Source organism: Oratosquilla oratoria, chromosome 7 (genome assembly GCF_046742065.1).
Source record: "Oratosquilla oratoria isolate Oo_2021 chromosome 7, ASM4674206v1, whole genome shotgun sequence".
In the NCBI taxonomy this organism is placed as follows: domain Eukaryota; kingdom Metazoa; phylum Arthropoda; class Malacostraca; order Stomatopoda; family Squillidae; genus Oratosquilla; species Oratosquilla oratoria.
This window is the reverse complement of record NC_134783.1, coordinates 42,624,494-42,696,582: the sequence shown is the minus strand read 5'-3', so window position 1 is coordinate 42,696,582 and position 72,089 is coordinate 42,624,494. Positions and strand designations below refer to the sequence as shown.

At 37.0% G+C, this 72,089-nt stretch overlaps 1 protein-coding gene and 1 long non-coding RNA gene across 2 annotated transcripts; one reads left to right on the top strand and one right to left on the bottom strand.

Moving 5' to 3' along the window:
- Positions 1-33,669: 33,669 nt before the first annotated feature.
- LOC143027113 (uncharacterized) lies at positions 33,670-55,678 on the bottom strand. Its single transcript, XM_076188123.1, has 4 exons — positions 55,307-55,678; positions 40,399-40,498; positions 38,989-39,147; positions 33,670-35,357 (listed from the first exon to the last, which is right to left on the bottom strand). Exons 1-4 carry the CDS (start codon positions 55,325-55,327, stop codon positions 35,125-35,127), a joined length of 513 nt encoding a protein of 170 aa, XP_076044238.1. The 5' UTR covers positions 55,328-55,678; the 3' UTR covers positions 33,670-35,124.
- A 4,472-nt stretch (positions 55,679-60,150) lies between these two features.
- On the top strand, positions 60,151-68,658 carry LOC143027112 (uncharacterized). The gene is made up of 3 exons (XR_012966569.1): positions 60,151-60,481; positions 64,430-64,542; positions 66,766-68,658. It is a non-coding gene; the product is annotated as an uncharacterized LOC143027112 (long non-coding RNA).
- The last annotated feature ends 3,431 nt before the right edge of the window (positions 68,659-72,089 follow it).

The following is a 72,089-nucleotide window of genomic DNA, read 5'->3' as shown; positions in this document are numbered from 1 at the left end:
GTGTGTGTGTGTGTGTGTGTGTGAGTATGTGTATGTATATGCTTATGCTTATCACCAGGCAGTTTTATTCAGCCAATGAAATCCTCCGACACTTAAAGAATAAGATACCGAGATGTAGAAGGAGGACAAGTTTATACACCGTGTAACACATTTCTGTTCTAAATATAAATTTTTGGTTTATTATATCCCATTATTATATATAATAAAATATAATCTAATCAGAAGTTTGGGTCTGTGATCAGGACTTTGATATTTCAAAATTTTCGTACTTTTCAAGATTTTTTTTTTATTAATTTATACTGTATAATTAAATCAACAGAGTATATATTTACCTTATGACAAAAGCTTTTCAAAAACAAACAAAAACAAATGGCAGTTATAAAGCAACTGGTTGTATTACAGGGGGACTTTCACACTGTAATAGTCTTCATTCAGGCAGACTCTATGGGCTAGGAGCAGCATCGGGAACTTGTTTCCATTGTGGAGGAGGACATCCTTCTAACTTGTGGTAGAGCTGTTTATGAAGAGCTGCCACTCCTTGGGCACAAACGGCACCCCAATAACGTCAAGCATTCTAGGTACATTATGACAGAAGCAGACGCCATCCCTAAGGCTACGGACGCACGAGAGGCTGTTTAGCCGCTCAACCGCTGCGGCTGTTTAGCCGTTTTTATAGAACACAGTACTTATAATGGAATTGCGTGCATTAGTTACTTAACCGCTAATGTGCGCAATTCCATTAAAAGTAGTGTGTTCTATAAAAACGGCTAAACAGCCGCAGCGGTTGAGCGGCTAAACAGCCTCTCGTGCGTTTCATCCTTTAGAGTGCAAAAGCCTGAGAAAGGTTCGTGCCGACTTCTCTGTCTTGTCAAACTTCACCTCCTCTTTAAATATTAAGTTCCACTGTTTCATCCTGGAGATGAATAACTGCGTTGGACTTGGTCAGACTCATATCCCTGACCAAATCATTTACTTCTTTTTGATTTGGTAATTATGGAACTTTCTCTTGTACCTCAGGCAGGTAAGCCAAGTCTTCAGCATCCATCTCCTCCTCTTCATCAAAATATCTGTCTTGGGCTTCACCTGGAGTAAGTGGCACTGGCACGGGATATTTGTAGCAGTGAGGAATTGGAGCAATTGATGATGGGAGATCTGGGTAATGCACACCAGCAGCATTCTTTCCTTCCCATCGCTTCCTAACATCCACCATGCAAAAAGCAGTTTATGGAGTGGTCTATTGGCTCTAGCCAGACCCGTGGCTTGGAGAATTTCAGGGACCTTTTCTCACCTCGTAGCCATCCTTCCAACGTCTTATTACTGTGCTCACAGCAGTAGTAAGAGGCCCAGGGCTTGTCTTGGCCCCCAACTGGCATCCCGAAGCACTTCTGGTAGGTTTTACAAACCTTCACCGACGTTTCCAAGGAGAATGTTTGCCTCTCTTCTTTTATATACTCACCGCATATATAACAGAAAGACTCAGGGGGGGTAGGGATGCCGGCAGCCCCTTGAAGCCATCTGAAAACATAGAAATATATGCGATCAGGAAATATGGATCTTATAGATCTGAAAGTATGAATTATAAACATGTTAAATGAACATACATGTATAAAATAATTAGGGTAATTCAGGCTATACTCATCAAATTCTTATCTTTTATAGGCCCAGATAGCACTGATTACACTCGAAAATATGAGAAATTATTTTTACTGCAATTCTAAAATTTTGTTATGTTGAATGCTAGTGGCTAGCCTAGAGTTTTTACAAACCCAAACTTATAACTGTTCAATAGCGGTTTTTTTTTTTTTTTTGGGGGGGGGGTGTCTCAGTAACATAACAAATTGATTACAAACCGGGAGTGGATTTTCTAGAGAAGCTGACCACGCAGGCTGCAGAGAAAGATAAGTTTTTTTTCAACTGAACTTAAAATAAAATAAGATAAAGGACATGCTAACGCTATTCTCAGACACTTGATAGTATTATAATTAAGTAATTTTTAAGTAAGATTACCGTTATCTTAAGTCATTGTTGCGCAGTTCGAAAAAAAAATTGTTAACGCTTACGACGCAGCGAGAGTAAACAAATATATAAATAAATAATTTGATAGATAAACAATTACATAACTAAATAAATTAATAGATTGATAAATAAATAAATGAATAAATAATTCATGAATAAACAAATAAACGAATAAATAAATAAACAAGTAAATGAATGATAGATAAATAAATGAATGGATGAACTGATGAATTAATAAATAAATGAATGAATAAATAAATAGATAATTTAATAAATACATAAATAAATAAACATATAAACAAAGGATAGCGCTAATGCTAGTATTTTGTTCCTCAACCGTTTTGCCACTACGGTACTTAGGATAATATCCATTCTGTCCGTGGGTCTGTTTAGAAAGCTCAAATTGAGGACATTTTCGTTTTTGCACTTTAACTCGCTATCATGTTCTATCTCCTCATCCCTGACCTTGAATGTGTGCGTGCATGCTATGCGTGCAGGCGTCATTGATTCAAAGTGCGTCTAAAGCATTTGCACGAAATTGTCGTTTCAAACCAAAATATTCCAAATTCCATATTATTATTATTATCTTCATATTTCAAATAATGTTCGTATTAAAAGCATAGAAACGTTCAAACACAGGGGGAATGGTGTCCATAGATTCACTTAGGTAATGTACCCCTTCCGTCATCTTCTCTATCGTTACTCCCAATTCCGAGTGTTATTTTGTATTACAGTGGCTGAGTGATACAGCTACGCATAGACGAGCCTCCTACGATCGTACAGATATGATGATCGTAAATGGTCGACGCAAAAGATCATAGACCTGGGTCATTCTCAATTTCAAAAGACGTATTTGTTTTCTTGGAAGGCGTCCCAACACTTTATCTTGTTGTATTTATTTTCTTCGATTTATTTACTAATTAATTTATTTATTTATGTATTTATTTGTTTACTTATTATATCTACTCATTCATTCATCTATTCACTTATTCATTTATCTATTTATTTATTTATTAATTCGTTTATTTATCTATTTCTTCATGCATCTATTCATTGATTTGTTTATTTGTACATTTATTTATTTTCTTTTTTATTTCCAGAATAATTTGGCAGCATTTGCAGACATATCTATACATAGACCTGTCATTCTCTTGTCAAATCAGCTACGGATACTGGCGTATTTGTGTGTGTGTGTGTGTGTGTGTGTGTGTGTGTGTGTGTGTGTGTGTGTGTGTGTGTGTGTGTGTGTGTGTGTGTGTGTGTGTATGTGTATGTGAGTATATACATGCCTGTGCACGTGTGAGTGCGTACGTGCGTGAGTGTTCGCATGCATTTCTGCACGGTGCTATGGTTACCCACTGTGTACGCTAATCACCTCATCTTCCGTCGTTTCTGCCAACTATATTCTTATTATACTGACCTTCGCTGCCAGACATTGTTATGGCTTAGACTCACCTATAAAAAATATATGCACGGCGCACAGGATGTCTCGTCCTAAGCTTACCTATGGTTAATATCAAATGTTCATCTTCCTCCCTCCTTCCCTCCGTCTTTTCTCCTTTCATCTCCAACACGATTTGGACGTCAGCAAATGCAAGGTAGGAATGAGGAAGGACGGAGAGGGAGGAGGGGTCGACAGGACCTACCTATGAATAACAGAGTGGGCTAAATGGAGACCACGAATAGATTATCCTGTCATAGAAGGTCAGACGGAGACGATAAAAAAAAATGTAAGCATGTAATATATAAACGGTAAATGTAAGAAAGGAAAAATATAGTCTATAAAAGACAAAACTCGTGGTGATGGACGTGTGGATACACAAGGAAAAAATACACCTTAATACGATTAGTCTGAATTCTTCATTTCAGTACCGTGACCTGAATATTTAAACAGTTCAATAAATTGGAAATCTAAGAATTCCGAAATGCCTGATATTTGAAACGAGAGCAGCTTTCGAATGTATACCAAATATTAGACAATTTCTTATATTCTGGAAATATTCTTTCCGAACAACAAATATAACTATATTCAAGAAATTCCCAAATATAAACGTATATATATGTTGATTTTGTTAGGGTGAGCAACATACGGCATCTTGATCAAATTCTTCCAACCGTCTCGATCTTCGTATAATCTTTGTTCATTAACTTCTTCTAGTGTTAAATTCTTCTGTTCTGAGTTCTTCTTTATACCGTCCAGCCATCTCTCTCTAGGTCTTCCTACTGGCCTCGTTCTTCCTGGTTGCTACTCCATCTATTTCCGAGAATATCTATTCCCTTCCATTCTTTTCACGTGCCCATACCATCTCAAGTCATTTCTTTCTATAATTTCTACAACCGGTTATATTTCTAGGTTTTCTCTTATAATCTCGTTTCTGGCCCCAACTTTTCTGGTAATTTATCTAATGATTCTCAATACTTTCATTTATGCAGCTCCGATCTTAGATTCTATTTCCCTCCCCATGTCTCTGAACCGTACATTAGAATTGGTTTTAGTATGGTGATGTATATAGCTATCTTACATTTGATCGGTATATTCTTGTCTTTTAACAGTAGGTACAAGATGTTGACATTCATGTTAACTGTTTTTATTCCTTCTGTAACTTCAGTTTCCTGACTGTTATCCTGCGTAGATAAAACTTCCAAGTCACTGAAATGATTAGCTCACTACAACTGTTGTTCTTTAACATACGAGTATAAGCTGCATTCTTCTTTGTTCCTGTGGATATTCATGATCTCAATTTCCTTTGCTATTTATTGGTAACCCCTTTCCTTCTTGCTATCTATCTATCTATCACACCCTGGAACTCAATTTTGTTATTATAGCCACATCGCCTGCATACACCATTATTATTTCTTTGTCCTTGTTGGTGCAAATCTCTCTCTCATACACCTATCCATACATAAAATAAACAATATTGGTGACAAAACACCTTCTTACTTTGCTCCTGTCTTCACGCCTGTTTTTAATTCTGCTCGTTATTTTGATACAGCATTTTCATTATTCTTATCAATTTTGAAGGTATATTGTAAATGCTGGTCTCCTATCACTATCTTTTTTTTCAAATCTATATATGCAGTGTGTGTGTTCTTATTCCATTCCCATTTTTTAAAATAAATTTTCAAGTGTACACGAAGCCTACAATTCCTCTTTCTGGTCTAAATCCACGCTGACATTTTCCCAATTTATTTCTCCGTAGTACATCCTTATCTATATAAGATATCTATATAAGATATCTACAGGCCTCCTCGTCCCCTGTTCTTGTCACGATCGTTGTATCTTTTGCAAACATGCTATCACAGTTTGTTGTACTTTCTGTTTTGTCCTTTACGTCGACAAGAAACATTACAGTAACTAGTACTGACCCTTGTGGAACTTCGCTAGTCACTGCCCTCCAACTTGACACCTGATCTCCCTTTACCGTCCTCATGCAATACATCACTCATTCACGGCTAACAACCATGTATAAACAAGTGTGTGTGTGTATGTATGTGTGTGTGTGTGTGTGTGTGTGTGTGTGTGTGTGTGTGTGTGTGTGTGTGTGTGTGCTTGCGTATGTGTGTGAGTGTGTGTGTATGTGCGTTAGGGAGTGTACGTGTGTATGAGTGTGTACCTGCGTATGTGTGTACATGTCTTTATATGCGTGTGTGTTATATATATAGAGAGAGAGAGAGAGAGAGAGAGAGAGAGAGAGAGAGAGAGAGAGAGAGAGAGAGAGAGAGAGAGAGAGAGAGAGTCTGCACACACACGCACACACACACACACACACATATATATATATATATATATATATGTGTGTGTGTGTGTGTGTGTGTGTGTGTGTGTGTGTGTGTGTGTGTGTGTGTGTGTGTGTGTGTGTGTGTGTGTGTGTGTACATTAAAAAAATATATATATGTGTGTGTGTGTGTGTGTGTGTGTGTGTGTGTGTGTGTGTGTGTGTGTGTACGCGCGCGCGCGAGTGCAAAGGTCATAATCCCCATGGTAGATGAAGCGTCACACTGCGACCCACAATTTTTGCACACACACACACGCAACTGAGAGGAGGTCGGATTCTACATGACCTGATCGATAGGGTCTTGATCGACTCAGAAGACCACCTTCCCATCTCTCAGCTACGCAGTAAGCTCACTTATCCAATCTTTTGAGAAAAAAAATATCGAAAATCTTTCACCGTGTCACAGATCATCATGTGGTGTTTCTCTTGACTAAAATCATTTGGTGCTAGCCAGAGGAAAATATATAAAGTACCTCATCGTAAAGAGGAGGTTGAGGAGGGTGAGTCGAACTAAATATGATCGGTGGACTAAATAGGAAATGGCCTTGGGCGGCCCACAAAGCACGGTAGTGGCGAATCAGAGTACTCAGGCTGACCAGCCCTTGAATTGGTCTATGAGCAGTTTGTGCTCGAGATGAGGCTAGAAAAGTGAATCTTCTCCTTGTTGTTGTTATTTTTCTTCTTCTTTTATTATTATTTTTCTCTCTCTTCTCCATCCTCATTTTCTTCTTCCTCTTCTTCATCATCTTTGTTTTCTTCTCCCTCTTCCTCTTTGATTTTCCTTCTTTTTATTAATTTTCTTTTTCGTCTTCTTCCTCTCTCTTTTCCTTCTTCGCACATGCTCTCAACGATCAAGGCATTTCCCACATAATCCCTCAAGGCATTTCCCACATAATTCCAAATTTGACGAAGGGATTTTCGGGTAAAGGAAAACTCCGACCCACAATAATTTCCACAAAATGTCGGTTCAAAAATACATTGTAACGACGTCATGAACTTGAAGGCTCAAAAATGTTTTATTAGCGAGCAGGAAATAGATATATAAACTTTAGATAACTGGTTTCACACCTCAAGATAAGAATCAAAGGGCCATTGACCTTTCTGGTAGTCCTAAATTTCCTTCCTATTATTTTCAACACTTGCTCTCAAATTCGAATCCATAATGAAATTATTCACAATGGCGACTTCGTGGTCATGCATCACTTCACCTGGACGTAGTCCGGGGTCGAGGTATTATTTTTTATCGAATATCTTTTTTGCTTTCACAGCAGCATCACGACAGAACAGTTGATTGAACTGACGTGAAACATTTAGGAAAGGTGAGCAATGCTTCACACATCATCCTTTCAAATATTGAGAGCGCAAGGTCACAAAAAAATGTGAAAAAATTAAACTTATTTAAAAATATAATAATTTACTTCAAATCAAAGTAGAAATATATTTCTTGTTTCTCAGTTTTAGTCTGTTTTAAAAGGCCTTGGCTAGAAAACTGTTGCAAATCGAGACATATTCCTCCAATCACTTCAGCTATTTTGTACTTTCCTGGAGAGGGCTGCAGTTGGCAGCCGAAATAAAGTTAGCGTTCTCACACATTTTTCTTTCACTCCGACAGTGGGTTTTCTGTGTAATTTACAAGTGTGCTACATATCCCTCTTGGGCATAGATATATGTTTGCTAGTATCAGCATATAGAAAGTCGCAAACAAGATTTCAATGGATGTAAACATATTCTATCAAAAGTGACCTTCCACGGTCAAACTCAAGATCATCGTCATAAAAACGTCTTCTGTTAATGGAAAAATGATATATACATATATACATATATATATATATATATATATATATATATATATATATGTATATGTGTGTGTGTATAAATATATATAATATATTATGTATATATACATATAATATATATACATACATATATATATATATACATATATATATATATATATATATATATATATATATATACTGGCTTTTATTATTCACAGCTTGCTTGGAAGAAAAATTGAGAAGATTGAATTAGAAAGAGAAAAGTCTGACAATTAATGGCGAATATTTTAATAACTTAAGATTTGCGGATGACATTATTCTTAATTCAGAAAGAACAGAAGACTTGCAAGATATGCTGAGTTATCTGAACAAAGAAAGTCTCAAAGTAGGTCTGAAAATGAATAAGAGTGATACCAAAGTAATGTTCAACATGAAAGCTGAAAGTAAAGAGATTTTAATTGATGGTGAGAATCTTGAAGAGGTTGAAGAGTATAATTGTTTAGGTCAGATGGCGTAAGTAACTTAAGATCAGGATAATGAAATAAAAAGGCTATTTACAACTGGTTAGAAAAGTTTGCTAAGTATAATAAGATCATGAGAGGCTCTTCCTTATGCCTGATACGAAAAGTTTACAATCAATGTATACTAACAGCAATAATCTACGGATGTGAGACTTGGAAACTAGCGAAGGCGATGGAGAGAAAGATAAGCAGTGTACAGAGATGAATCGAGAGATCAATGGTGGTAATAACGCTAAGAGACCGGAAGAAAGCAAGTTGGGTGAGAGAGCAGACTGGAGTGAAATATATTGTGTAGGCGGTAAAAGAAAGGAAATTGAATTGGGCAAGTAAATTGGTGCAAACAACTGATGAGCGATGGAACAAGTGCTACTGAGTGGACGCTGCGAGATGGCAAGCGTGCAAGAGGGAGACCAGACAGGTGGAGAGACTAGATAGAGAAGTTTGCAGGAGTGACGTGGTAGAATTTGGCGCAGTCGTACGAGTCGTAGAAGGCTATGGAAGAGGCCTTTGTTCAGCAGGGGACTCAGGATGGCTAATCAATACATGTATAGTAACAATTATAATAATAATAAATTAATAATGATAATAATAATAATGATAACAATAAACATATAAATTCATAAACAAATGAATTGAAATAACCTCCCACCCACATCCCAGTATCAAATTTTTTATCTTGTTCTTGAACCGAACCTCCATTTTGTTCTCCATCTGCTCAAGAGACAGTTGTGGTCATTCGATCCGTCTGCACAGGAGTAGACAGATACCAATTCGGATTTGTATGTTTTCGGCAGTAACCAGAGCTTCTATCCTTGGGAGAAATATCGCCCTGAAGAGAGCTGTTAAAGAAGAGATTTAAAGAGGGCAGAACTTAAAAGTGATCAGCATTTTTTTTTTCTTGGGGAGAAAGAGAACGAGAGAGAGAGAGGAGGAGAGGGAGAGAGACAGAGCGAGAGAGCGAGAGAGAGAGAGAGAGAGAGAGAGAGAGAGAGAGAGAGAGAGAGGGGGGGGGAGGGAGAGAAATCACTTTCAATAGGTTCAAGAAACTCCGAAATTGGGCCGAGGGTATGCGAGATCCTACGTTCGTCTGTCAAGTCAGCTTGCTTGTCTGGCAGACCACATGTTTCAGGAAGTTACTGGCATATTTTCGATTTTCTCTCTCTCTCTCTCTTTTTCTTTCTTTCTTTCTTTCTGGAGGATTAGACATCTTAGGACATATTGACTGGATTACATCTATCTTGGATTTATCTGTTTATTTATTTATTTTTAGGTCGGCGTTGGTGGAGGTATATGCTCTTATATCTCAAAAAATAAATTCGATTTTTTGTTACATTTACCTACAGACAAGGACTATTGGACACGAAAGAAAAAATTATTAAATGTTTAGGCGGATCCAAATCCAAGTGTAAAAGGAATTTGTTTCACTTTAGCTGACATTGCGAAGTGGTGCAGTTTTGTGTTCTTTTTTTTAACTTCGAAAATATTAATCCAACTTCAAATAAACATTTCTTACGAAAAACTAATACGATCATTTTCTAAGTCTGACATTACCCCCGAAAAAGAGTGTATTTCCTTTAATATTTCTTTTTAATTTTCGGTGGCAACAACGTTCCTAAGTTACACTATGCTCTACCTACCGTCTCCTAGTTCCTTCCTGAAGTTTCTTTGATGACATAAGCCCACACCCTTGCCGGTGGTGATGAATAATCAAAGACAATAACCAGCGCCTCTATCCTTTTTTAGGCCAATATTGCATCGAAGAGGTGCAGTCATAGAGGTGTTAAAGGAGATTAAAGTCTCGTTTACACGAGGCAAGTTGAGAAGTAAGTCGAATGGACAAGTTACTTGAATTGGAAAGGAAAGCGAGCAAGTATATGTTCATACATTCTGACTTGAACTGTGTGAATACGTACTTGCTCGCTTTCCTCTCCAGCTCAAGTAACTTGCATACTTGACTTACCTCTTGACTTGCCCTGTGTAAACGAAACTTTAAGGAGGATAACAGAAGGGAGGGATGGTAGATGTTTAGTTATTATCACTTGATGTGAAAATCTACCTCCATAAACAATACTGCGTGACACTGGTCCGTAGGGGATATCACTGAAGCCTCCCCACTAAAACATCGACCGTATAACCCCTAGGTAAGATACAAGGGGAAAAGCGACGGGAGGGTAGGCCATGACACAGGCCGCTTTAGACGTGGCCTGCTGCCAACGCGCCCGTCGTGCCCGACCTTGCTAGTGTTGGCCACGACTAAGTGCCGACGTCGACGGGGCTTCGAACCCAAAAGACCCGGCGGACGTTGAAGGTCTTATTGTGGAGTCTGTGACCCCGATTCTCTGCTGTGCGGTTTTCACGACGGCGCCCGCGCGGACCTCAGTGCAAGACCTCAAAACAGAGGGAATCATATCAAAACAACAACAATAAACAAATGCGCAATAATAATGATTATGATAACAATAATGATAATAACTACAGTAGTAGTATTAGTAGTAATAATATTATTATCATGATTTATTTTATTATTATTATGATTTTTTCGCATCCGACCTAGATATGGACCAAAAGGTCTCCTGTCAGCATGCTCCGCCTTTGTAATCCTTTGTAATCCTTAATCATAATGAATGATGTCAATAATGATTAAACAATAACAACAATGATAATAATAGTAATAATAATGATAATAACAATAATAATAACAATAATAATAATAATAACAACAATAATAATAATAGTAATAATAATTATGAAAATTATAATATAATAATGATAATGGCAATAACTATGTGCTACAAAGGCATAACACATCAAATTCCTTGACTCGGAAAATCCTCGGTATGGACCCACCGTCCTAGTCATCTCTGAGAGGGGAAATTTGAGACGTGAAACCAAAAACCCGAATCAAATCCATATCAATAAGATTAATGAAACGCCTCAAAAGTACCTCCACAGACCACACTTAAAATAAATAAATAGATAAATAAATAAAAGAATAAAAATCTATTCCACTCGTACACACAAAAACCATTGACCATAGATAATCTCGTAGCTCTTATCCAAGAGGGTAACCGTCAATCACGGGTCCAACCCGTGATCCAAGGCCATGAAAAATCAACCACACACACACACAAACAAAAAAAAACAAAAAAAAAAACATTCCCCATAGATCCGTCCATATATGATCTCGGAGTTCTCATACCAGAGGGTAAAATCATGGGCCCAACCCGTAAATCAATCTCACACACACACACACACACATACGTTCGCACGCACAGGACACGAGACTGTCTACCTGTTGAGCTACCTACATGTCTTCAAAACACTGCGCTGTGTCTCTGTCAGCAAAGACAGGATGTGGAGGGCCACCGACGTACTCCGTCGTCATCAGATGGGTCGCCGAGGAGCGGTCTATATCGACCCAAGGCTGAACCGGTTTTGCCCGGCTCTGACCGGTTTGAGGGGACGGGGAGGTGGAAGAAGAGAAGAGGAGCAGGAGGATGTGGGTGAGTTAGAGGAAAGTATGGCAACTCGTTTCCCCTTTGCTTTTCCTGTCGCGAAGCGCAGTCACGTGGCTTGACGTGACCGTTATTATTCGAATGTTCTTGTCGACAATGGCTTCGCGTTGCGTTACACGTGTCGCAAGTCCCCCGGGACATCTGGCGGCCAGGAGTCATTGCCAACTAGGTGAAGTAACACATATAAGTACTGTACATGTATGGCACACACAGACACACACACACACACACACACACACACACACACACACACACACACACACACACACACACACACACACACACACACACACACACAGGAAAGAACTGGCAGACAAAATACATAGCATAATAAACAGTTCCTTGAAAGAAGGAAAAGTCCCAGAAGATTGGAAAAGAGCAAATATAGTACCTATATATAAAGGGGGAAATAAGGAAGACCCTACCAACTATAGACCAGTCTCTCTAACAAGTACAATAGCAAAAATTTGTGAAAGAATTGTCAAAAGTAGATGGGTAAAATATTTAGAAAAAACAACGTGCTAAATACAAGGCAATTTGGATTCAGACAAGGACGATCATGCGTCACCAATTTGATATGTTTCTATTCAAGGCTAATAGACATAATACAAGAAAGAGATGGATGGGCTGATTGTGCATTTCTGGACTTGAAAAAGGCTTTTGACAAAGTACCACACAAAAAGTTGCTTAAGAAATTAGAAACTGAAGGAGGAATACAGGGCAAACTGCTTAAATGGATGGAAAACTTTTTGCAAGAAAGAAAAATGAGAGTGGTGATAAGAGATAAACACTCAGAATGGGATGAAGTAATAAGCGGTGTCCCACAAGGAACAGTTCTGGCCCCAATAATGTTTGCTATATATATTAATGATATGGATGAAGGAATTAAAAGTTATATGAGCTTCTTTGCAGATGATGCAAAACTGTTGAAAAAAGTGAAAACGGATGAAGATTGTGAGTCACTACAGAATGATCTGAACAAAGTACAGGAATGGAGTAGGAAGTGGGAGATGGAGTTCAACACTAAAAAGTGTAGTATAATGGAATTTGGAAAAAAGCAAAAACAGAATAATAGGATCATATAAATTGGGAGAAGAAGGAATAAAAAAAGTAGAGAATGAGAAGGACCTGGGAGTCATTGTTATGAATAATATGTCACCTGAGAAACATATAAATAAGATTTTTGGAGAAACTTATAATTTGATAAGAACAATCAATGTGGCATTTGCATACCTGGATGAAGAAATGGTGAAGAAAATTCTAACCACTCTGATAAGACCAAAATTGGAATATGCAGCAACAGTATGGTCACCAAGTACAAAAAAATGTATAAAAAAAACTTGAAAGAATACAAAGAGCAATTACAAAATTGGCACCAACACTCTCAAAACTATCATATGAAGAGAGACTAGCAAAACTTGAACTACAGACATTAGAGCAAAGAAGAGAGAGAGGAGATTTGATAGCTATTTACAGAATCATGAAAGGCATAGAAGTTATTGATAGAGAGAATCTGATAAAATGGGATGATGGAAACACAAGAGGACACGGAAGGAAAATCAAGAAGGACAGCTATAGAAGAGATCTGAAAAAGAACAGCTTTCCTCACAGAGTAATAGACAGTTGGAACAAGTTGGATGAAAAAATAGTGTGTGCAAGAACAATACATGAATTTAAAAATAGTTTAGATAAAATGAGATATGGAGACGGGACCCCACGAGCGTAGCTCTCCTTCCCGTGAAATACAACTAGGTAAATACAACTAGGTAAATACACACACACACACACACACACATATATATATATATATATATATATATATATATATATATATATATATATATATGTGTGTGTGTGTGTGTGTGTGTGTGTGTGTGTGTGTGTGTGTGTGTGTGTGTACAAACAACAGATTTGTGAAGACACGTGTGTTGAATTGTATTTAGCTAATTATATTGGCAAGGAGCAACACTCGTGAGGTCTTGTCTCTTACTCTCCAATTATCATATTCAGTTTCAAATTCATGATGGTACTTGGACTATATCTACTTATTGCCCAATGGTGCATGTGCGTGTGTGTGTGTGTGTGTGTGTGTGTGTGTGTGTGTGTGTGTGTGTGTGTGTGTGTGTGTGTGTGTGTGTGTGTGTGTGCGCGCGCGCTCGCGAGCGCCTCTGTGTGTAGGTGCTTGTGTGGTGTGGGGTATCATTATTACTTTGCCTCAGTTTCCGCAAATTTGTACCCCACCACCGCTCCCCATCCTCTCCCTGTCCCGCTCCTCCTTTCTTCTCCAGGAACCGAGACAGAGTAAATATAAGGGATGAAACAAGTTTAGAGTCGGGTCGACATTGCGTCGCTGCACGGCCAGGGCGGGCAATAATTATAGACGGGCACATCAGAGGAGGAGGAGGAGGAGGAGGAGGAGGAGGAGGAGGAGGAGTCAGGCAAATTTTGGAAGCAAGAGCGTGCGGGCAAGCCCGACACAAGTCCTGCTTCTTTAGCAAAATCTATCCTCTCTCCTGCCTGTCATGCCAAAGATGTCACTTTTCACGTACCGGCCCTAAGCTTAGTGTTCTACTGGAGCGATTAATACATACTTACATATACCAAGGGCTCCCCCCCCCACACACACACCTTACAAGGGAGGTTACCAAAGTCAAAAGCATAATCCACCCCCACCCATTTCATCTCCACATACTCCACTACCATTCACCACCCCTCCCTCCCTCTTTTCTTGGCTACTTGATGACGGGCCCTCCCTGCATCTTGTCCACTGCCCTAGGTCAGAACAAATGCAGCCAGACACAGCACATCCACAGCAAGGCCGCTTCATTTAATGGGCGACCCCGTGCCCCTCTCCGTCCCCTCATGCAGAAAAAAGAGAAGACTGAGAGCGATTAATAACAACAAAAAAGGAGGGGATGGGATAACGACTCCTTGATTATTTTTGTTTCCTTCCTAGCCATCCCAAGCCCTTCCTCCTCCTCCTCCTCCTCCTCGCCTCACCTCTTCCTCTGCTTCTCGGCACTGCATGACGCAAGCAGGCACTCATTGCATCACCCAACACTCCGTCACCTCTCTCCCCGCCTACCTAACGCATTGTCTACGTCATTTTCCTCTTTGCCTCCCGTTTGCTAATTCTTTTTCTTTCACAATTTCCTTTACTCTCTCCAATATCTACCTGGTTCTTTCCCCCTCCCAGCGTATTGCATCTCCCCTTCCTCTCTTCTTTCCGTCTCTGACTCATTTTCTCTTTTTTGACCTCCTCGGTCCTTTCTCTTCGCATGTCTGTGGATTCTGCCGCTAATTTTGGCTCCTTTCCCGTTCCACCTGCCTTGTACCGCCCCGTCAGCGCTTCCTAGATTGCACACGCACGCGCACACACACACACACACACACACACACGCGCGCGCGCGCGCGCGAGCGCACGCACGGTTCAATACCGAGTACGTGCCACGCTTAGGGCATGAAAGTTCCATTACAAACTGTTACTGTCCCCATTGAGCCATGGGGTAGGTGTGGGGTGTGTGTAAGGTTACAGTATTACCTACAGATCAGACTATGTGAGTCCTTTGCTTTCATCAGAAGGTAATAACTGTTAGTCACGAGTCCACCACGTGGTTCAAGATAATGATATACACACGCGCGCGCGTACACAACTCGTGGCGCAGATGGCAGAATTTCCGGTTGCCACTACGGAGGTCCGGGATCGAATCCCGCCCAGGGCTGAAATAATTTCAATGCCGCTGCTCTGCGGGTTGTTACTCCAACTCTTGTGGTCGGGGAGTTGGGTGTGTGTGCGTGTAAGGTCACAGCATTACCCGTAGATCGGTCATATACGAGCTCTGAGCTCTCTTCCAGATGGGAAATAACTGTCGATCACGAGTCCAACCCGTGATCCAAAGACCATGGTGAATCACACACATACACACGCAAATACACACACACACACACACACACAACCAAATGAGGTATGCGTGTATTTATAAGATCACAGCATTATCTATAAGTCGAGCTACATATGAGAACGGAGATCTCATACGGAAGGATAATAGCTGTAGATCACGAGGTCAACACGTGATCCAAGATCACACACACACACACACACACACACCATCAAAAATGACTCCCTTATGCTAATGATGATAAAAAGGTAGAAGGACGGTAGTACTTTCCTTGCGCATCAGGATGCGAATTCTTTAAAAAGCCAAATACCAAACTGCCATCTGCGTTCGGTGACCTGACTCTCCCAACCAATCGATGTTGCTGGTCTGCAGACGCATCGCAGAAGCTTGTCCATTTTGGCCTTTTTTTTTTTTTTTTTTTTTTTTTTTTCCCAATTGTCCCAACTCTCTCACTCACCCACTATACCTATGTTGAATATTTCTAATTCGTTCTTCCCTTTTTTTCTTATTAACTCATTTTATATTTCTCTTCCTTTATCCACTTTCTGATTCTGCTCGTAGGCTTTGTACCACTGTCTTTCCCTGCACCTAACCTACCATAACTAACAATATTCCTCCACAGATATTATAGTTCCACAAGTCTCCATTTCATTTGTAGGTGGGGGTTATACGTTGTTTTCCAATCGTCTGAGTGCTTTTCTTTGGATAGTCTGCAATTTCGTTTTTTTTTTTTTCTTTGCAGTTATTCATACCTCCTTTCACATTCTCCAACCGTGTCGTTATACACACACACACACACTCACACACACATACTCACACATACACACACACACACACACACACACACACGACATGATAGTGTTATGGGACTGCGCTCGACCACTAATTCAGCGATTTAAGTTCGAGTCCCCACCAGCATTGCATGTCGGTACTCCAACTCTGGTGGGCAAGGGCTTGTGTGTGTGTGTGTGTGTGTGTGTGTGTGTGTGTGCGCGTGTGTAAGGTCACAGCAATACCCATAGATTGGACTATATATAAGCTCTGAGCTCTCATCCGGGAAAGTAATAGCTGTCGATCACAAATCTAACACCTGATTCCTTTCACAATTGTCACATTTTGTGCTATCATGCTGTTGGATGACACAGGTAAATAATTTAGGGATTTTTCCTTATTTATTCCTTTGTAAATCAGGAATAGATCTTTTCAATCAGCTCCTGAATCATATTCACTTCAGGTGTTCTTCACATTCTTTGAGGATCCATTTTGAGATCCTATCAGGCACCGTGTCAAACTCATGTGCACATGGTCGTGGGTTCGATTCCCGGGACCAGCTGCGGGCTTTGTCGCGTTGGTTCCCGACAGCCTAGGTCAGGCGGGGAGGCGACCCAACATCGGCCTAAGAAAAAAAAAAAGGAAAAAAAGAGCTTTGCTCTACAAGGGGGCTCTCAATTCTCATCTAGTTTCTCTAGTATTTATTAATTTAATCATTTATTTATTTATCAACGTATCTATTTATTTACTTATCAATTACGCATTTACTTACGCTATTCATCCATTCATTTATTCAATTAAGTATCTAATTATTCATTTATTTGTTTATTTTTCATTCTCGTACTTGCATTTCTTATGGCATTCAACATTACTTCTAGGTGTTCCTTCCCATTCTTCAAAGTTGCTCTCTCCTTGGCACATAATACTGTACATACAGACAGGAACCTTGTGATGTCCTCACGGCAACTACAAACCGTTACGTTTGTAATTTTTTGTCAACATTTGCATATTTTACGCAGTTTGTAATAATAGTAATGGTAATAGTAATAATAATAATAATAATAATAATAATAATAATAATAATAATAATAATAATAATAATAATAATAGTAATGATAATAATAATAATAATATAATAATAATAAGTGTAATGGTAATAATAATAATAATAATAATAATAATAATACGCATAATAATAATAATAATAATAATAATAATAATAATAATAATAATAATAATAATAATAATAATAATAATAATAATAATAATAATAACGATAACAATAATAATAACAGGAACAATAACAAGAACGATAATATTATCATTGACAAAACTACTACAACTACTTGTGTTCACACTCTACGTACAGACGCTGTAAGACGCTCTCCGAATCATCGTTACGACCTAAACTTTCACCCAACATACTGTATGACTAGCTGATGTTGGCTTTGTGGTTACCATGAAGACGCGTTTTTTTTTCTTTTTTCGTTATTTCAACTTGAATTTTTATATGCGAGCCTCACGCATTGCTCTGCGCATTTGGGACACCCAAGTAGCCTCTTATATATCACAATAAGTACTGTACCACATTTTTTTTCTAACTTCTTTGTTTTTCTTTCTCCAAATCTAACATCGCTTTCATTCGTCGCCAGAATCAAGTGTGTGTGTGTGTGTGTGTGTGTGTGTGTGTGTGTGTGTGTGTGTGTGTTTACCTAATTGTAGTAAACAGGAAAGGAGCAACGCTCGTTGTGTGTGTGTGTGTGTACACGTGCGCATATGGTCCCCAGCCACTGCGATGCCCTTTCCCCAGTTTTAGCCCCCGGGGTTGCTGACCAGGGGCCCAATTCGCCGCCGCACTTTGGCCGCAAAGTCAAGGAAAACGAGAGCTGCCCCCACCCCCACCTCAACCTCCCGCTCATGCACTCGCACGAACATGTGCAAACCAACATACCATCTGTCGGAGCGTTGGCTTCCCATTTCGCTAAATGGCGTTTCGCCATTTTGCATCTGGTTGGAATTTTGTTGGATCAGAAGTTAAGTTTGGTTACGTAGGTTTACGGAAGTTTGCTTAGATTATATTAGGTCAGGTTAGGCCATGTTAGGTTAGCTAGGTTTGGCTAGGTTTGGTTACATTTGGTTGGATTAGGCTGTTGTTCAGGTTACGTTAGTTGCGCTTAAGTTACTTTAGGTCAGGTTGGGTTATGCCAGGTTACAATGAATTAATTTACGTTTATGTTATGTGTTGTTGGCCGATTTCCTTTGGTCGGTCAGCTCTGCAGTTCAGGAAGACACTGAGTCATTGCCCGTCCTCATTTGCATCTATCCCTCTTCGTTGAGACGAGATGATTCCCAAGCCCTTGTGTTATGGACACAAGACGACCTCTGCACCATCAAGTCTTGGTCTTTGGCACTGGAATTGATGTTCGTGTGTGTATGTGATTCACCACCATGGTCTTGGATCACGTGTTGGACTCGTGATCGACAGCTATTACCCTCCAGGAAAAGAGCTCATAGCTCATATATGACCGATCCACGGGTACTGTTGTGACCTTCCACGCACACACACACACACCCAACTCCCCGCCCACTAGAGTTGGAGTAACGACTCGCAGCGCAGCGATACTGAATTTTTTTCAGCCCCAGGCGGGATTTGAACTCGGACCGCCGTAGCAGCGGCAACGAACGCTACCACTGCCCCGTCAAGTCGTGTGTGTGTTTAGTGATATATAGTAAAGATTATCAAATAGGGGCAAAATAAAATGTCAAGGTCTGAAAAAATATCATATTAAGCACCTCCCTCGCATTTATGGCTTAGTACTATTCCCAGAGCTCCGGTGTGTATAAAATTGGCATTGCAGCCTAGAATATCTGATTCAGCCCGATCGAAGACCATAAAAGAATAATCAGAGACCCCCAACGAGCGTAAATATTTTCCTGCATACTGCAAATAGATTAAAAAAAAACAACGTTTCGTTGTGCTACACATGAAAATATACTGTACTACACAACATCTACAATTGAGCACATACACGACACTAACTGGCTCTCCCGGAGTAGCAAAATTGGCAGACGTCTTTGCGTTGACAATATTATCGAGGCACATCCACCAGGAAACGATGGTGGAAGCTCAATAATGAAAATGGGTTTTAGAAATTGTGCTTGATGGAAGGAATGTCTCCATTAGCACAGAGAACAACCATAAAAAGAAAGAAAAAAGAAATATATAAAAATAGAATTAAATAAAGAAATAAGAAAAATCAGTGCATGATCAGGACTCGTTTTTTGTTTTATTTTTTTCCAGAGGATTTAATTTAGCTAAAGACCTAGTTATGGACCAAAAGGTCTCCTGTCGGCATGCTCCGCTTTTGTAATCCTTTGATCCAAAAATTCAAACCCAATATGACATTCCTGTCGACTTCTTATATAGCTGAATGTACCGTCCACAACCTATATATATATATATATGTATATATATATATATATATATGAACATATATATATATATATATATATATATATATACACACACATATATGTATATGTAGATATATGTGTATATATATATATGTATATATATATATATATATATATATATATATATGAGAGAGAGAAACGAAGATGTGTTGGGAATAGAATTTATTGCCCTAACGTTTCGACCAACTTGGTCTTCTTCAGAGGACATGTTGCATTACAATAGGATCACATATATTTATAAATACCGAGAACCTCCCAAATCTGAAAACTTTGGAATGAAAAATCCTTTCAAATAAAATAAGAACATTAGCAAATAAATCAAGAAACAAATAAACAATTCACCAGAATGTTCTAAAGTGGTATCCAGAGGTTTATAGACTTCTCAACTATTTCTTCCGAATATTGGAGAGTTCCGAATTATAGGGATTCCCAATAGAGAGAACTACCTAAGCCAGTAATGGATATAGGGGTGGAGAGGCGATGTACTGAAGTATGGAGTATTATCTACTCAATATCCAGTTTTACATATGTTCAACCTTTGTACACAGGATTTACTTTTATCCCTACATTTATTTATTTATCTATTTATTTATTATTTGTTATTTAGTTCTATTTAAAATAATTTCCGATAACATATATATATCATACAGTTTTGCCGTGTACCAATCACTCCCTTCAACAGGGGTCGATAATCCCTGACAGGCATTCCAAACACGTCAGCTGATTTTAAAACTCAAAAGTATCGATAAATAAATTTGTCGCTTCAAGTAATCGAAATGAGACAAAAGACAACAGGATAAAAAAGAATGGGTCTTCCTTGTCAATTCCTCATCTGATATCGATTAAAAAATACCGTCCGTTGATTCCTTATCTGATATCAATTAAAAAGAAATACATTCTGTTGATCAAATGTCCGCGTCGACATGGAAAAATAGGTTATATTTTTTTCATAAAAACCTTATATCAACAATAAACCAAGTATTTATAGTTCTTTCTATTGGGAATCATCAGAATTCGGAATTTCTAATATTCGGAACGAAAGATTCCAAGATCTAGAATAGAGGTTCCCAAACTTTTTTTGGCCGCGACCCACATCCAGATCTGGTGACCCAAGAAGCATCAAAAAGCAATTTCGAAAGTCTTCTTTTATTGAAAACACAATGAAATGAAAATACAATTGTACAAATACTTCATTTAATACAAAATACAATGGTACAGTCGTCAATTAGTGGGATCTGTGGAACTGAAGTCCGTCCTGCATAATCTTCTCAAGTTGCGGTTCGACCTTGCTGAGTGTGTGACGAAGATCATGCACTGGTTCAAACTTGTTTCGGGTCTTGGTCTTGATGGCAGTCAGAGCTGAAAATCCTTGCTCACACAGACATGTAGTGGAAAACGGGAGAAGCACTTTCATGCTTCCGCGCCGATATCTAATTGGCTCTCCGGATTGCAATGCACAGCGCACGGATCATGGCACTACTATAGGCCTCATGGTCCTGCACCTAGCGGTGAAATTTGAAACTACAATACATGCGCATTAAATTACGGCGATTACGCGCATATAAAGCGGCCGGCCAGCCATAGTAACGAAGTCCAGCAACCGTCTTATTCACGAATATGATCCGCTTTTTTCACTTGTTTTTATTTAGTTTAGCATAGTTTGATTTTATGCGTAAGTGCAAGGAAGCTTTTGATTGAATTTTTTTTTTCTTCTAATAAGGTCTCGCGACCCATAGTTTGGGAATCGCTGATCTAAAACATTCTGATCACCAGAAGCATTTTCTAATAATCTAATATTTTTTGAGAAATGCGTTCCGTACTGAATATCGGATATTTCAGAATCCTGTTTATTCCCCATAAAGAAAACTACATTATTTGTATCACCAACACTAGTGAGGGAAACATTCACTCAAAGGCGCTGTTTTTGATGCTAGACTCTTGCTTCTTTACTCACTACTGAAACGCTAGACGCGAGCGGGAAAGTTGAACATGTTCACTTTATCGCAGCGTCTGTCTAACGCTGCGAATTCATGGTTTTAGCAGAGGGTTCACATTTAATGGAAATGTGAACCTGTTTCCCCTCTGCTCAAAGATAAGAATGTGCCACTGAAATGTAAGACGATAATGTACACGACCATACTAAGACCAATTTTAGTATATGGTCAGAAACTTGGAGTACGACAAGAAAGATGGAGTCGAAGATTAGAGCTGCAGAAATGAGGGTGTTGATAATAATTATGGGGATCACCAGAAGAGACAGGATTAAAAACGAGAAAATAAGGGAACGCCTAAAAGTTGACCCGATTGCTGGGATCATAGAAAGAAACAACTTGAGATGGTTTGGTCATATGAAGAGAATGGAGGAAAGTAGATATCCAAGGAAGTATTTGGAATGGCAACTTAGAGGAAGGAGGCCGGTTGGAAGACACAGGAAAAGATGGATGGACTGTGTGAAAAAGCATTTGTAGGAAGAAATTTAACGTTGGAAGAAGTAAACGCACAAGAAATTTATCGAGATGAATGGAGGCCGACTACCTGGCGTCTTGTGAGAAAGAGAGCGAATTAAAATGCTTGTTCAAAGCGAATAAAAGCAGCGCCGTGTAAACTACACTTCAGTTTGACAAACAAGAGTATAATGACGTAGTGGATTGCAAGAGATCTGTTGGCCACCATCCAGGCTTGTGACATCAGGAAAAGAAATAGAGAGAAAAAAAAAAAAAGTCTGTTTACGTGCTAAATTTTTGGCGGGGACAGTGGCGGCAAACTCCACACGACCTTAAGAGGCTATCACACTGGGCCTTCACGGACTTCATCGGCGTCGACAGTTGAGAGTTCGTTTGAGTAAAAACGACTTCGGTTACGATATTCAGTTTTTTCAAATCTCTCCAAATATCAATTTATCTTTCCGTCATGCATAGCAAAGCTAAATGATGAACTAAGAGACTAAACACGTATGAATGTTCAACATACTGTTGAAATGCTCTTAAAGAAGTCTAGACTTCTGTAAGCGAACTCATATTCTAGTTTTTTCAAATGGCGGTTGGAGGTAGGATGTGGGAGGAAAATAACCCAATGTTAAGTATGTGACAAAATGGATTTTCATTTTTTGGTCAATAGACATCCCCTATTTTACCACAATTTACTTCTGATGAATGAAATAGTATGCCATAAACTGTAACATAAATCTATCAAACAGAGCACCATGTCGGATGACACGCTATCACGAGTTCAAATTTCTCATTTCTCGCGTACTCGCTGTCACTATATTAAATTAACACCTGCAACTGTTGTATATAATGCTAAAACTCACAACAAATGATTTGGTAAAATGCCTTTTTAACTTTCAAACTGAATTTTCAATTAGCATATAGTTTTCTTATTTTCGTGTTTTATTTTCAACATGTTCTTTGCTTTTACCTGTGACTTACTATTCCATTTTCTAATTGACTTTATTCTACCCCGTCTAGTTTTTCATATGAACATCTTGAACTACCAGTTGGAACCTTTCTTGCAGTCGATTTTATTATCCAATTTATGTTGGCTTTCTCAAATTATTTCATGGTAAAATTCTTTTTTTTTTTTTTTTTTTTTTTTTTCTCCAAGGTCAAGGCATTTTATTTATGTATTTTCCTCTTTTTTTTTTTTTTTTTCTTACCACGGACGGCCTGGAGACGGGGACGTATTGCGATCGTATATGGTCAAAGTCTACGCCTAGGGCCTGATACAAACCGTGAGGCAATAGAGGACCGATGATGGTCAGAGGTATGGCGCTGCCGAGAGGCCTGATGACCCTGGGGGGCGCCACACTCCGTACCATAAGACACGTCCCCCCCGTCTTCAAAGAGGCCCGGGTTCTTACCACGGACGGCCTGGAGACGGGGACGTATTGCGATCGTATATGGTCAAAGTCTACGCCTAGGGCCTGAAACAAACCGTGAGGCAATAGAGGACCGATGATGGTCGGAGGTATGGCGCTGCCGAGAGGCCTGATGACCCTGGGGGGCGCCACACTCCGTACCATAAGACACGTCCCCCTGTCTTCCGAGAGGCCCGGGTTCTTACCACGGACGGCCTGAAGACGGGGACGGATTGCGATCGTATATGGTCAAAGTCTACGCCTAGGGCCTGATACAAACCGTGAGGCAATAGAGGACCGATGATGGTCAGAGGTATGGTGCTGCCGAGAGGCCTGATGACCCTGGGGGGCGCCACACTCCGTACCATAAGACACGTCCCCTGTCCTCCGAGAGGACCCGGGTTGTTTACCAGGGACGGCTCGAAGACGGGGACGGATTGTGCTCGTATAAAATCAAAGTCGAAGAATGAGACAAACCAGCAGCCAAGCGGAAAGCGATAAAACTAACAGACGATTAACCAGCAGGAAACGGGACCGCCTGCTCCCATGTGGGCAGCGAGTTAACCACTCGGTCCCGTTTCCGCGATCTAAGTGACGCGACGTCCGGCTCGAGCTAGCCGGGTAAGAAGGGAGGGGATAGGGAGGGGGAGGTGGGGTCGACAATGCGCATGCCTGCACAGAGCCGGGAATCTTAAATTTCCGATGATTTTGGCGGAAAATTCAAACCACACTCAACCTTCGGGAAATGGCCATATGACCAGGAGTGTGGTATGGGATTATCGCTATAGCTTCGCTGTGCAGGTTTCTTTCAGCCGATAATATCTCTATTGAGGATTAAAATCTTTACCGACTGTTCAAATTAAACGAAATTTTTACCTCAAAGCAGCGCACTACACTTTCCCATATCACTTGCGTGTTGCAAAATTCTCCTTTCCGATATTTTCCTTACAATTCAAAATCTCTAACAAAGGATTACAAAGGATTACAAAGGCGGAGCTCTAACAAAGGATTACAAAGGCGGAGCATGCCGACAGGAGACCTTTTGGTCCATATCTAGGTCGGATGCGAAAAGAATCATAATAATAATGAAATAATAAATAAAAACTATAATAATGTAAATAACAAATAAAAGAAATAAATGCATAGGTATAGTTAAATAATAAACAAACAGGTAAATAGTAAATAATAATAAATTGACATATAACTAATAATAAATTAAAATCAGACAGACACATGATAACAAAACAAAAACAAATAATATAAGATAAATTATAATCATTACAGCATCTTGCTTAGGTGTTTATCTAAATGATTCTTAAAACTTCGAACTGAACTACATTGCACTACCTGTGCAGGAAGTTTATTCCATTCATTAACTACACGGTTGGCAAAGTTGTTTCTACCTACTTCCAAATTGAATCTATTTCCGGACAGTTTGAGACCATTGTTTCTTGTCTGATTCTCATTCAATGTGAAAATTTGGTCACTTTTGATGTTGTCAATTCCCTTTCGAACTTTAAAGACCTGTATCAAGTCACCTCTGAGTCTACACTTTTTTAGGGAAAACAGATTCATATGTTTCAGTCGATTTTCGTATGATTTATTTTTTATATTTGGAATCAGTTTTGTGGCTCGCCGTTGTACTTTTTCCAGTCTGTCAATGTCTTTAATGAGATTCGGTGACCATACGGAAACAGCATATTCCAAATGTGGACGAACTAACGATTTATATAGCTTGTTAATGAGTGATGGACTTTTGAAATCAAAAGATCGCGCAATCAGTCCCAGAATCTTATTTGCTTTCTCAGAGGCTGAAATACACTGCTTGGATGATTTGAGGTCGTTACTGATAATTACGCCGAGATCTTTTTCACTATTCACTTTTGTTAACGAATTTCCAAATAACTTGTAATCGTACTTACTGTTATTTTTACCTATGTGCATTACCTTGCATTTACTTATGTTAAATTTCATTAGCCACTTTTCAGACCATTGCTGTAATTTATCTAAATCTTCTTGAATATCTAATTGGTTTAAGTGATCATTTGCCATTCCGCACAGTTTTGTATCATCAGCAAATTTGGAAACAGTAGATTTTAGTCCATGGTCTATATCATTTATATATACTATGAATAGAAGTGGCCCAAGAACGGAACCCTGAGGAACTCCACTTGTAACATTTTTCCATCTAGAAGTTTTTCCATTTAAAACAACTCTGTTTTCGATCATTCAACCAATTACTAGTCCAACTTAATAGGCTACCACTTATTCCGTGTAAAGCTAATTTAGTAAGTAGTCTTTCGTGTGGGACGGTATCAAAAGCTTTTGCAAAGTCTAGATATATTAAATCTATATTTTCTTTTGTCATAATTCGAGATAACTGTGTTGTAGAATTCGAGTAAGTTAGTCACGCAAGAACGTTTCCGTCTGAAACCATGCTGGCTATCATTTATCAAACGGTTACTTTCTAAATGATGTTCGATAGCATCTCTGATGATAGTTTCCATTATTTTTCCTACGATTGAAGTCAAACTTATAGGCCTATAATTATTTAGCTTCTTTTTGTCACCTTTTTTTTTAATATGGGAGTAACGTTAGCTAGCTTCCATTCTCTTGGGACATCTCCGGATAGTGATGGATTTCTTGAAAATAATTTATAATGGAACAACAATCTCATTTTTCATTTCCTTTAAGATTCTTGGATGCCAACCGTCAGGCCCTGGTGTTTTATTAACTTTGAGTTTATCTATACACCTTTTAATTTTTTTCTTTTGTTATATTTACCGTAGTAAGTTTACCCTAGACTTTTCACAGGTTTCAGTTTGGAGTTCACTTTGAGTTGTTTCGTTCACGAATACCGAGCTAAAATAATTGTTTAAGATATTACACATTCCTTCATTTGAATATTCAAGTTGATCGTCAGCAGATAATAGTGGACCAATGTGATTCCTAACAACCTTTTTATCTCTAATGTAACTATAGATTTCTTAGGGATTCTCTTTGGATTTATCAGCGATGTTCATTTCGAATTGTCGTTTTCTTTTTCTTAGTCTTTTTTAAATCTCTCTGTATTGATACATAATTGTCATAGTCATTAGATGCACCCGAGCATTTATATTTCTTATAAGCCTGTCTCTTTTTAGCAATACTTTTTCAGTTTCTTTGTCGAGCCACTTTGGGCGAGCCTGATTTGGGGGACGTCTGTCCTTAAAAGGAATGTAAGTATGAATCATCTTAGTGAGCGTATTTTGAAATATTTCCCACATTGTCTTTAGTTGTATCATACACCTATCCTACTTCTAATCACTCTCAAATGAAACATTAGAGTTGGTTTTTATGCCACTTCCATTTCCCAGTTTATTAATTCTCCTCTTGAGGGAGGAGGGCCTAGTCACTTCATGACACTCTCCATAATCAACCTTTGCCATTAATGTAAATAGTAGACATAAATACATCTATGATAAATGAGAAGCAATACCAAATATTATCGTCTATCTTCTCACAGCCCATGTGAATTCATTCTTGTCTAAACAAGTTTTGTTGAAATATATAATTCATTTATGTTAATACTTTAATTTCTTCTGCATGCTGCTGCGATGACCAAAACCTACTCTGGTACTGAGAACAAGTAACATAGCCATAAAGAGTGGGGCCTCATATGCAATATAAATTCGAAATCTCATACTCGTGAAAACTTTTCTGGGTAAAATTATAGAAATGCACACCTACGCGATATAACAATAGAAAATCAATTCGTTGCTAGAACTTCGAAATCCCTTTGAAATTGTTCAGTCTGAGAAGTATGGCTACACTGGAATGTCCTCTCATTCGATGGACTTGATGTTCAATGATAGGTAGACTGTTACTCGTAGAAGATTATCATATGCGTAGTTGCTGTATATTTAGAAGTGCCTAGAGTTTTTTGTGTTTTATTCAGATCTGACCCTCGTATTTGGCGGATTTTTTCCCTTACATCATAACCCCTACAACACAAGGGAAGCTATGGGAAAGCGGGATTTTCGGGTGGGGAAGCACATGAAGAAAAACGACAGGAAAACCCATGCTTAGAAAACGCCAGGAAAAACCATGCTTTGTGGAATTTAATCTAACCTAACCAAACCTTCCCTCCTATGGGGTATGCATTCACTAACCTTAGATGTCATCAGGGTCGTCGTCGTCAGTGTGTGTTGACGACAGGTTTTGGCCTCCGATCGGACTATAGGGCGTAAAAGCGTTTCATTGCTTCAAAAGAAGCCTAGTCACACCTGTTTCTGACCACGGGCGACCAGGTGGTCATTGGAAGTCACTGGTAGTCGGTAATAAGATAGATATATCGATAGATAGATATATTACAACACTGAAAAGTCCCCAGTACATAGATTTTCATCTTATCAACCTCATTAACTTTTTTCCATTTCAATTCCTTGCATAGGTTTTGTGTTGCAGACCGATCGCTTGATTTTCGGTCGAAGGTGGTCGGAAACAGGTCGTAAGCTTGGTGTGACTGGGGCTTCAGTACCGTAAAACTGTTTAAAAAAGGTGACATGCGTGCTGGCGGAGATACTGATGGCGTACCCCAGGCCTCAGCACCCACTCCTTGACATCCCGTCAAAGCCGCTTGGAAGTCAGAGTGTGTATTTGTTGATCGTCTGGGTCAAACAAATTGCGGGAATGATTTATGGCGTGGTGTGTACAGCCTTTGTTAGCGAGGGAACCAGGCAGGCCAGCAGACACTGTAAATGATGGAATCTGGCCTGACAAAACGGCGAATGAGGGGCATTAAGGTCTCTGTATCCCTCTTCTCTCCCTCAGGGTTGACCAGTGGAACAAGAAAGTGCTTCTTGTGCTCACTTTAGATGCATATCCACACTCGAGACAAGTTTCTCAACATTGGCGTGCCTGCGCGTAATAATTGACTCGTCGATTTCCACTATAATGTCTGAACCGCAATAGGTCCCTGAAAGTATACCTCGCACACTTCACTACAAAAAAGTGCCATTCTTCACTTGTTGCAGATGAAATTTCCAAATCACGAATGACGTCTTTGTGGCTATTTTTTTTTTTTTTTTTTTTTTTTTACAAAACCCACTTATTATCAAATTACACCAACTGCTAAGGCTGAAAATGACTGTTCTCCAAAAGAGTACCATTGTAGTCGCTAATCCTAAAATTACAGTTTCTTTTTAGTGACGGCGCATCGATTACCACGTACCCAAATATGTTGATCTGTGTGGAACAAGCATGGGTATCTCGGGCACTTCACGGACGACGGCAGAACCCCATGTAGCACCACTAATGAAGTCACTTTGAGTAAAACACCCGGTACACAAAGTTGACATCGTCAAGCTGACATAAAACTGCGTTGACGGGACTGGACAGACGACACGAGGCATGAGGAATATGATTGGCTCTGTTTTAGCATTTATTTTTGTTATTGAATTCCGTCAAGAGAAACAGATATTACGTCGATGTATTTCAATTTACAAAATTTATAATGATCTATTTATATATCGCTTAGTTGTGCACTTCATATATATATATATATATATATATATATATATATATATATATATATATATTTTATATATATATATATATTTTTTTCTTCTTCTTCTTTTTTACAATACTTGCCCAGGTAAGTCTGGAAGCAATGCTTGATTTCATGGGAAGATGATTGTCGTTTTTTTTTCAGCAAGAAGAGAGGTATAATTTATGGAGAAATGCTGTGGAAGGAGTGTAAAAGAGGTTAACGAACCAGTATCCATTGCCTAGGACAAACAATTTCAATATCGCTGCGCTACAGGTTGTTACTCCAACTCTTGTGGGCGGGGAGTTGGGTGTTTGTGTGTGTATAAGGTCACAGCATTACCCATAGATCGGTCATATATGAGCTCTGAGCTCTCTTTCAGGAGAGAACTAGCAGTCATTCACGATTCCAATACATGATCCAAGACCATGATGAAACCTAACCTTTCATACCATAGAAACAACTTCCAAACCAGCTAGCTCTAAGTTGAATTTGCTGGCTAACATAACTGGCCTTTCCTGCCCTACCACAAACTTTTGAGTTATAGTAGTAGGGAGTGAGGTTTTGCCTCCTTCACTTCACTTCCCATCAAATTGGAAACTAGAAATTGTTATTCTATAGAATAACTCCACACATTACACAAAAATAACAAACAGATAACAATATGCAAGAATAATCCCAGGGCTGTAATATCTTGATATATGAAGAAAGACTGAAGAATTTAGAGATGATAACTGTAGCAGAAAGAAGAGAAAGGGGAGCTATGATGTGTCAAGTAGTGATGATAATTGTTGCTTTTAATTTCACCGACATGAAATCCACAGCCCCACAGGCTGATAAGCCCTTGGATCCACCAATAGATCTCTCTGGATTGGATTATTATAGGACTATTTCTATTCTACCAGCTGAGAGTAGTAAGAGGAGAACAGTTACCAGTAATCAGCTCTCCATATGTGAAAAAAAGGAAGAAATAGAGGTAAAGTTGACAGGGAGGGACCTTGGGCCCAGTCAGGAGAATGAGTATTAGACCCACGGAGTTAAAAATAAGATGATGATGTCAGTCATTCAATGAGAAATAAAATAACAAAGTTAAGGAGGAATGGATATCTGAGGGTCTTGGTTATGGATAATTTGTCATCCAGAAAACACATTAATTGAATAATGAGACATATAAGCTGTTGAGGAACATGAGTGGTATTTTATAGATACTTTCGTGGAAAGATCATGTACATATGAAGAGATGACACAGCCCAAAGGGATGTTTTCATCTGCTTCATAAGTTATTTTGAGTGGATGATGAAGGGGCAGTAACTACCAGCTTTGGCCTGATCTCCAATTAGAAAATTCTTATTACATATGTCCTACTAACTCATTTCTGCAAACCTTAATAAATTGTTCCTTTATCACCTCTTCAGTACAATATCATTCCTAAGGATTGAGGTGCTAGTTATTGCAAATGAAATACAAATAAAGCTTTGAATGTAGAGGCAATGTCTTCCATTCACAAGGAATGCTTTGTCAGGGGGACCAACAACTGGTTACTGCAAGTGTGATCCCATGAGAGACATCAAAGCTCTCCCTGCTTCCCTCTTCAAAACTCTTTAACATCCTCCCCTCCTTCAGGAAGTGCATTGGGCTGACAGTCTTCAGACTGAGCCCAAGATTTCCTTCTGTCAACTTCAAATATTTCTTCCATCTGTTTCTATAATTGTTTTGGTTAGCCCTATAGCCATCACCACTGGCCTGTGGATAAAATGGTTGATGCAGATAATGAGACAAGTTGATAATTCTAAATCAGCCATTTTGTCACACAACAACTCCCAAAATTGCTTTTGTGTTATTGTGTCTTCAATTTGTCCCCTTGAGTTAACTTTGTGGAACCAGTGACAGGTACCTGCCTGGGGTGGTCCTGCTAGAATAATAATGTACCACTGTCTCAAGTCACTATATCTTAGTTATTAGCTGCCTCTGCCACACTCCAACTTACCTTACTCCCCAAGTCCTCATCTCAACTTCTTTCAAGAAGATAAGTACAAATCTTCAGGTAAATATTGGAGTCGTTTGTTGGCAAGATTTGGTGGACCAATAGGACTTCTATTAATGTTTTTATCCTAACTGTAATTAGAATTGTATGAGGTACTCTTTAGTTATCAGCAATTTTGTTTTATCACTTCTTTGCCTAATTGTTTTTTAAAAGCTATCTCGGTTATACACATGTAAATACCAATGGTCTTTCTCTTTGTAAGGGTCTAGCCAAGTCAAAACATGTTTTGACTTTATGGGAAAAATTTAAAGAAAGGGACATCCCTTTCATAGCATGCATAGGAATGATGTTCTTATTCTCCTACCACAGGAATACAAGAAAAGAAGAGGTATTTACTTAGTTGTAATATGCGGGAGGGGAGCTATGCTCGTGGTGACCCGTCTTTGTATCTCTCCGCATCAAGTTTTATCTTAAAATCGTGTATAGTGTTTGCACACACTGTTTTGTTGTCTAATTTGTTCCATGTATTAATCGCTCTGTGTGGAAAACTGTTCCTTTTCAAGTTTTTTCTATTACTATCTTTTTTCAGTTTTTTCCCATGTCCTCTCGTTTTACCGTTGTCCCACACTAACAGGTCCTTCCTGTCTGAAACTTCCATTCCTTTCATTATTCTGTAGTCAGCAAATCTCCTCTTTCTCTTCTTTGTTCCAGAGTTGGTAGGTTCAGTTTGGATAGTCTTTGCTCATATGTTAGTTCGGCGAGAGTCGGTGCTAGTTTGGTTGTCGCTCTTTGTAATCTTTCTAGTTTCTTAATATTCTTTTTGGTACTGGGTGTCCAAAGTGATGCTGCATACTCAAGTTTTGGTCTTATTAGTGTAGTTAGTATTTTCTTTATCATTTCTTCATCCATATAAGTAAATGCCACTTTGATTGACCTCAATAAATTGTAGGTTTCTCCGAATATTTTATTTATATGCTTATCAGGTTTCATGTCCTTTCCAATCATCACTCCAAGATCTTTTTCAGAGTTTGCTTTTTTTATTTTTTCTTCTCCAATTCTGTAATCTTTTGGTGGTGTCTTAGGAGTGGTACAGGAGACATTTAAGAAGAATGACAAAAACGAGGAATGACAAAAATGAAAAAAAATGGCTCAGGATTCCTGTTTGAGAGGAGAATTGTCTGTAAACATTGAATACTGCATGACTCCAGTCTGGGTGTCACTAATGTCCCTAAACTACCAACTGCATATAACTATACAGCCAATACCCTGGTATGGGAGTTATTAATAGACTAGTAATCACATAGTACCTCAGAACATTTTGTTTTCTTTTGACCCTATCGGTAGGCCATTCAGTGCCTTCTTCCATTGGACAAAAGCCCTAAAATCCAAGGCTTCACTTTTGATACCTGTACGTCCTTTAGCCCACACATTAAGAACCTACCAATGAAAAATACAAGAAACTAAACATACCAAGATAATTTACAAGCACAGCTTTTAACAGAAAGAACTACTAATCACATACAGAACTAAAAACCTCACTCAACTATGTCCCCACAGCATGGTTCCCAACAAACAAGAAACCACAGCCTAGAAACAACACAGAGCAAAGTACAGACACTCCTCTACTTACGTTCATTCGTTTTACGTTTTTTCGATTTTACGTTTGAACCGACTGTAAAAAAAAATAAAAAATAAAAAAAAATGAGTGAATTTTATAGTTTAGCGCGCTCTCCGTTGTTCAAACGATACTTACGCATGATGCTGCGTCCATTGTTTACATGGAAGACAGACTGAATGTGCCTTGCCTCCTCCTCCTCCTCCTCAACTATCTCAATTTATGTTGCTTGAATTTAATCTATTTGAAATTAATGTTATCATTTTACAATGTTATGTGTATAATTAATGATTTAGGGGTGTTTTATAAGATACGGTAATAGAATTTACGGATGTATAGTACAGTAACAACTTACGTTCATTTTCAACTTACGTTCGGCCGTTCGGAATGTAACTAAAACGTAAGTTGAGGAGCGTCTGTATTAAGAATAATAACCCGATGTACTAGACCCATCCCAGTTGAACAATCTACACCCAGAAGCCAAAATCCTTCCCATTGAGCAGAACATGAAAATGACAGCCACATTTCTATCCACGAACCCTTGATCTCACACATCCCTCCCATGGCATAAGCACAATCAACTGAATGCAGTAAAGAAGAACTACATCAGCAGCATACTACTTAACATCTACAACCCATCATCAGTACTTCACACCACATCTGTACACAAATACATACACAGATCACAAAACAAACAAATACTACAAGATCAGTCCTCAAACTAAACTTAATATGATAAACCATGTTATAAGAAAGTTTTTATATATTGAAAGCTATATTTCTTCAAAATTATTCTCTGATATAATAAACCTAAATTAATATGTAAGATGGAAGTTAAAATACAGTGATGCAATCTCCGATTCCAAACTGGCCCTACATAATCTATTGTGACGAACTTCACTTTCTGGCACACATAATACAGCACTGTAAAAATACCTTGTAATACAATATATTTTATTCTTATTGTATTTACATAAGGGAAAAAAGACTGTGTTTGTACATGTATTTACACCATAACATGTATCAGTTTTATCTAATAATGTAAAAAAGGGTCATCCTCTGAACTTAATATAATCATCATCTAACAATTGCCAGAATAAAACCTATAAAATTACTTTGTTGAAGGGTTGATCTTACTTTGAGGTAATCATTTTTATAATTCATATTACTCTGTATACCAGATTGTGGTAAAGGAGTGAATGAAATTAATCTAATCATAAGAATATATTACATTTTCATGTAAGAGTTTAATATATTAATTTTTTTTACAGCCAGAGATAAAGAAGGGAAAAGCTGTTTGTATTACACCAATGTGTTGAATTATTAGTAGTTGTTCTTAAGTCTTTTGTGTTAGTTATGGCATACTAGTATAATATTTCATTTATTGTGCTTAGTAAATGTATTATGCAGGAACTGAGAGAAACAGACAGTGGAGATGATGAGTAAATTTTTTTGTCTTTGTGCCTGCAGGGTCAGCCACAGTTATGAAATACTCAAACAGGATTTGTAGGGAAATGACAAAATAGTTTTAATTATGTGTACAGAAAAGAAAAATGAGGACATTATATCAAGCCCAAATAATATACCTTGCCTTAACCAATCTGCACATTGCAATGACAATGGCAAAGCATGCTAACAGAGTGTTTCACTCCACAATTAGGTTAGAAGTAGAAAAAAAGAATGTATACTGAGGTAACTAAATTTGTAAACCAAATAACTTATGGCAGACATTACAGCTTATTGCTTACTTGTTTTTTCAATTGAAGCTTAAAAAAAATCTCCAAAGGTAATGTTATATTTAGCTGTAATATCTTTTCCTCAGGGAATGTCTGTGAAAGGAAACCCTCTGTACTATGCAGGGATGGATTGTACAAAATAGATATGAAATTACAGTGGTCACAACATTGGCACACAGTGGATAAGGGCTGCAGGAAACCCATGTAAAAATACTTTAATGATATTACTTTCATATAATTGGCTTTCAGTTAATATTACAAAAAGCACCATCTATGTTAGAGAGCATTATTTATCTACATATCTTAATGTATTTTGTTAGTGTGATGCCATCTGAAGATACTAAATCTGTTTTCCAAATCCTAAACACAATTATATTTTTAACTTTTAAAAATATTCTGAATGGGAAAATTACTTAACTAAAATTCTTGGTAATCCTAAATTTTCTTGGTTATTTTCAATCTCCAATGGAATGCAATCTGATTATGATGCATTAATGATAGCCAAACAATAAAATTTCATCACTTATTAATTTTTCTGTGTACTTCCTACTATACTGAAAATGAACTTCTACTAGGCACTTGTCCATATTTCAAACTGTCAAGTTGTAACTAGAATTACAATTCTCAAGTTATTTTGAAGGTACTCTGTACATTTTTTAAGCCTGTGAATGAAGAGAGGCTAAAGGATTGTCCAACAATGCTTGCTCCAGAAGGGTATTGGTGTGAGTCAGATTGTTTGATGCACTGTGGAAGGCTGAATGGGCAGATACAGTGGAGGTGTGTATCCGTGGTACTGCATTCATCACCAATTTCACCTTTTCTATGTTGTTATCATATGGATTCTTTAAGGTAGATGTAATGTTTCTTGCTAAAGTTGCATTGCTCTCTCCTAAACAGGAACAAAAGAAAAAATCATTAGTATCAAAGTGATGACATACATAAATCTATATAGAGAGGGAGCACAATTGGTGAGGAAAAAAAAAGAGGTTGGTAACCATTTTTACATTGGGGGAAGCATGTTATAAAAGTTCCACTTCAACTTAATGAATCACCTAGAGCAGCATTTTGGCATAAGGGCATGTACCAAGTTTAAAGGTATGATATTAATAATATGGCAATTTTCACTTCCATCACACTCATCCCTTCCACTCCTTGCTTAACCCCTTCCATACGATGATGTCTACACAGGCACATGAGGCACAAGTGGGTACATGAGGATGCCAGCATCAGCATCTTGATTATATCTAATTTGTAGTTGTAGCTGAGTGACCCCATATTCTGTAAACTTGCCTGATCATATTTTCTGTGATTATTAATATTCACAGTGAAAGAGAATGAGTACCGTATTTTTCGGACCATAAGGCGCACCCGTAATTTGCTATTCCCTGTCCTTACATAAGGCGCACCTGGTCTCGTCATCGGATAATCATGCATATGTGAGTGCATTCAGAACAACATTTTCGTTGTTGAATGAGAAAAATCGGTTGGGATTTAGCAAAATTACAAAAATAAATGATATATATTTTTATTTTGGTCAGTGAAATCAGACCACCTCCATGGACGGTCTGCCCTGCCAATACTCCTAAAAAACAACAAACACGTTACGGGAATTGTGGGGAATAAAACCAACATTAGCAGTTTTATTCCCGGAATTCTCTATTCACTTAAAAACACAAGATTACAAATGAAGGTAAATTTTTAGTTTCGACCATGGGCGCAATATAGCAATAAAAAATTAATTATTAATTTTGTAAATTATAATGTATCAACGTAATATGCAATTTTGTGAGCGGAAATAAAAAACAAAAAATGTGCTGAAACAGATTTCGTAAGTAACGAAGTCGTGTCGGACGAATGGTACGCCATGTTTGTTATGATAGATGCCGACGTCGAAGATATGAAAGGGTGATAAATTCATCTAACCTAACCTAACCTGTGTTTAATAGATCATTACCTGCAAATTAAATGTCATCCGGCTCGTCATCGTTGTCGTCGTCGTGAGAGACGTTGGCGTCCCAATCCTATGCTACCAACTTTGTTTATTAGCATATTTGCTTGTAGCAAGATATTTTTTATTTTCATTTCCACCAACAAAATTGCATATTACTTTAATACATTTTAATTTACAAAATTAATAATTAATTTTATATTGCTATATTGTAACCATGATCGAAACTAAAAAAATACCCAAATGACTACAGTCTGAGTGAAGCGAGACTATACCAATGCAAAATGGCTGTCTGTGTTGTGGACGCTATCATGTCATAGCCATGATAGCGTGAATGAATGCTGTGGCATGGACCCGAAAACTGTCAAAGTTTTCACAATTTTCTTGTCAAGATACATGCATCTTGGTTATAGCATGGTTGTAACTTTTGCTAGGCCTACCATACACTGTCGCCGTCGGCAGGCTAGCCACGAAACGTGTCAAAATAGTACGTCACTATCCGAGGCATTTTTTTGCACTGAAGCCACACATAAGGCACACCACCCAATTTTGGCAGATTTTAAGGATTTTACCCGCGCCTTATGGTCCGAAAAATATGGTAATAGAGCTGTAACTTTACATTTTATTTATAATGTGAGTAGTGTGATGCATCATCGTACATGAGGCAGCTGATGCGGCCCATGAGAATTTGACTCGTATTGAAGAGATAAAGAAGTTGGTACACATATATCAAAATAATTGAGCTAGACTGATATTTTTTTTTCTGTAATTGGTAGACAGCGTAAAATGATCTGTGCCAACTTTTATGGAAATCCATTGAAAAATGAAAAATACAAAAAAATAATAATGATAATAAATAAACAAAAATAAAAGTAAATAAATCATATAAATAATAATAATATTGAGGCATTGTGACAGGTTGGTGAAGGTGGGTGAGGAAGACATAAATCAGAATCCAAGTTTATTTCTGACAAATAGGCTTCTTCAGAGAAATAATGTATTTCTCTGAAGAAGCCTATTTGTGCGAAACTAGTCAGAAATAAACTTGGAATTCTGATTTATGTCTTCCTCACCCACCTTCACCAATAATAATTTGATGACTTTTATTCTTTTATATCTTAGAGTAACTAATAGAAAATGATCTGTGGATTTTATTCTAGGAAACTAGAAGCTTTGATAAAGATTATCTTGTTAACTTATTAATCTGTGTCTAAAATTTACATCATACTGATTTTTCTTTGCAAATACCCAAAGTCTAAAAAAAAAAAAGTTTGCATAGTTGTATTGGTAAAAGCTAAGCTTTTACCCTTGGACATAATTCAACACGACAATTTAGACAAAAGGATAAGTATTGTGTAAACAAAAATAATTCATAAAGAGACCAAAGTTTCCAAGTTATAAGCATAAGTGTGACAAAAATACTGTTATTGAGATATTGAGCCACAAAGATAAAACAAAAAATTTTCACACTGTATGAAAAATGCATAGACACTGATAAATTAAATATCATAAATAACTTGCAGTGTTTTGTATGTGATATTTTTCACATTGACATTACTATATTACAAAAAATTTACTGTTTTTTACCAAAGCATTACCCCTGGGGCATTACAGAAACAGTAATTAATGTTGGAGTTTTGTTTCACCAGGGATGAGCCACTTCCTAACATTTAACACAGTTCCTTGTTACATAATGATCCACACTAAAAAAAAGTAATACAGTTAATTGTTATTTCATTTTTCTTGCCTTTATAGTCAGTATATGTTGAATGACGTATGATATACCCTTCTAAGATTTTATATAGATAAGAAAAACATCAAATCTAAATGTTAAATAGAAAGCAAGTCTTACACCATGTTCCTTTAAATTGGGACATTGTCCACTCATGATACTTTAAAAAAAAAATTAATTAAAAATAAATTATGCTGTACAACAGTTTTACTTCACCAGTATGGTGTGCATAATTCAGACTATTTTTCCACATGTTTTCACAAAATAGTAAAAAAATTCAATCTTTAGCGTACCAATATCCTTAAACCATGTGAAGACAGCTCCTCGTTTATTCCCCATTAATATTGTTACTTCATCCCCAGTGCACCCCTTTCATTCAACTTTATGCATGGGTAGGAATGGCTACATGCCTTTTGACTTGGCTACCTCCCGTATAGAGGGGAAAACCCCTTGGTATATAGAATTGAATAGATTCTCCAACTCCTACCCCATATACTACAACTGACTCTATCTGTCCATGTACCAAAAGGCCTCTTCTCCCTTATATAAGAGGTAAATTAGATAAATACACATTTTCACTTGTATTATATCCTGCAGACTCATTCAGCCCATCCACTCACCTTTGCCTTTGTTTACCCTCTGTTCTAACTCCAAGCACTGTGAATTTATAAATCCTGAAGCAATATCTACTCTTATTTCATCTTTCTGCAACTTTGACTTCCCCAGTCTTTCAGTCTTATCATTAATTCTATTCTCTATCTTTGGATTTCTCACTTTGTTTACCTCCTTAACTTTGACAAATATTAGGATGAGATATACTCCATCAAAACTGAGACTTACTGAGTTTCTGGTGAAGTAAGGAGTTGTATTTGGGCTTGGAAGTTTGAGGCATAGACGGTTTGACTGTCTGATTCTGACTTGAAAGATGTGATTTGATGTGAGGTTGACCTACAGCTCTGTGTTGTGGGGATGGACTTGACTGCTGAACATAAGCTTCATCTGTACTTGCAATGCCATGAGAAAAAAAAAAAAAAAAAATTATTAGATCAATCATAATGAATTATATATTTTGAAGTGACATGACTCTCATCACCAAAATCCAGTTCTTCTATCCTTAAAGACAATGCTGCACTTAAAAGGAAGTCAGAGGTGGTAAAAAGAGATTTAAGGTTGGTTGCAGAAAAGAGTAATTGTATATAGGAGTTAAAAGGGATCAGAATTCTTCTTTACATGGAAATTGGTCTCAAATTATAAAAGAATGCTGTGTAACTCTGGTCCATAGGGACATTACTAAAGACACTAGAGCAGCATTTCCCAACCTGGGGTGCTGAACTCAATTATAGGGGGTGCTGGGAAATGATGCATACAAAAAACATTAATTAACCAGTTGTGCATATTTTACTTTTTCCATGCTATTTTATTTTTTTAGCATGTTCTTATTTCTTCTGCAAACAATATCGTCAATTTGTTTTAATTCTAAGGAATCAAGAAAATAAATCGTCAAGCAGTACACTTCATTTTCTTTTATCCTTCTAATAACATGATAGGGGTGCTGGACTGCTTAGACATAACAACAGGGGGTGCTATGGTCAGAAAAGGTCAGGAAATGCTGCACTAGAATAATGACTGCAAAAGACCTGTGCAGTCAACACCCATATGAAGTCAAGTATCATGGAATCACAAAACTACAGTAATGATAACAATTGTTGCTTTAAATTCCGATGACTGGAGACTAAATCCTACAGTAGCCAGGAACTATCCTTGAGTACTTCCAGAGAGCTCTCCAAGAAGCATTTAATATTTTGTTGGTGACGACCACAGCTTCTAATCTTTGGGGAGAATATTGCAACAGAGGTGGTAAAGGAAAGATTTAAGGAGGGTAGTAGAAATGATGGATACTAAAAGATAAAAATGATCACCATTTTTGAGTGGAGATTAGCTTCCAATCATAAAGGAATACTTTGTAATTCTGGTCCATAGTAATATTACTAAAGGCCCTAAGATACTGAGTGCATAAAATATATGCAGTCAATATCCCATACAAGGATCTCACCCGGCAGACACATTGAAAATTTTGTTTTTAAGAGAAACATATATGTGTCTAATGGTGCACTACTGCATGAATCTGGTTTGTAATAAAGATTACAAAGAATCATGTAGTTTAAAAACTAAACTGCAAAATAAAACAATTTTAGTACCAAGTCCTTAGGACTGAATGAGATACCAGTGAAATTTTGCAAGAAAACTTACTCTTGAGTTGACTTAGTGCTGTTGTTAAACAGAACTCTTCCTCCTCTTCCTCAGACTCTGATGCTTCACCAACAACAATGACTCCTTGAGAAGTAAGCATCTAGAAGTATGTGTTATTATCAATATCAGTTCTACAAAATGGTTACAAAGTAATTACATACGTAAATCCAACTACACCTGAAAATATCTCAATGTTATCCACAAATGAAGACAAATACAAATAAAATTTCTACTGAAGGCTTTCCCCTTGTGGAAACCAGCCCTTTCAATTTCCTATAACAAAGGACAATACTGTACTCCCAGCTCCTAGTTAAAAAAAAAAAAAAAAAAAAAAAGCATAGGATTGATGATAAGATTTAATTTGGGGCTGAATAAGTTTGTATGCCTGAATCAAATTCTCTGTTTTCATTATACTATGCTCTGGATACATAGTTAAGTGTAAATCTTATGTGCTGTTTGCATATAGTAAAAAAAGAGTTTCCACTGCCCAAATCCTGTGCCTGCAGCAGTTCTTGTTCTGTTATGTTTCTAATTTCCCTTCATTGTCAGGTATTTGCTGTAGGCTGAAGTTCAGTGTTTTACTTATTTATTTATTTCTTAATTCATCGTAGTCATCACGGATGACCTCTGAAGGGAAGTGGACATTCTGTGCTGTCTCAGCTATAGGTCTTGCTTGTTAAGATAAATTTGTGTGTTTTTCACTACTATTTTGAAGTTACAGTGCTTGGCTATTATTGTTAAGCCATTTATAAAAGTAAGAGCTTGATGATGTGCTCTGGGATGGGTGTGGGCAGTAGCTTGTGAATAGGATGAATAGATGATAATATTGCTCCTTATGGGGCTCAATTTTACAATCTCTTGGTCTATAATTGATGATTGTTCTGTGACACTGCACTCTGTTGGTCAGAGGGTTTGTCAACCATTTCATGTCATTTTTATGCACAAACATCAGTTTCTATGATGTGTGTGTGTGTGTGTGTATTTACCTAGTTGTATTTACCTAGTTGTATTTTACGGGAAGGGGAGCTATGCTCGTGGGGTCCCATCTTCATATCTCATTTTATCTAAACTATTTTTAAATTCATGTATTGTTTTTGCACACACCACTTTCTCATCTAACTTGTTCCAACTGTCTATTACTCTGTGAGGAAAGCTGTTCTTTTTCAAATCTCTTCTATAGCTGTCTTTTTTTATTTTCTTTCCATGTCCTCTTGTATTTCTGTCATCCCATTTTATCAGCTTCTCTCTATCAGTAATTTCCATGCCTTTCATGATTCTGTAAATAGTTATCAAATCTCCTCTCTCTCTTCTTTTCTCTAGTGTCTGTAGTTCAAGTTTTTGTAGTCTCTCTTCATATGATAGTTTTGAGAGTGTAGGTGCCAGTTTTGTAATTGCTCTTTGTATTCTTTCAAGTTTTTTTATACATTTTTTGGTACTTGGTGACCATATCGTTGCTGCATATTCCAATCTTGGTCTTATCAGGGTGATTAGGATTTTCTTCACCATTTCTTCATCCAGGTATGTAAATGCAACTTTGATTGTTCTTATCAAATTATAAGTTTCTCCAAAAATCTTATTTATATGTTTCTCAGGTGACATATTATTCATAACAATGACTCCCAGGTCCTTCTCATTTTCTACTTTTTTTATTCCTTCCTCTCCCAAATTATACGATCCTGTTACTCTGCTTTTGCTTTTTCCAAATTCCATTATACTACACTTTTGTGTTTTGAACTCCATCTCCCACTTCCTACTCCATTCCTGTCCTTTATATAGATCTCTCTGTAGTGATTCACAATCTTCTTCTGTTTTCACTCTTTTTAGTAGTTTTGCATCATCTGCAAAGAAGCTCATTTAGCTTTCAATTCCTTCATCCATATAATTAATATATATAGCAAACATGATTGGGGCCAGTACTGTTCCCTGCGGAACACCGCTTATTACTTCATCCCATTCTGAGTGCTGGTCTCTTATCACTACTCTCATTCTTCTTTCTTGCAAAAAGTCTTCCATCCAATTTAGTAGTTTTCCTTGTATTCTTCCTTCAGTTTCTAATTTCTTAAGCAACTTCTTATGTGGTACTTTGTCAAACGCTTTCTTTAGGTCTAGAAATGCATCCATCTCTTTCTTGTATTATATCTATTAGCCTTGAATAGAAACATATTAAATTGGTGACGCATGATCGTCCTTGTCTGAATCCAAATTGCCTTGGGTTTAACACATTATTTTTTTCTAAATATTTTACCCATCTACTTTTGATAATTCTTTCACAAATTTTTGCTATTGTACTTGTTAGAGAGACTGGTCTATAGTTGGTAGGTTCTTCTTTATTTCCTCCTTTATATATAGGTACTATATTTGCTTTTTTCCAATCTTCTGGAACTTTTCCTTCTTTCAAGGAACTGTTTAGTATGCTGTGTATTTTGTCTGCCAGTTCATTCTTGCATTCTTTCAGAATCCAGTTTGCTATTTCATCTGGCCCATGCGATTTTCTGACATCAAGATTACCCAAGTGTGTCAATATTTCATTCTTTGTTACTTCTATTTCTTCCATAGGGGGGACTTTCTCTTTCCACTCAATCTCTTCAGGTTGTATATTTTCCCTTGTAAACACTGATTTAAAATGTTTGTTCATAATTTCTGCCATTTCCATTTCCTCAGTGTATTCAACTCCCCCTTGTCTTAATTTCTCCAAGTCTTGTTTGTTTTTCAGTTTATTGTTTACAAATCTGTAAAATAATTTTGGTTGATCTTTACACTTTTCTATAACATCTTTTTCATATTTTCTCTTTTCCTCTCTGCACTTTTGTACATATTCATTTCTATAACCAGTATATATTTTCCATTTTTCAGGTCTTCTGTCTTTTTTTCCATCTGGTCCAGGCTTTGTCTCTTTTATCTTTTCACTCCCTACAACTTTTGTTGTACCAGCATTTTACATATTCTTTTTCTTGTTTTTGTCTTGGGACATACTTTTCCACTCCTTTTTTGTAAATTTTTGTCAAAATATTCCATTTCTCTTCCACTGATGTTTCTTCTTTGTATATTTCTTCCCAGTTTTCTTGTTGGAAGAATTCTCTTATTTTATCAAAGTTTGTTTTTTCATACATCATTCTTCCTTTTCTATATTGTTCATTTCTTTTCATATATTTTTCTTCATTAAGTTCCAGTTCAATCAATATGTGGTCACTTTTACCTATTGGTGTTTTATATTCAATCTTGTCCACTATTCTAGGTTCAGATGTAATTATTAAGTCTAGTCTCGATGGTTCTTCTTCATTTCTATACCTAGTGTTCTCCTGTATCCATTGTGTCATTGAATGGTCAGTAATCATCTCAAGTAGAGCATTTCCCCATGAGTCATCACCACTCTTTACTGTCATTTCTTCCCAGCAGATTTCTTTGCAATTAAAGTCGCCCATCATAACTATTCTTCCTCCGTCTTCCATTATTTTATTTAATGCTATCTTTGTGTCCTCTAACATACTTTTATGTTCACTCTCCTCCCATGAGGCTGTTTTCGGAGGCACATAATTGATCACAAATTTTCTGCTCTTCTTATCTCGGTCTTCCACTTCTATCATAATCATCTCTACTGTATTCTTTCCATATATGACACCTTTCACGTTTATATCCTTCTTAGTCAGGAACATAACTCCCCCCCCTTGTTTTTTCTCTCTGTTTCTAATCCAATAATTGTATGCATCATGTCCTACACTGTTGGGTGGTAGTGGGCCTTTTAATTTTGTTTCTACAATTCCCATTATGTCCGGTTCTTTTTCCTTCAAATAATCATTCAGTTCATTCAATCCTGTTATTAATCCATCTATATTTGTGTAAGACGCTCTTAGTTTTCTGCCACTTCCATTGTGTTCTCTGTTTCCCTTATGTTTTTCTTTTGTATGTCGAACTGCTTTATTTTCATGTTCACTACTCTCCAATAGAATCTCTCTTTCTCTGACTCCGTTCTTTCCTCGTTTTTTGCCTTAGCTTCAAGTCTTTTCTGCTTTTCTGCCTCTCTTTCCTCCTTATTCATTTCTCTTTTTATCCATACCTTTTTATATTGATCACTTGTTGCTAGTTTCCCTGTTTTGGATAGAATTTTCTCTGCCGTTGTTTGTGACCTGAATTTAATCTTAATTGGTCTGGTCTTATCTGTACTATATTTTCCGAGTCTGAATTTTTCCTCAATTTCCTTCATAATTTCTGGTTCATCTTCCTGGACTAATTTTAATAAACTGCTTACTCTTTCATTTTCCTCATTGATTCTTGAGGTTCTATCTGGGTTATGTTTCTCTTCCATTCCTAATATAATTATACATTTCTTTTTGTCAGCTAATTCTCTTACTATATTCTCCTTCTGTCTCATCACTTTAATAACTGAGTCTTCATTATGTTCTTTCAATTGCTGTTTGACTATGTCAGTGAATGAAACCTTATTCCCTTCTTGGGTTGTTCTCAAATTTTTAGCTTCTTTAGCTATTGTCTCTCTGTTTTCATTACTATTCTTCTTCAATTTCTCATTCTCCTCCTTTACATTTCTTAACTGTCTTTTTAGGCCCTCTATTTCATCAGTTAAGTTTCTGTTTGCCTTCTCTAGTTCTTCCAACCTTTCAACTCTCTGGAAAATGGAGTCAACATTACCTAACCTACGTTCCAAGTCCTCGATCACCTTATCAACTCTCTCCTCTAGTCTTATCAGATCAGTCGGGGGGGGGGGGGGGCTGTTGTGTCCCCCCCACCCTCTTTAAATCCCTGGAACATATTCTCGTCACTTTCTACTGTATTGCTCCTCTCTATACTTCTAATCTTTACATTTTTATTAGCCATTTCGTCGTCACTGAGTTGGTCCGGTGGTCGTTTCATGTTGACCTTACGCTTGTCTGCTTGGGCCAAGTCCTCCACTTCCTCATTTCCTTCCATTTCCCCAGCAATCCCTCCCCTTCTCCTCTTTTCCTACTTACCCACTGCCCCACGAGCAATTTCCCCCCCACCCTGTAAATACAAAAAGGCACTTCTCTTTGCGTTGGGATCCACAATCGGCACTTTTCTTCAGAACGTTCTTCAAGCCGTCCGTTCGTTGAAAGTGTGTATTTACCTAGTTGTATTTACCTAGTTGTATTTTACGGGAAGGGGAGCTATGCTCGTGAGGTCCCGTCTTCATATCTCATTTTATCTAAACTATTTTTAAATTCATGTATTGTTTTTGCACACACCACTTTCTCATCTAACTTGTTCCAACTGTCTATTGCTCTGTGAGGAAAGCTGTTCTTTTTCAAATCACTTCTATAGTTGTCTTTTTTTATTTTCTTTCCGTGTCCTCTTGTATTTCTGTCATCCCATTTTATCAGATTCTCTCTATCAGTAATTTCTATGCCTTTCATGATTCTGTAAATAGCTATCAAATCTCCTCTCTCTCTTCTTTGCTCTAGTGTCTGTAGTTTAAGTTTTTGTAGTCTCTCTTCATATGATAGTTTTGAGAGTGTTGGTGCCAGTTTTGTAATTGCTCTTTGTATTCTTTCAAGTTTTTTTATACATTTTTTTGTACTTGGTGACCATATCGTTGCTGCATATTCTAATCTTGGTCTTATCAGGGTGATTAGGATTTTCCTCACCATTTCTTCATCCAGGTATGTAAATGCAACTTTGATTGTTCTTATTAAATTATAAGTTTCTCCAAAAATCTTATTTATATGTTTCTCAGGTGACATATTATTCATAACAATGACTCCCAGGTCCCTCTCATTTTCTACTCTTTTTATTCCTTCTTCTCCCAAATTATATGATCCTGTTATTCTGTTTTTGCTTTTTCCAAATTCCATTATACTACACTTTTTTGTATTGAACTCCATCTCCCACTTCCTACTCCATTCTTGTACTTTATTTAGATCTCTCTGTAGTGATTCACAATCTTCTTCAGTTTTCACTCTTTTCAGTAATTTTGCATCATCTGCAAAGAAGCTCATATAGCTTTCAATTCCTTCATCCATATCATTAATATATATAGCAAACATTATTGGGGCCAGAACTGTTCCCTGCGGGACACCGCTTATTACTTCATTCCATTTTGAGTGCTGATCTCTTATCACTACTCTCATTTTTCTTTCTTGCAAAAAGTCTTCCATCCAATTTAGCAATTTACCTTGTATTCCTCCTTCATATTCTAATTTCTTAAGCAACTTCTTATGTGGTACTTTGTCAAAAGCTTTTTTTAGGTCTAGAAATGCACAATCAGCCCATCCATCTCTTTCTTGTATTATATCTATTAGCCTTGAATAGAAACATATTAAATTGGTGACGCATGATCGTCCTTGTCTGAATCCAAATTGCCTTGGATTTAGTACGTTGTTTTTTTCCAAGTATTTTACCCATCTACTTTTGATAATTCTTTCACATATTTTTGCTATTGTACTTGTTAGAGAGACTGGTCTATAGTTGGTAGGTTCTTCTTTATTTCCTCCTTTATATATAGGTACTATATTTGCTTTTTTCCAATCTTCTGGAACTTTTCCTTCTTTTAAGGAACTGCTTATTATGCTATGTATTTTGTCTGCCAGTTCATTCCTGCATTCTTTCAGAATCCAGTTTGCTATTTCATCTGGCCCATGCGATTTTCTGACATCAAAATTACCCAAGTGTGTCAATATTTCATTCTTTGTTACTTCTATTTCTTCCATAGGGGGGACTTTTTCCTTCCACTCAATCTCTTCAGGTTGTATATTTTCCCTTGTAAACACTGATTTAAAATGTTTGTTCATAATTTCTGCCATTTCCATTTCCTCAGTGTATTCAACTCCTCCTTGTCTTAATTTCTCCAAGTCTTGTTTGTTTTTCAGTTTATTGTTTACAAATCTGTAGAATAGTTTTGGTTGATCTTTACACTTTTCTATAACATCTTTTTCATATTTTCTTTTTTCCTCTCTGCACTTTTGTACATATTCATTTCTATAACCAGTATATATTTTCCATTTTTCAGGTCTTCTGTCTTTTTTCCATCCGGTCCAGGCTTTGTCTCTTTTGTCTTTTAACTCCCTACAACTTTTGTTGTACCAGCATTTTACATATTCTTTTTCTTGTTTTTGTCTTGGGACATACTTTTCCACTCCTTCTTTGTAAATTTTTGTCAAAATATTCCATTTCTCTTCCACTGATGTTTCTTCTTTGTATATTTCTTCCCAGTTTTCTTGTTGGAAGAATTCTCTTATTTTATCAAAGTTTGTTTTTTCATACATCATTCTTCCTTTTCTATATTGTTCATTTCTTTTCATATATTTTTCTTCATTAAGTTCCAGTTCAATCAATATGTGGTCACTTTTACCTATTGGTGTTTTATATTCAATCTTGTCCACTATTCTAGGTTCAGATGTAATTATTAAGTCTAGCCTCGATGGTTCTTCTTCATTTCTATACCTAGTGTTCTCTTGTATCCATTGTGTCATTGAATGGTCAGTAATCATCTCAAGTAGAGCATTTCCCCATGAGTCATCACCACTCTTTACTGTCATTTCTTCCCAGCAGATTTCTTTGCAATTAAAGTCGCCCATCATAACTATTCTTCCTCCGTCTTCCATTATTTTAGTTAATGCTATCTTTGTGTCCTCTAACATACTTTTATGTTCACTCTCCTCCCATGAGGCTGTTTTCGGAGGCACATAATTGATCACAAATTTTCTGCTCTTCTTATCTCGGTCTTCCACTTCTATCATAATCATCTCTACTGTATTCTTTCCATATATGACACCTTTCACGTTTATATCCTTCTTAGTCAGGAACATAACTCCACCCCCTTGTTTTTTCTCTCTGTTTCTAATCCAATAATTGTATGTATCATGTCCTACACTGTTGGGTGGTAGTGGGCCTTTTAATTTTGTTTCTACAATTCCCATTATGTCCGGTTCTTTTTCTTTCAAATAATCATTCAGTTCATTCAATCCTGTTATCAATCCATCTATATTTGTGTAAGACACTCTTAGTTTTCTGCCACTTCCATTGTATTCTCTGTTTCCCTTATGTTTTTCTTTAGTATGTCGAACTGCTTTATTTTCATGTTCACTACTCTCCAATAGAATCTCTCTTTCTCTGACTCCGTTCTTTCCTCGTTTTTTGCCTTAGCTTCAATTCTTTTCTGCTTTTCTGCCTCTCTTTCCTCCTTATTCATTTCTCTTTTTATCCATACCTTTTTATATTGATCATTTGTTGCTAGTTTCCCTGTCTTGGATAGAATTTTCTCTGCCGTTGTTTGTGACCTGAATTTAATCTTAATTGGTCTGGTCTTATCTGTACTATATTTTCCGAGTCTGAATTTTTCCTCAATTTCCTTTATAATTTCTGGTTCATCTTCCTGGACTAATTTTAATAAACTGCTTACCCTTTCATTTTCCTCCTTGATTCTTGCGGTTCTATCTGGGTTATGTTTCTCTTCCATTCCTAATATAATTATACATTTCTTTTTGTCAGCTAATTCTCTTACTATATTCTCCTTCTGTCTCATCACTTTAATAACTGAATCTTCATTATGTTCTTTCAATTGCTGTTTGACTATGTCAGTGAATGAAACCTTATTCCCTTCTTGAGTTATTCTCCAATTTTTAGCTTCTGTAGCTATTTTCTCACTGTTTTCATTACTATTCTTCTTCAATTTCTCATTCTCCTCCTTTACATTTCCTAACTGTCTTTTTAGGTCCTCTACTTCTTCAGTTAAGTTTCTGTTAGCCTTCTCTAGTTGTTCCAACCTTTCAATTCTTTGGAAAATGGAGTCTACACTACCTAACTTACGTTCCAAGTCCTCGATCACCTTATCAACTCTCTCCTCTAGTCTTATCAGTCGGGGGGGGTTGTGTCCCCCCCACCCTCTTTAAATCCCTGGAACATATTCTCGTCACTTTCTACTGTATTGCTCCTCTCTATACTTCTAATCTTTACATTTTTATTTGCCATTTCGTCATCACTGAGCTGGTCCGGTGGTCGTTTCATGTTGACCTTACGCCCGTCTGCCTGGGCCAAGTCCTCCACATCCTCATTTCCTTCCATTTCCCCAGCAATCCCTCCCCCTCTCCTCTTTCCTTACTTTCCCACTACCTCACGAGCAATTTCCCCCCCCTGCAAATACAAAAAGGCACTTCTCTTTGCGTTGGTATCCACAATCTGCACTTTTCTTCAGAGCGTTCGTCAAGCCGTCCGTTCGTTGAAAGTGTGTGTGTGTGTGTGTGTGTATTTACCTAGTTGTATTTACCTAGTTGTATTTTACGGGAAGGGGAGCTATGCTCGTGAGGTCCCGTCTTCATATCTCATTTTATCTAAACTATTTTTAAATTCATGTATTGTTTTTGCACACACCACTTTCTCATCTAACTTGTTCCAACTGTCTATTGCTCTGTGAGGAAAGCTGTTCTTTTTCAAATCTCTTCTATAGTTGTCTTTTTTTATTTTCTTTCCGTGTCCTCTTGTATTTCTGTCATCCCATTTTATCAGATTCTCTCTATCAGTAATTTCTATGCCTTTCATGATTCTGTAAATAGCTATCAAATCTCCTCTCTCTCTTCTTTGCTCTAGTGTCTGTAGTTTAAGTTTTTGTAGTCTCTCTTCATATGATAGTTTTGAGAGTGTTGGTGCCAGTTTAGTAATTGCTCTTTGTATTCTTTCAAGTTTTTTTATACATTTTTTTGTACTTGGTGACCATATCGTTGCTGCATATTCCAATCTTGGTCTTATCAGGGTGACTAGGATTTTCCTCACCATTTCTTCATCCAGGTATGTAAATGCCACTTTGATTGTTCTTATTAAATTATAAGTTTCTCCAAAAATCTTATTTATATGTTTCTCAGGTGACATATTATTCATAACAATGACTCCCAGGTCCCTCTCATTTTCTACTCTTTTTATTCCTTCTTCTCCTAAATTATATGATCCTGTTATTCTGTTTTTGCTTTTTCCAAATTCCATTATACTACACTTTTTTGTATTGAACTCCATCTCCCACTTCCTACTCCATTCTTGTACTTTATTTAGATCTCTCTGTAGTGATTCACAATCTTCTTCAGTTTTCACTCTTTTCAGTAATTTTGCATCATCTGCAAAGAAGCTCATATAGCTTTCAATTCCTTCATCCATATCATTAATATATATAGCAAACATTATTGGGGCCAGAACTGTTCCCTGCGGGACACCGCTTATTACTTCATTCCATTTTGAGTGCTGATCTCTTATCACTACTCGCATTTTTCTTTCTTGCAAAAAGTCTTCCATCCAATTTAGCAATTTACCTTGTATTCCTCCTTCATATTCTAATTTCTTAAGCAACTTCTTATGTGGTACTTTGTCAAAAGCTTTTTTTAGGTCTAGAAATGCACAATCAGCCCATCCATCTCTTTCTTGTATTATATCTATTAGCCTTGAATAGAAACATATTAAATTGGTGACGCATGATCGTCCTTGTCTGAATCCAAATTGCCTTGGATTTAGTACGTTGTTTTTTTCCAAGTATTTTACCCATCTACTTTTGATAATTCTTTCACATATTTTTGCTATTGTACTTGTTAGAGAGACTGGTCTATAGTTGGTAGGTTCTTCTTTATTTCCTCCTTTATATATAGGTACTATATTTGCTTTTTTCCAATCTTCTGGAACTTTTCCTTCTTTTAAGGAACTGCTTATTATGCTATGTATTTTGTCTGCCAGTTCATTCCTACATTCTTTCAGAATCCAGTTTGCTATTTCATCTGGCCCATGCGATTTTCTGACATCAAAATTACCCAAGTGTGTCAATATTTCATTCTTCGTTACTTCTATTTCTTCCATAGGGGGGACTTTTTCCTTCCACTCAATCTCTTCAGGTTGTATATTTTCCCTTGTAAACACTGATTTAAAATGTTTGTTCATAATTTCTGCCATTTCCATTTCCTCAGTGTATTCAACTCCCCCTTGTCTTAATTTCTCCAAGTCTTGTTTGTTTTTCAGTTTATTGTTTACAAATCTGTAGAATAGTTTTGGTTGATCTTTACACTTTTCTATAACATCTTTTTCATATTTTCTTTTTTCCTCTCTGCACTTTTGTACATATTCATTTCTATAACCAGTATATATTTTCCATTTTTCAGGTCTTCTGTCTTTTTTCCATCCGGTCCAGGCTTTGTCTCTTTTGTCTTTTAACTCCCTACAACTTTTGTTGTACCAGCATTTTACATATTCTTTTTCTTGTTTTTGTCTTGGGACATACTTTTCCACTCCTTCTTTGTAAATTTTTGTCAAAATATTCCATTTCTCTTCCACTGATGTTTCTTCTTTGTATATTTCTTCCCAGTTTTCTTGTTGGAAGAATTCTCTTATTTTATCAAAGTTTGTTTTTTCATACATCATTCTTCCTTTTCTATATTGTTCATTTCTTTTCATATATTTTTCTTCATTAAGTTCCAGTTCAATCAATATGTGGTCACTTTTACCTATTGGTGTTTTATATTCAATCTTGTCCACTATTCTAGGTTCAGATGTAATTATTAAGTCTAGCCTCGATGGTTCTTCTTCATTTCTATACCTAGTGTTCTCTTGTATCCATTGTGTCATTGAATGGTCAGTAATCATCTCAAGTAGAGCATTTCCCCATGAGTCATCACCACTCTTTACTGTCATTTCTTCCCAGCAGATTTCTTTGCAATTAAAGTCGCCCATCATAACTATTCTTCCTCCGTCTTCCATTATTTTAGTTAATGCTATCTTTGTGTCCTCTAACATACTTTTATGTTCATTCTCCTCCCATGAGGCTGTTTTCGGAGGCACATAGTTGATCACAAATTTTCTGCTCTTCTTATCTCGGTCTTCCACTTCTATCATAATCATCTCTACTGTATTCTTTCCATATATGACACCTTTCACGTTTATATCCTTCTTTGTCAGGAACATAACTCCACCCCCTTGTTTTTTCTCTCTGTTTCTAATCCAATAATTGTATGTATCATGTCCTACACTGTTGGGTGGTAGTGGGCCTTTTAATTTTGTTTCTACAATTCCCATTATGTCCGGTTCTTTTTCTTTCAAATAATCATTCAGTTCATTCAATCCTGTTATCAATCCATCTATATTTGTGTAAGACACTCTTAGTTTTCTGCCACTTCCATTGTGTTCTCTGTTTCCCTTATGTTTTTCTTTAGTATGTCGAACTGCTTTATTTTCATGTTCACTACTCTCCAATAGAATCTCTCTTTCTCTGACTCCGTTCTTTCCTCGTTTTTTGCCTTAGCTTCAATTCTTTTCTGCTTTTCTGCCTCTCTTTCCTCCTTATTCATTTCTCTTTTTATCCATACCTTTTTATATTGATCATTTGTTGCTAGTTTCCCTGTCTTGGATAGAATTTTCTCTGCCGTTGTTTGTGACCTGAATTTAATCTTAATTGGTCTGGTCTTATCTGTACTATATTTTCCAAGTCTGAATTTTTCCTCAATTTCCTTTATAATTTCTGGTTCATCTTCCTGGACTAATTTTAATAAACTGCTTACCCTTTCATTTTCCTCCTTGATTCTTGCGGTTCTATCTGGGTTATGTTTCTCTTCCATTCCTAATATAATTATACATTTCTTTTTGTCAGCTAATTCTCTTACTATATTCTCCTTCTGTCTCATCACTTTAATAACTGAGTCTTCATTATGTTCTTTCAATTGCTGTTTGACTATGTCAGTGAATGAAACCTTATTCCCTTCTTGAGTTATTCTCCAATTTTTAGCTTCTGTAGCTATTTTCTCACTGTTTTCATTACTATTCTTCTTCAATTTCTCATTCTCCTCCTTTACATTTCCTAACTGTCTTTTTAGGTCCTCTACTTCTTCAGTTAAGTTTCTGTTAGTCTTCTCTAGTTGTTCCAATCTTTCAATTCTTTGTAGAATGGAGCCTACATTACCTAACTTACGTTCCAAGTCCTCGATCACCTTATCAACTCTCTCCTCTAGTCTTATCAGTCTGGGGGGGGTTGTGTCCCCCCCACCCTCTTTAAATCCCTGGAACATATTCTCGTCACTTTCTACTGTATTTCTCCTCTCTATACTTCTAATCTTTACATTTTTATTTGCCATTTCGTCATCCGGTGGTCGTTTCATGTTGATCTTCCGCCCGTCTGCCTGGGCCAAGTCCTCCACATCCTCATTATCTTCCATTTCCCCAGTAATCCCTCCCCCTCTCCTCTTTCCTTACTTTCCCACTACCTCACGAGCAATTCCCCCCCCCCTGCAAATACAAAAAGGCACTTCTCTTTGCGTTGGTATCCTCAATCTGCACTTTTCTTCAGAGCGTTCGTCAAGCCGTCCGTTCGTTGAAAGTGTGTGTGTGTGTGTGTGTGTGTGTGTGTGTGTGTGTGTATGTATGTATATGTATATATATATATATATATATATATATATATATATATATATATATTGTTGATATATATATATATATATATATATATATATTGTTGCAGCTGTCTAGCATTTGCTGAGTGAGATTTGTGATAATTGTACTTCTAGAATTGTTCTGGTCTGAGCCAAATAAGCTTATTTGGCTGGTGGAGGAACTTCAGACTGAAATAATACTGACTATTATGATGAAACATTATAGACTTTGTTGCATTTTGTCAAAGCATTCTGTTCAGCTAGAGATGGGGTCATCTTGAGGTGGTCAAAGGAAAGCACTACATACTGATAGTTTACACGCAAATTAGATATGGCGATATATAGAGATAGGACACCATGAGTGTAGCTCCCCTTCCTGTAAGATGATAATAAAAAAAAAAAGTAAAAGCTCCATGAAATGGGAGAACCTATCGAAGTTTAGTCATTTGAGTAATATGTATATGAACAAATTGTTGAGCCTAATGGGAAGGTGGTTCACTGTATCCCAGTGGATTCTTTCAATACTATGAGCATTTGATTTTAACATCACCGATAAGGTTAGGGTAGGTGAATATAGGCAGATTTAGGGGTTGGCCTGGGATGTTTACAACTACCCCTGAACTTCACTGACCACTCCTGTGGTCACCCTAGATCTGAATCAGAGATTCAGTGAAAATTATTTTGTTTTGTAAATGGGCATGCTCAAAAGTAACATGTATATAGCCATACTTTGATGCAATCAGCCACTTCATGAAGTTGACTCAATGCAATACACTCAATTTCAAGCATCTATGGCCTGTCTGGAGGAATAGGTAATGTTCCTGCTTCGGAATGCAGAAGGTCCAAGTTCAATCGCCAGTAAATGTAAAAGTACTTCCATGGCTTTCCAATCCCTCTCCACAGCAGCGGACATCAGAGGTGTAGTAGATCAGTGTCGCATATATATGCTAGCACATAATCAGAATGATTACGCTGATTACACCGGTTCCAGATTTCATTCACAACCACAGTTATTCCAACATACCAAAAAACCCTTCACATGCACTTCTCACCATACAACCTTTACCAAGCAGGATTAAGCCACTGTTTAAATAATGGACGGAATAAATTCAAACATTCATATCACCCCTAAGGTTTGGCTAGTTCTGTCCACACTGCACTAGCCTTTATCACATCATTCAAAAATTTGTGGCAGTGCCACCGAGGTAGGCAGCGAAAGGTCTGAAGAAGAATCCCTCCAGCATAAAGGTTAGGGATTTGTGGTATGGAGATCGTATTCAAGACCAAGTTAGGTTAGAATTACTTTTATTCCTCATAGATCTCCCCCTTACTTTTCTGTCGTGGTCTGAAAGTACATGTTTTCACATCCCTATGGCTTCATAAATCTTCGTTTGGGGGGGGGGTCGTTGTTATGAGAGCAATTTCTACAAGAATAGGAGCCCATACTTTGTCGATTCATGTAAATACAAAAATGTTAACTGTGAAAGTATCAGTTTAGTTTATAGTATCTTAAACTTTCCAGTTCCCAAAGGAAAGGCAAAACGTATAAAACTTACTTTTCCTCCCTCAACTGACATGGCTTAATATTTCGCAAGACCTCACAGTATGATAAATTTGTCAGTATTTGTTTCACGTAATGCAAGTTCTCACAATCTGATTATGTTCACAAATCTTTGAATATTACACTTTCGTAGCAGTAATTTTGAGGTTCCAGTTTAAACCATGGCTTTCATATCTTTTCAACCACCTCTTTTCGTTATCATAAGCTCATGTCATATGAACTTGAAGAATACAATAGATATATAAAATATGTTAGTTGCCCAGCTTAAAATCTGATTTTCATGTTTTCTGTTCTGGTTTCCTTTATACTTTAGTTACGTGACCCACGAGCCAATGGTAACTGTCTCACGATGTTTGTTTACATTTACAGGTGCCAAGTAGATACACTGGGAAATAAAGACATTTCAGTCATATTGTTTTTATGTTTATTATTTGGGATACAAACAGGATTTATATTTGTTTGATTCTTAGACATCGTTTAGAAAATAAAAATGTGTATGAGACATATTTCCTTTGGGATTTTTTCTACTATTAGTAGTCTCGACCTTAAAAATAATATTCGTTGTGATCACCATGTCCTAGATCACGTGTTGGATTCGTGATTGACAGCTATTGACCCTACGGATGAGAACTCAGAACTCCTATATGACCGATCCATAGGCAATGATGGCCTTACACACACACGCACAACACCTTGACCACGGTACATGTCTCTACATTTTTTTGTGTGTGAAAGTGGGCCTAGAGAACAACCCTAGCATGTCCAATAATTTGTCCCCTACTCAGATACTGTTTCAAGAGGAGGCTGCGACCAAGGGTTTTCTGCAATTTAGTGTGATAGCTATTAAACTGACAGGCACCCCATCAGTATTAATTCAAACAATTGGCACTAATAATTTAGGTAATTGGCCACATCCATAACTCACATTATGAAGGCTTTTTCTGTAATGCTTTTCGGAAGGAGTGGGTGTGGTGCAGTGTGATATCCAGTTCCTTTGAAGTTCTTTGAAGTTGTGGGGTCCTCGAGCAGTTTTACCCAAGTTCGACTATCTGGGGAATCGATTTTGATTTTTTTTATGCCTAACAAAGTTAACTTGGAGTCCTCACCTAGTGAAAGATATTGAGATGGTGGAGAATGTGCAGCGAGTGGCTACAAGAATGGTGCCGAAACTTAAAGGACTGAGCTATGGAGAAAGACTAAGGAGGTTGAACCTACCAATACTGGCGTACAGAAGAGCACGGGGAGACATGATAGAGACCTACAAGATACTGACAGGAAAATATGATGGAGACTGCACTCAAGGCATGTTGAAGCTTAGGGAAGAGAACACAAGCAGGGGAAACTCACTGAAATTATTCAAGACAAGGTCACGGCTGGATGTAAGAAAATATACTTTCCCGTGTAGGGTTGTCAATAATTGGAATCAGCTGCCTAAATGGTTGATTGCAGCAAAATCAGTCAACCAATATGAGGGTAGACTTGACAAATTCTGGCAAAACCAAGAACTAAAATATGATTATAAAGCAAAGATCCACCACAAGCTACCACAAAGTGCAAATGTGGATCTGGAGCCACTTCTAGAAAGTCTTCTATGTGTCTATGTGTGTAAAGCTAGGTCTTGACTCTTGGTTAAAATGTTGAGAGGGACGTGGAATGATAACGTAGCTATGCTATCGTTTATCATTTATTACAAAATACATAAGGTGGAAATTTTATTTGCGAAAACTTGTTTTCTAAGATACAATAATGAATGGATGCAATATCTTCAGGGAGAGACTATTCCTTACTGTATCTTAGAAAATAGGCGTTTTGATGGCACCTCCCCCCCTAAAAAAACCAGTTTTTCTAAGATACAGTAAGGAATAGTCTCTCCCTGAAGATATTGCATCCATTCATTATTGTCGTTATATTTATACAGTAGTAATACAGTGTGAATTTTTTATGTAGATAAATACTACAATATATTTTTGTTAAATTATTTTAAACACATTGCATATATGAAATGATATACAAAGAATATTTATATACAAATATAATTGTACAAAATGAAGAATATCTAAAGAATCTAACAAAACTAAATTAAAGTCACCCCCAAAATATTAACACGTATTCCCATTAGTTATTGGAGAATGCATTTTAATTTTTATTATGTGAATATGATTAAAATGTTATCATATCATTATAATTATATATATAATTACTGATGAATTATAAATACGCTAGTAACTAATTTGTACAACATTTTGCATAGAAATTTATTCCGTATGATTTTCTATACAGAGTTTATCAAAAGTACCCCTAATGAAGCAATTGTAACTCGTGTGAGTCTAAGTGAAGTGAAATAACTATAGAAAATATTGTAAAAGGTTTTTCACCATCATTTTTGGGAACGAGAATGTTTTCTCGATAAACATCTCAACGACCGAAAATCACTAGTGAAATGTCGACATTAGTATAGGTGTGAATAATGTGTCGCAGCAGTCAGAATAAGTGTACTTCAATACCAGATGAAAATGCTTGTAAATATGACAAAACATTTGAATGAGCAAAGACAATGATAGAGAATGTATATCCGCACTGTTTGGTTGTTATCTTCAACGATTCCTCTGGATATCAGGTCTTTTTATTAGCATGGGATTGATGTTTTAATTTAAACAGTGCCTTTCTTTTCTTGTTCTGCTTGGTTTGTCCTTTATTACTTTTCTGTTTTGTTGAGATATTCACCTCTACATAATTTTAGTTAATCTCAATGACATCTTGGAATCTGTCTTCACTTTAACTTGAAAACTGCCATGTGTTCTTTGGCTTTATCTCTGAATGGGTACTGGTCACGTCAGAATTCACAAAGTTCTTGTTTCAGCTCGATATTCTGTGTTTTATTTGCGTGCAATGTTGATTTTGCCATTTAGTTATATGGTGACTGCATTGTGTAATGGTCAGAGAAAAGATACTGTACCTCTCATGTTGTTTGCAGATGGAGTGAGTGAATGCATGTCATGTCTAATGGGTGAACGTACAAAACCCCAATCGGTAGGTTAGGTTAGGTCATGCCCTCTCCCAGTTTTCCTATTGGGTTTTCTGCTAAGCAGATTGGGATTTAGTCCGTTGGGGTTTTGTCATGTGTTCGTCTAATGTGCTAAATTATTTATAATGTTGTCGGGGTTTACTAAGTTGAGATTCTACGTTCGAACCATTTAAAGAGGTGTGCAAAAGAAGGATAATGTACCAGAGAAGGGAATTAGCAAAGAATTAGTTAGAAGAGGTATTAGGCATCTTTAGACGAAATGGGTGTGGATGTTTGTCCCGAAACAAATGTGAAATTAGGTATTTCAATTGCATGAGAACTTAAGGAACTTGTCTTAGGCTCCCATCTCTTATTATTTCTTGCGCGTCTTGGAATAGAATTTCTAGACGTGATGTGCAGTATATCTCTTTGTTTTACCACATTGCATTGGGAAAAACATGACAAAATTTCTATGTCGTTTCCGAAATCACGAGCCGTGGTTTACAATATGTATACTAGGACAATATAAATAAATTACAGAATTATTCTCGCAATTTCCTTTTGCTGTACTTGACCGTACTAATAAATAAAAAGAATCAATAGAATAAACCACTCTACTGTATTTCACCATGATCACCAGTCTGGTAAAACGTTCCAATCGTTTGCAATCCTAACTCGTAGGAATCCAGTTCTCATCAGTTACAATGCCCTCTTTTCTTCACTCTGTGTATTGCCCTCACTGTGCACCAAAAGACGTCTTAATATATAATTTTCATATCGTGAAAGTTGTGTATGGGTGATTCATCTAAGTAGCGAATCGCTCTTCTCTAAAATTATTCTTGGACGCCGTCGGCTTGCATACACACCTATTTGCCAGGGCCAGTAACGACATACACTGGTGGTATATTCAGAGACGTTGCAGTATCATAGAGGTGTGTTCGAGTCTTGCATTTCTCTGCGATTTCTAGTAGTTCCTCAACAGTCAAAGTTCATCAGGCAAAGGTGATCTATCTCAGCTATGCATTTTCTGTTGGGTGATTTGTGATTGTAGTCTTTTACCATATTTTACAATTTGCATGTTGATTTAGCTCGGATTAATTCCACATGATGTATTTTAGAACAAAAAAATACCGGGATAATTCATACATGTATTCTTTTACAATTGTTCACATGACCTCTTGGAGCTTTCCAGTCCCAAACCAAATTTTTTTTTTCATCGATTTCGTCTACCATTAACGACCTAAACACTGCTATTAATATAAGCTCTTTTACAATTGTGATAGTTACACTATTTCTATTTTGTAAGGGTGGGAACTAATTTTGGGCACTGCTCGCATTTTTCTCAATTTTTGAGAGCCTTAATTTTGTGCGGGGATCCACGGGTTCATAATCTGACTTTGTTGAGGCCTTGTAAGATTTACCATCGTCTCGTCCATACAGAAACAACTACTTTCACGATTGTCAATTGTATGTTTTATCCACGAATCTGCTGATTTGTCAGTTGACGAAGTGTAAGTAACCAACTTTCGCATTCTTTTCTTTTGCTTTCATACTTTGTTCATCTTACATTGACTAATTTATTGGTGGTCTATTTAAACTCTTACTCGTTCCCGTTACTTATTTTTTGCGGTAAATAACACTTTCTACAACTGACAATTTTTTTTTAGATTTTGGGGATATTACATTTTATTATTTTTCATAAAGTTGTAGCGCTTAAAATTCATTCATTAACTTGTGAAATATTATGCTTAATCAATTTGAGAGGAATAAGTACTACTAATAAAGTTAATTCACATTTCAATAAATTACGAGTACACACATTTGTTTACATCAAGTTTTGTTTGTAAGGATGGAAAGGATACATCGTGCCATAAATTCACCTTTTAAACAACCTTTAAATAGGTTTACAAACTTAGTAAATAAAAATTATGTTTCTGAATCTGGAAATAAAACAGGCTGCTAACAATTAAATACTTAGTGACCTTTGACCTAGTAAAAAAAAGAATAACAAAAATACGATCAGCTTTCAAGCGTTTGTTTACAGTCAAGACAAAATCCTTTTACCGAACGATAGATGCATATGTGCACTAATATATTGACATATGTGGTGTTGAATATATAAAACTATCAAGAAACCAACCGTCAGAGGTATATTGTATACAAAAGGTATGTGTACAGCAAAACTGAGGTTGTTTATATTTCACGGACGTAATTACAACAGAGGTGTTAGAGATGAATGAGGAATTCATGTTTGCAATTGTACAATTTAACCAATTTCATCAGCTTAGAAGAAGACTTGACAGAAACATATCATGTTGAATTATGCTCACACAATCTGCTGAATATGTTGTCTCCAAGGTAACGAAATCACCTGGTGTCAGTAAGAATAAAACTCTTACTCTACCTATGGGTTCATTGAGATGAATCTCTAGCACTAATTCTAAAGATTTCTTCAAGAACAGTAATGTTACCAGTTGGTGGCCATTACAAAACAAACTAGTAGTCAACAGGGTGTGGAGAATATATGACTTCCAATCAAGATTTCCCCATTGCCTTCAATAAACAATGATGACCATGTGAAATTCAGTCTTGGTGACCATCCCATTTGAATTAATACTTGGGATACTCCTGAGTGTTTACAGCAATCATGCCTAAGTAAAACTAAGTACCTCATCGGCAGGGTACTCTACTGAACCCTTTCAAAATAATGATGACACAAAGCATCATGTCATTACAAAGTTTATATATAATATTCATATGTGATGAACATTTCATATAAAAGGTCAGTATGGAGAGCAGTTCATTATTGGAATTGGTTGCCATTTGTCGTAAATTAATAGTGTCCTGGAGTTGGTTGCCATTTGTCGTAAATTAATAGTGTCCTGGAGTTGGTTGCCATTTGTCATAAATTAATAGTGGCCTGGAGATGTTTGTCGGACAGTTGAGGAATTAGAAATATGCCTGTAAGGTTACCGTTTTTCCATAAATATATGCCTTATTTTGGTTGTCTTTTAACCTCCTAGGACAAAATTGTTGTTGTTATTGTTTCCTGGACTGTCTGGCTGAGCAGTCCTGTCTCTGAGGAACACTGTAGCTGAAACAGTGTTTTCCCACAAATCCCTTATACAGTTTATATTGTGTTATAGGACAAAGGAGTTTAGTATGTGTAAGTTTACCAGTGCAGTTGCTTAGGTTGTGAAAAAATTCCAGGATTATGTGCCTGTAGACTTGCTTACAAATTTTGGTGGCCTGTATGTGACACTTCTTATAGTTCTTTCTTTTTTTTTGTCAATGAGATCTATTTTCTAAGGAAATTATTTTTATTAAAGAGTCATTGAAAAAAGATTATGATATCTGCATTGTTTATGGCAAAATATGATGCATTTGATAGAAAGGGCAGATTGGAAGTGGTCACCAATTGGAGGGCAAAAAGGTAAAAGAATATTTGCTAAGATGATAGTAACCTTATAGGCACATAGGACCTTGAAACATGCCATTTTGATTAATATGTGGTTTTGTAATAATCAGTATTACTTGATAAATGAAAATCTTTATATACTGGACAGTAGAATTTGTAGGTGGAAATAGCAGCCTGCCAAAACATATTGCATTTTTCTTGCAAACCAAATAGTTATGTTGGAAATAATACAGGAAAGACCTTTATTACTTTGTACCATCAAGTTAATAATGGGAAAGAAAATTAAAGTATATGATTTTGGACAAACAGTAAACATTTCCTTCAAATTTATGATTATGGAGAAATCGCAAATATTGATAAGAAATTATGTAAACCTAGCCCTTGATATTGGTGGGGGTTAGGGGACAGAATAATTTCTGAACCCCCCCAACCTATACACAAAGAAATAACCAGCAGAGAGCACCAAATCTATTTCAGCACATCTAAACAGCCAAAATAATAATAAAAAAAATAAAAAACACCCTATTCAAAACAAAATACTGGTAACCTTTAGAAAAATATATGAATTGCAAATGTGGAACCCATGAATGTTTGGGGTCAGGTATACAAGCTTGATTGAACAAACTTAAATTTGACGGAAAAAAAAAATGGACTATTGTGAAAAAAATTGCTAGAAAAGAGCAGATTCCTTTAAATAGCAGTAAATGTGTTTGATTATGTGTAGCTCACAGTCTTGTTGCATTTCTTGTTTAAACACTTCTCTTCCCTTGTTATTCAAATATACTGTCATAATCCACAAAACAAAAACATTTCCACAATAATGCAACACAGAGGACAGTCCAAAGTTTCTTCCCAAAGAGATCTGTAGGAGGGCCTAAGGACCATTTCCAGCCACTTTGGAACTGTAGGTTTCCAGTCAGTGAATCCCTTTCCCCAAACCAGGAAAAAACAGTACTTCCCTGAATAATTGTCACCCAATCACTCACAAAATGACAGTGTAAACTTAGAAGAAAAAAAAGTTTCTTTCTGACTCCTGGCAACCATGCCCTCGCATCCTCCTCCCAATCTGGCTTCCTTGCTGGTTGCTGCACTATAGATATCTTGGGGCAAACAGAATCCAGAAACAATAAATTACACCACATTTGCCAACAACTGCCATGTTTCAACTGAGGAAGGCCCAAGGGATCAAATGTTTACATACATACATATACTAAAGGCTTTTTCCCCCTTACAAGGGAGGTAGCCACCCACATCCCCTCAAATGCTTGACCCCATATGCTCTCTCAGCTTTCACCTCAATATTGATACTTTCTGTAATATCTCAGATGTAGGTTTCTATGCAGGAAGCAGATACTGCACCTCACTGTAAACATATATTGCTTTTTAAATCACCGAAATATCTTTTTTGCATCAAAAGCTCCCCCAATATTCTTGTGCTTTCTTTGGTCCTTTAACCCTTCAAAATTTTGACTGTTGTTTACACTGTGCCTGTCTATTTGTGATGAGGATGGCAGATTTACTATCCTCCCTAAATATAACTGGCATTGTCCTTCTAGTCTCAATTCCTTCCACGGCTCCATAGTTGCTCCTACTTCTGCACCCTTACATTGCTTTAGCCATATTATTGAGAAACCAAATACCAACTAAAATTATCCCCATGAATTTCTTTTCCATTTATCCTCTCATTCTTTGCCAACATTTCCATTGATGGCCTCTGCTCTGACCACAGAGTAGGTTATACAGCTGTATCTCCTTCAGTCACAGTATCGGGACTTCTTCCCTCCTTTGCCATAGTTTTTACTGCTGAACTGCTGTTCCCATGATTTTTTACCTTCTTTTCTGGTAACCTTACTCCTTCATAATAATCTCATTTAGCTTTGATATCCATTCATGGCTCATTCAAATTTCCTCTTCAAATTATTGTTCTTTTCCTGGATGTTATCTCATGCCAGTATTCTCAGAAATTAATGAGCTGACAAGGCAATTTGGAATGCAGCATCAACTCCATTTGATCCTTCCATTTTTTCTGTCAATATTAGACTTCAACCCCTTTTTCTGATGTCCTTTGCAAAGCTTGTGACAAAAATATTGGGAAGAACACTTTATGAGCTACTGAAAGCCCATCATACCTCATGTTTGCCCACAGCACTTTCCACACCAGCATAACTTGCAAATTGAGATTGGATTGATATGTTTGAAAATAGGACATTCCCATCTTGCCCATGGTTTTCTCATGTCTGATGACAACTCCCTTCTTGGCCTTGTAGTACTTTTTTTTTTTTACCATATCACACATTCTTCATGAATGCCCTACTTGTTCAGTCTTACACCTACCTCTTCCTCTTATTTCTTCCTTCTCAAACAATTTCATCACAGCTTGTTTTTGAGGAATCATCTCCAATACCCTTCTCTTTTTTTTTCTCACTTTCCTTCAAAAGATAAACTTCATTTTCTCAAACTGTAACCCTTTCACATCATACACACCTTTTAATGTAGTACCCCAACACTCCCACAATTCAAAGTTATCATGACTCCATATTTACTCCACACTTAAGTGATAAACTTACATCTATCACTTTGTTTTGTAATTCCAGTATCTTGGCACAAAGTACAAATACTGTATTTTGAAAAGAAATATATATATGAAAAGTTGGTATTACTATTTCAAGAAAATGTGTGTATTCCTTTACTTTCAGTGGAAACTAATGCATCCCCAGCTCCATTATTCCTGTGATCTGCCTGGAGTGTGAATTGTAAAAAAAAAAAAAAGTCTGCAATTGAAAATATCTTGTTACTATAGTCCAAACTGGTGAGTACAACAATTACCAGAGTAAAATTAAGGTAGAAATATTAGGTGTGATCAGAAATATAGTGTTTGGCTTTGCAGAGAACTGTTGCTATGGGTTGTAGTTCACCAGTGTTTGTATCCTTGTGGACAGTCTCATGTCACCTGAGTAGGAGAGGGATGTTAGACGTATAACCCCATCAGTGTTGTGTTATACTAAATCCTTTACATTTAGAAGACTGCTGACTATTTATAACCTCTGTTATTCTTCCTGTTCGCTGCTTTCCTTAAATGTCCTTTACTGCCTCTTTGGTACAATATTGTTCCCAAGGATAAAAGGATTGGTATTGATGATGATATGCAAATACAACCTGCACAGACTGGGGCTTTCTCTAATGTGTGTATGTATGTGTATATGTTGGGACATTGTGACAAGTTGATGAAGGTAGAAAAAGAAGTCATGGGTCTAGTTCCTAGTTTTTTAGTTTATTCCTGACCGGTTTCACTCTATGCTCTGAAGAAGCATAGAGCAAAAGCGGTCAGGAATAAACTCAAAAACTTGGAACTAGTATGTGTATATATATATATATATATATATATATACATATATATATATATACTGTATGTATGTATATATATATATATATATATATATATATAAATATATATATACTGTATGTATGTATATATATATATATATATATATATATATATATATATATATATACTGTATGTATGTATATATATAAAAGAAAAAAAAAGTTTGGTGTTAATCAAACTTCCCTATGTATCACAATGGACAGTGAAGGATTACAGTAATCAAGAGCTATGAATTATGATAGTATGACTCATACTGAATTTGTTAACTAGAACAACAATTTTTTTTTTTAGAAAAGCATAATTTATTCCAAAGGATACTTTTATGTAGCAGGGATGGGTTCAGTCCTAAAGGTCTCAATTGAATAAGATTTCTTGAATCCATACTCTGTCCCTGAGATATATAAGATAATACCCTTGGCCAGAATACAATTTGTAATGTCACTATGTTGAAGGGGTTAAGAACAGCTTTTATCTTAGCAGTGGTAGTAGGCCATTTGACCTTGACATGAGAGTTGTGATAAAAAAATATATATTTCCTTCCTAGCAGTGGGCAGAAAATTGTAATAGTACAATTTTCAGAAGTAGGTAATTTGTATACCATTTACTAAGGCAATTGTAAAGTTACCCCTTTTATGGTATTCACACAGAGTACTGAATAGAATTGCAAGATAAACCAAGTATCCCCATGGAGAAAAACATCAAGACATCCAAAATCATACGTGTCTTCCTGCAGTTGAGTCACCATCCAGCATTTAAATATCATCATCATCAAATGGCACTTCCTCTAGATACAGTACTATATGCCTATACTAACACCACTCTGAAAACTTAGAACATGTCATCCCCACTGTTATCATTCACACAACTCTGACAACTATACTGCATTCAATTTGTTGATCACTTTTTGTCACTGTTGTGACTCACTTTCAGCAATATTTATAGTATGTGCCTTCTAACTCCTGGATGACAGGTCATCCCGTCATTTGGAGGTGCCAAGATAAGAGAGAGGGTAGAGGGAAGTGGAGTATGTAGGGGATGGAATGGGTGGGAGTGGTTTCTATGCCTTTGTCTTTTGGCTACCTCCTGTGTGAGGGGGAAAGAAGCTTTTGGTATATGTATGTATGCCTTCTAACTGCTATGCATCAGAAGCCTTATTCTGTCTAGTGGCATTTCTATTCATTTTCTCATATTTGCTGTGAAAGGTTTGTAAGCTCTGTGTTGATAGAATATGAGTAGTCCTTCTTGAAATCATGCTAGCTGGATGGTGGTATGTATGGTTTGAGTATTTTCAGGGTACTTTTCTACAACATTCTTGAGATATTGGAAAGGGGCAAGATGAATCTATGAGATGTTGGTTGCTCTGGTGGTATATTTTCTTATATGAAAGATGTGTGTTCTTTTCCAAATTGTTTTTGTCTTGTGTGTAGGTGTAGTTAAAAATTGCTGAGAGTTACAACATATATTTCAAATAGTCATAAAATTATAGCTAACGAGTGTAGAACTTAGAACAAGTTCTCATAGCAAGATATATTTTAATGGTTTATATAATGATTGTGTTTGTAGCTAGATTTTTTTTTTAAGTTCTCTTTCTAAACTAAGGGGAATAACAACTGTTTACTTGATTATTTTTTCTTTTCATTTCCAAAGGTGTAACAAGGTATACAAGAATGTCAAATTCATTAAATGAACAAGAAAAAGACGTGAGTGGGAATGCTAAGAAGATAGAAGCATTGCAGAAAATGATGATACCTGGAAACAGTACAGATGATGCTGGTCCTCCTCCATCAAAGGTTCAATACAAAAGAAAACCGTGTGTGAAACGTTACAGATGCCTGATTTGTGAGGGTCTTTTTCGTTCCCCTTCAGCACTGGAAGCTCACATTCGGTCTCACACAGGCGAAAAGCCGTACGAATGCAGTATTTGTGGAGCAACTTTTTCTCGTTCGTCAAATCGAAAGGTACACATGAGGACACACACAGGCGAGAAACCTCACAAATGTAAATATTGCGAGTCGTCATTTTCGAGTCCCTCGCATCTGAAGGAACACGTTCGAATTCACACAGGAGAGAAGCCTCACAAATGTAGTATGTGTAGTGCTTCGTTCAATCAGTCGCATCAGTTAAAAGATCACGTAAAAACCCACACGGGCGAAAAGCCTCACAAATGTAGAATTTGTGGGATTTCGTTTGCCAGATCTTTTACTTTGAGTACTCATATGAGGACTCATACAGGAGAGAAAGTTCACAAGTGCTGTCTTTGTGAAGCATCATTTGATAAGACAAGTGATCTTAATGCTCATTTTAGAATTCATGCTGGTGATGTAAGGCTTCTTTTGCTAGCCCATGTGATCTGATTGTTCATTTAGGAAGTCATGCAGGTAATAAGCCTTATAAGTATTGTCCAAGTGAGGCTTTACTATGTGAGTCTTTTCGATGGAAAATACAGACACAATAACTCATGGAGGTGGGAATCCTCATGAATGTAGACATTTAGTAGCTTCATTTGCTAGGTCATCTGCTCTGTTCATATGAGGGATCACTCAGGTGAAAGCCCTCATGTTTGTAGACTTTGTGAGGCTCTTTTTGCTAGTTCACGTACACTGAATGCTCCTATGTGGACCCGTTCTGGTGAGGTCTTGTAAATGTAGACTCTGTGATACAGCATTTGCTCTATCATGTACTGAAGAATTGTATAAGAATCCACACAGATGAGAAACTAATTCTAAACTAGTTTTGTTTACTAGGTTGACTACTCTCAGTGCTCATTTTCAACACAATTGCAATCTGTATGAGGCTTTATGTCCTTCGTTTATTAGAATTCCTATGAGAACACATAGGTGAACATTTTTGTCAGATACCTTTTAAATTCCTCATTTCTGCAGCTTCTATTCTGAAAGTTCATGTAAGGGTTCATGCAGATGACAGATCTTTTCATAGATGGGTTATATAGGTTTAGTAATCTCTTAAGGCAGTCTGGCAGTATAACCACTATTGAAGAGAAGGTCAGAAAGGAGCAGAGGTTCATTATCAGGACTAGGTCATGTTACCCCACAAAGTTGCATAATCTGAAGGTGAAAGCAGAGGTCAAAGTGAAGGGCCATACACCCCCTACTGGAGGTATTAGTTGGAGAACAAAACAATGTAATGTGAGATGCATTTGCAAAACCTATGGTTTCATCTGGAGTAGCCATGATCTTTAAAAGTGAGCCTTTAAAAAAGGCCTTTAAAGATGAACAGTAATAAGCATCAAGGATGTTTCCTCCAGTCAAATGGGTAGTCTGCAGGTGTAACTTGTGTGGCATGGAAAGGATGTAGGTCACTAAAACTAATGAGTCAGGTGAAGGCTGTACACTGGCTTCAACATTAGCCGTTGAAAGTGTTACAGAATTGACCAGAGCTGAATGCTGCTTTTAAGAAAAGTTTCCTTTATCCCACTGCCCAGTGGTTGTCTTGAAGTGATAGGAAATTTTGGGTGAAAGTATTTCTCAATTTCTTGTATTTGTACAGGATGAACTTGTTTGTACAAAATAAACCACAAGTCTGAAAAACTCTGTTTGATTTATCCTAAGGCTAAGAAAATTGTCAATATTTCTTTCTTTTTTTCAATCAGATACCCCAGGTCTCTCATACTGGACACCCACAGCTACCAGGTATCCCACAATGGCCACTGGACAGGCTCATAGGTTACTCAGGGAAGAAATACTGTGTTGTCTAGGGATAGTGTGGGGCAGTGTAGGATGTGCTAAGTGTCCTTTGCATGGTGGGTTAGTCTAGAGTAGTTTGATTCTGTGGGCCTATTCTGTGCTGGTAATGTCTTAGAGCTGTTGTCCTGGATGCAAGCATGTGAATAAAGTTTTTGTTTCTCTTGAAAGGAATTTTTCTGTAGGGTTGATATTGTTTGGCGGGGTAGTTGGTGGAGTATTGGGTTTGGCAGTCTGTCTTGAAGAGCTTGTTTAGTCATCTGGACATGGATGTTTTTATGCAGATGTATTGCATGGTAATGGTGGTATTATGCTATTGATTTTTTTGCATTCAGCTGGTTGTGATTGTGTGATGTAATGATATGGGTGAGTGGGGTTGAGGGTTTTAGCATAAAACTATTTACCTAGTTGTATTATATGGGAAGGGAACTATGCTCGTGGTGACCTATCTTTGTATCTCTCAGCATAAAGTTTTTTCTTAAAATCTTGAATAGTGTTTGCACACACTGTTTCTTTGTCCAATTTGTTCCAAGTACCTATCACTCTGTGTGGGAAGCTATTTTTTTCAGATCTCTTCTGTAATTATCTTTTTTTATTTGTGTCTTCTTGTTTTTCCATTGTCCCATTTCAATAAGTCATTCTTATCTAAGATTTCCATTCCCTTCATAATTCTATAGATAGTAAGTCTCCTCTTTCCCTTCTTTGTTCCAGAGTTGGTAATTCTAATTTGGACAGTCTTTGTTCATATGTCATTTTGGAAAGAGTTGGTGCCAGTTTTGTTGTTGCTCTTTGTATTCTTTCAAAATTTTATATTTTTTTTTTGGTACTGGGTGTCCATAGCATAAAACTATGTACTTATTTTCATGATATCCCATGGGGAATAATTTGTTTTCTGAGTTAAGGTGTTCTTATGAGGTGATTTAGGTGCATCCTGCTTTTATTCTCAGTGTTTTATTTTTTATTGTTCATAAAGTGTTTGGTTTATATGAATTATTTGTAGCCTGTAATAAATTTCCCTGTTGTCTAAAGCCCATGCTTGCACTTGATTTAAGTAGGATTCTTAGATTCTTGACATATAGGCCGAGAGTCATATTAATATTAAATGTAAGTTATAGAATTTTTTCTTTTTATATTAGGCAATATAAACCAGGTTAAGATGAGGTTTGTGACCAATGTTGTAGTTGTAAACTTTAGTATTAAGAAATAGTGAATGAAGATATATTAAAAGTTTTGATGTTAGGTTTCCCTCAGTTAACTAGCATTATCAGCAGTAAGCATAGCAGAATGATTTAGTAAATAGGGCAAAAGGGGTAGCTTATGTACATAAGATTTCTCTCAGGTAAATGGGAAAAATAAAATACAAAAGGGTTAATATTTTGCAATGAGTGAATGACAACTTTAATTGTGATGAGTTATGGGAGTAGCACAAAGATACTATAAATGCAGAGGTCAATCAATCTGTTGTCCTGGTGCTTTCTTGTAGAAGAACAGACAGGGCACAGTGTGGGATGTGGGTGAGGTAAAGCAATAAGCTTGACATCTACAATTAAATTTGCTGTGTACAAAGATTTGATAGATACGAAGAGGTTCATCTGTTGGTTTCCTAACTTGTGTGCATGTTTTTTTTTTTTTTTTGGGGGGGGGGGGGCAAACTGCTGCCTCACCCCCTTGTGGCACCCCTTGGGTTCAACTCCTGCCAAGTAAGTACTCAGTCACTGTCAAAACTGTCTTCCATTTATTTAACAATAACTTCATCCTTCCCATTAATAACACCATTTTTCAATGATGGTAGGGGCTGAACTCAAGTCACAATCAACCCAGCAAGTTGTGCAGGCCCAGTAATGACCCTATACTGGCACTGAGAAGACCGTAGAACTTGGCAGCAGCCTGCATGACTGAGAAAACTTATTTAGAACTCCTCTGCTTGCTCCACTTTGGGGATGCCTCAAAAATAGCCCCCTCACCTGGCTGGGGTGCCACCACAATCGAGGTTACCCCTACTATAGCAAGAACTACAATAAAAATAACTAAACATGGAGGGAGCAGTAGCCTTTCCAAATCTAAAGACCTTCTGCTGTATCCCTATCATGCTCCAAGACACCTCCCAATGAATAAAGATGCCACCCCCAAACCCAGGAATGATCTACTACAACAATTCATGTAGGGAAATCATCAGTGCCACCAATGAAACTCGATGACATCAAAGACATGAACCATCACTCTAATCTCATTTGGCAAAATTGCATTCTGAGACTTACCCCACCCTACCCGCTACCACTTCAACCCATACCACGACAAAGTGGACCATAAGTATGACTTGGATTACCTAACATTTCTGGTTCTAAATACCACCAGTGGACCGTCTCTTGCATCAAAGTGACTGAAGTAAATGGACTTGATAATTATGTGCAGCAAACACAAATATGTCCCAATGGAAATAATATAGATCCCCAATAATGGAACGAATCAAGAGTCCAATATGACAGAATCTATCCTCTCAACCCTTGCAGGTGCTTCAGTGCTATCAAAATGACATGCAACATTTAAAAACAACATGAGAGTGGTCAATATTCCATGAATGTTGGAGTACAAAGAGACAGAACTTTTAGAAAAAATCTCATATAAAAAATAATAATATTTTACCAAACTTAGAAAACAATACAGTGTTAATGTGTCAACTGCTAAATTGATTCTGTCTTTTATTTTACCCCAACTCCCAATTCAATATGTATGATACTTAAGATGTGTAAAAGGATGTTACCCAAGTCCATCCCACTGTTTCGATCACTAGTCCTGTAGATAAACTAAGCAACAATATTGCTCTCCAGATGGCATATGTGTATACAGTTTGGCCCCCACACACAGTTCTCTGTGCCCCAAACCTGATATTTAAACTGAAATCAAACCCACCTGGCATCCTCTCTATAATACACAATCATGCCATGTATTGCTATGATGAGAAATTCTCTGCCTTCAAGATTCGGAGCATGTCAGCTTCTGTAAAGCCTGAAAAAAGTAAAATCCATGATGGCTAAATTTGGACCTGACATGACCCCCCCCCCCACAACATTCCAACTGAAACAATCTCACCAAGAGAGGCCAGACACGTAACAGCATTATCTTCTACTCCCTCCAACCTACTACATTCTCTCTATTCCCATCAACCTTTATTTCCCTCAAGCTGTACCAAGAAAAATACGTATGTATATATATTCAGCAGAAATAAGACAACAACTGGCCCAAATACATTAAAAACACCAGTCATATCCT

Excerpts from the sequence above, each read along its gene's own strand:
- LOC143027113 (XM_076188123.1), bottom strand. The coding sequence starts at position 55,327 with ATGTCAGTTGAGGGAGGAAAA. Across the intron at positions 40,499-55,306 it reads TGTCAGTTGAGGGAGGAAAA|ATGCTTACTTCTCAAGGAGT; the intron begins GTAAGTTTTATA and ends ACATACTTCTAG. Across the intron at positions 35,358-38,988 it reads CTTACTTCACCAGAAACTCA|GAGAGAGCAATGCAACTTTA; the intron begins GTAAGTCTCAGT and ends GTTCCTGTTTAG.